Genomic DNA, 72,089 nt, shown 5'->3' with positions numbered 1-72,089 from the left:
GAAAACGCACAGAACCTTGAAATAGAAGGTTTCTCACCAAAAAACACATTGGTGAAAACCCTATTTTAAGGCTCTGAGTGTTTGCAGACATGTACAACAGGCATGTTTAAACTATAACGTTTTTAGTGAAATCATGTTTCTCTCGAGGAGAAAATGCGTTTAAAGCCATAAAAAGGAGTCACTTGTGTTTGGCATTGGACCAAGCTACCAACAACCAAAACAATGATTCGAACTGGAGAAATTACACATTGACATTGGGTGAAATCACGTATCTCTTAAGGACGTGTTGCGGACTTGTTGAATAGATTAATTTTTCTTGTTTTGTTTGTTTTTGATGAACTTGTGCTTTTCTTGTCGAGAAAAGGCGTTTAACGCGATAAAAAGGTTTAGTGCGTTATGAATACGGGCTAGGTTACCAAAAGTCAAAATGTGAACTAAATAAGGCCGGGAGTCGTTTTTATTATTTAAAACACGATTTCTTGACCAGAATATGCTTTTTCAAAAAAGCCATTTTCCCATGGCGAGAGACTCATTTTTCTGTGAGAAAATGCATTAAACGGAGGGATTTCATCAGAAACACTTAAAATACATATTGTACTTTTCTGAAAACGCACAGAACCTTGAAATAGAAGGTTTCTCACCAAAAAACACATTGGTGAAAACCCTATTTTAAGGCTCTGAGTGTTTGCAGACATGTACAACAGGCATGTTTAAACTATAACGTTTTTAGTGAAATCATGTTTCTCTCGAGGAGAAAATGCGTTTAAAGCCATAAAAAGGATTCACTTGTGTTTGGCATTGGACCAAGCTACCAACAACCAAAACAATGATCCGAACTGGAGAAATTACACATTGACATTGGGTGAAATCACGTATCTCTTAAGGACGTGTTGCGGACTTGTTGAGTAGATTAATTTTTCTTGTTTTGTTTGTTTTTGATGAACTTGTGCTTTTCTTGTCGAGAAAAGGCGTTTAACGCGATAAAAAGGTTTAGTGCGTTATGAATACGGGCTAGGTTACCAAAAGTCAAAATGTGAACTAAATAAGGCCGGGAGTCGTTTTTATTGTTTAAAACACGATTTCTTGACCAGAATATGCTTTTTCAAAAAGCCATTTTCCCATGGCGAGAGACTCATTTTCTGTGAGAAAATGCATTAAAAGGAGGGATTTCATCGGAAACACTAAGAATACGTATTGCACTTTTCTGAAAACGCACAGAACCTTGAAATAGAAGGTTTCTCACCAAAAAACACATTGGTGAAAACCCTATTTTAAGGCTCTGAGTGTTTGCAGACATGTACAACAGGCATGTTTAAACTATAACGTTTTTAGTGAAATCATGTTTCTCTCGAGGAGAAAATGCGTCCATAAAAAGGATTCACTTGTGTTTGGCATTGGACCAAGCTACCAACAACCAAAACAATGATCCGTACTGGAGAAATTACACATTGACATTGGGTGAAATCACGTATCTCTTAAGGACGTGTTGCGGACTTGTTGAATAGATTAATTTTTCTTGTTTTGTTTGTTTTTGATGAACTTGTGCTTTTCTTGTCGAGAAAAGGCGTTTAACGCGATAAAAAGGTTTAGTGCGTTATGAATACGGGCTAGGTTACCAAAAGTCAAAATGTGAACTAAATAAGGCCGGGAGTCGTTTTTATTATTTAAAACATGATTTCTTGACCAGAATATGCTTTTTCAAAAAAGCCATTTTCCCATGGCGAGAGACTCATTTTTCTGTGAGAAAATGCATTAAAAGGAGGGATTTCATCAGAAACACTTAAAATACATATTGTACTTTTCTGAAAACGCACAGAACCTTGAAATAGAAGGTTTCTCACCAAAAAACACATTGGTGAAAACCCTATTTTAAGGCTCTGAGTGTTTGCAGACATGTACAACAGGCATGTTTAAACTATAACGTTTTTAGTGAAATCATGTTTCTCTCGAGGAGAAAATGCGTTTAAAGCCATAAAAAGGATTCACTTGTGTTTGGCATTGGACCAAGCTACCAACAATCAAAACAATGATCCGAACTGGAGAAATTACACATTGACATTGGGTGAAATCACGTATCTCTTAAGGACGTGTTGCGGACTTGTTGAATAGATTAATTTTTCTTGTTTTGTTTGTTTTTGATGAACTTGTGCTTTTCTTGTCGAGAAAAGGCGTTTAACGCGATAAAAACGTTTAGTGCGTTATGAATACGGGCTAGGTTACCAAAAGTCAAAATGTGAACTAAACAAGGCCGGGAGTCGTTTTTATTGTTTAAAACACGATTTCTAGACCAGAATATGCTTTTTCAAAAAGTCCATTTTCCCATGGCGAGAGACTCATTTTCTGTGAGAAAATGCATTAAAAGGAGTTATTTTCATCAGAAACACTTAAAATACATATTGTACTTTTCTGAAAACGCACAGAACCATGAAATAGAAGGTTTCTCACCAAAAAACACATTGGTGAAAACCCTATTTTAAGGCTCTGAGTGTTTGCAGACATGTACAACAGGCATGTTTAAACTATAACGTTTTTAGTGAAATCATGTTTCTCTCGAGGAGAAAATGCGTCCATAAAAAGGATTCACTTGTGTTTGGCATTGGACCAAGCTACCAACAATCAAAACAATGATCAGAACTGGAGAAATTACACATTGACATTGGGTGAAATCACGTATCTCTTAAGGACGTGTTGCGGACTTGTTGAATAGATTAATTTTTCTTGTTTTGTTTGTTTTTGATGAACTTGTGCTTTTCTTGTCGAGAAAAGGCGTTTAACGCGATAAAAAGGTTTAGTGCGTTATGAATACGGGCTAGGTTACCAAAAGTCAAAATGTGAACTGAATAAGGCCGGGAGTCGTTTTTATTATTTAAAACACGATTTCTTGACCAGAATATGCTTTTTCAAAAAAGCCATTTTCCCATGGCGAGAGACTCATTTTTCTGTGAGAAAATGCATTAAACGGAGGGATTTCATCAGAAACACTTAAAATACATATTGTACTTTTCTGAAAACGCACAGAACCTTGAAATAGAAGGTTTCTCACCAAAAAACACATTGGTGAAAACCCTATTTTAAGGCTCTGAGTGTTTGCAGACATGTACAACAGGCATGTTTAAACTATAACGTTTTTAGTGAAATCATGTTTCTCTCGAGGAGAAAATGCGTTTAAAGCCATAAAAAGGATTCACTTGTGTTTGGCATTGGACCAAGCTACCAACAACCAAAACAATGATCCGAACTGGAGAAATTACACATTGACATTGGGTGAAATCACGTATCTCTTAAGGACGTGTTGCGGACTTGTTGAGTAGATTAATTTTTCTTGTTTTGTTTGTTTTTGATGAACTTGTGCTTTTCTTGTCGAGAAAAGGCGTTTAACGCGATAAAAAGGTTTAGTGCGTTATGAATACGGGCTAGGTTACCAAAAGTCAAAATGTGAACTAAATAAGGCCGGGAGTCGTTTTTATTGTTTAAAACACGATTTCTTGACCAGAATATGCTTTTTCAAAAAGCCATTTTCCCATGGCGAGAGACTCATTTTCTGTGAGAAAATGCATTAAAAGGAGGGATTTCATCGGAAACACTAAGAATACGTATTGCACTTTTCTGAAAACGCACAGAACCTTGAAATAGAAGGTTTCTCACCAAAAAACACATTGGTGAAAACCCTATTTTAAGGCTCTGAGTGTTTGCAGACATGTACAACAGGCATGTTTAAACTATAACGTTTTTAGTGAAATCATGTTTCTCTCGAGGAGAAAATGCGTCCATAAAAAGGATTCACTTGTGTTTGGCATTGGACCAAGCTACCAACAACCAAAACAATGATCCGTACTGGAGAAATTACACATTGACATTGGGTGAAATCACGTATCTCTTAAGGACGTGTTGCGGACTTGTTGAATAGATTAATTTTTCTTGTTTTGTTTGTTTTTGATGAACTTGTGCTTTTCTTGTCGAGAAAAGGCGTTTAACGCGATAAAAAGGTTTAGTGCGTTATGAATACGGGCTAGGTTACCAAAAGTCAAAATGTGAACTAAATAAGGCCGGGAGTCGTTTTTATTATTTAAAACATGATTTCTTGACCAGAATATGCTTTTTCAAAAAAGCCATTTTCCCATGGCGAGAGACTCATTTTTCTGTGAGAAAATGCATTAAAAGGAGGGATTTCATCAGAAACACTTAAAATACATATTGTACTTTTCTGAAAACGCACAGAACCTTGAAATAGAAGGTTTCTCACCAAAAAACACATTGGTGAAAACCCTATTTTAAGGCTCTGAGTGTTTGCAGACATGTACAACAGGCATGTTTAAACTATAACGTTTTTAGTGAAATCATGTTTCTCTCGAGGAGAAAATGCGTTTAAAGCCATAAAAAGGATTCACTTGTGTTTGGCATTGGACCAAGCTACCAACAATCAAAACAATGATCCGAACTGGAGAAATTACACATTGACATTGGGTGAAATCACGTATCTCTTAAGGACGTGTTGCGGACTTGTTGAATAGATTAATTTTTCTTGTTTTGTTTGTTTTTGATGAACTTGTGCTTTTCTTGTCGAGAAAAGGCGTTTAACGCGATAAAAACGTTTAGTGCGTTATGAATACGGGCTAGGTTACCAAAAGTCAAAATGTGAACTAAACAAGGCCGGGAGTCGTTTTTATTGTTTAAAACACGATTTCTCGACCAGAATATGCTTTTTCAAAAAGTCCATTTTCCCATGGCGAGAGACTCATTTTCTGTGAGAAAATGCATTAAAAGGAGTTATTTTCATCAGAAACACTTAAAATACATATTGTACTTTTCTGAAAACGCACAGAACCATGAAATAGAAGGTTTCTCACCAAAAAACACATTGGTGAAAACCCTATTTTAAGGCTCTGAGTGTTTGCAGACATGTACAACAGGCATGTTTAAACTATAACGTTTTTAGTGAAATCATGTTTCTCTCGAGGAGAAAATGCGTCCATAAAAAGGATTCACTTGTGTTTGGCATTGGACCAAGCTACCAACAATCAAAACAATGATCAGAACTGGAGAAATTACACATTGACATTGGGTGAAATCACGTATCTCTTAAGGACGTGTTGCGGACTTGTTGAATAGATTAATTTTTCTTGTTTTGTTTGTTTTTGATGAACTTGTGCTTTTCTTGTCGAGAAAAGGCGTTTAACGCGATAAAAAGGTTTAGTGCGTTATGAATACGGGCTAGGTTACCAAAAGTCAAAATGTGAACTAAATAAGGCCGGGAGTCGTTTTTATTATTTAAAACACGATTTCTTGACCAGAATATGCTTTTTCAAAAAAGCCATTTTCCCATGGCGAGAGACTCATTTTTCTGTGAGAAAATGCATTAAACGGAGGGATTTCATCAGAAACACTTAAAATACATATTGTACTTTTCTGAAAACGCACAGAACCTTGAAATAGAAGGTTTCTCACCAAAAAACACATTGGTGAAAACCCTATTTTAAGGCTCTGAGTGTTTGCAGACATGTACAACAGGCATGTTTAAACTATAACGTTTTTAGTGAAATCATGTTTCTCTCGAGGAGAAAATGCGTTTAAAGCCATAAAAAGGATTCACTTGTGTTTGGCATTGGACCAAGCTACCAACAACCAAAACAATGATCCGAACTGGAGAAATTACACATTGACATTGGGTGAAATCACGTATCTCTTAAGGACGTGTTGCGGACTTGTTGAGTAGATTAATTTTTCTTGTTTTGTTTGTTTTTGATGAACTTGTGCTTTTCTTGTCGAGAAAAGGCGTTTAACGCGATAAAAAGGTTTAGTGCGTTATGAATACGGGCTAGGTTACCAAAAGTCAAAATGTGAACTAAATAAGGCCGGGAGTCGTTTTTATTGTTTAAAACACGATTTCTTGACCAGAATATGCTTTTTCAAAAAGCCATTTTCCCATGGCGAGAGACTCATTTTCTGTGAGAAAATGCATTAAAAGGAGGGATTTCATCGGAAACACTAAGAATACGTATTGCACTTTTCTGAAAACGCACAGAACCTTGAAATAGAAGGTTTGTCACCAAAAAACACATTGGTGAAAACCCTATTTTAAGGCTCTGAGTGTTTGCAGACATGTACAACAGGCATGTTTAAACTATAACGTTTTTAGTGAAATCATGTTTCTCTCGAGGAGAAAATGCGTCCATAAAAAGGATTCACTTGTGTTTGGCATTGGACCAAGCTACCAACAACCAAAACAATGATCCGTACTGGAGAAATTACACATTGACATTGGGTGAAATCACGTATCTCTTAAGGACGTGTTTCGGACTTGTTGAATAGATTCATTTTTCTTGTTTTGTTTGTTTTTGATGAAATTGTGCTTTTCTTGTCGAGAAAAGGCGTTTAACGCGATAAAAAGGTTTAGTGCGTTATGAATACGGGCTAGGTTACCAAAAGTCAAAATGTGAACTAAATAAGGCCGGGAGTCGTTTTTATTGTTTAAAACACGATTTCTCGACCAGAATATGCTTTTTCAAAAAGCCCCTTTTCCCATGGCGAGAGACTCATTTTCTGTGAGAAAATGCATTAAAAGGAGGGATTTCATCAGAAACACTTAAAATACATATTGTACTTTTCTGAAAACGCACAGAACCTTGAAATAGAAGGTTTCTCACCAAAAAACACATTGGTGAAAACCCTATTTTAAGGCTCTGAGTGTTTGCAGACATGTACAACAGGCATGTTTAAACTATAACGTTTTTAGTGAAATCATGTTTCTCTCGAGGAGAAAATGCGTTTAAAGCCATAAAAAGGAGTCACTTGTGTTTGGCATTGGACCAAGCTACCAACAACCAAAACAATGATTCGAACTGGAGAAATTACACATTGACATTGGGTGAAATCACGTATCTCTTAAGGACGTGTTGCGGACTTGTTGAATAGATTAATTTTTCTTGTTTTGTTTGTTTTTGATGAACTTGTGCTTTTCTTGTCGAGAAAAGGCGTTTAACGCGATAAAAAGGTTTAGTGCGTTATGAATACGGGCTAGGTTACCAAAAGTCAAAATGTGAACTAAATAAGGCCGGGAGTCGTTTTTATTATTTAAAACACGATTTCTTGACCAGAATATGCTTTTTCAAAAAAGCCATTTTCCCATGGCGAGAGACTCATTTTTCTGTGAGAAAATGCATTAAACGGAGGGATTTCATCAGAAACACTTAAAATACATATTGTACTTTTCTGAAAACGCACAGAACCTTGAAATAGAAGGTTTCTCACCAAAAAACACATTGGTGAAAACCCTATTTTAAGGCTCTGAGTGTTTGCAGACATGTACAACAGGCATGTTTAAACTATAACGTTTTTAGTGAAATCATGTTTCTCTCGAGGAGAAAATGCGTTTAAAGCCATAAAAAGGATTCACTTGTGTTTGGCATTGGACCAAGCTACCAACAACCAAAACAATGATCCGAACTGGAGAAATTACACATTGACATTGGGTGAAATCACGTATCTCTTAAGGACGTGTTGCGGACTTGTTGAGTAGATTAATTTTTCTTGTTTTGTTTGTTTTTGATGAACTTGTGCTTTTCTTGTCGAGAAAAGGCGTTTAACGCGATAAAAAGGTTTAGTGCGTTATGAATACGGGCTAGGTTACCAAAAGTCAAAATGTGAACTAAATAAGGCCGGGAGTCGTTTTTATTGTTTAAAACACGATTTCTTGACCAGAATATGCTTTTTCAAAAAGCCATTTTCCCATGGCGAGAGACTCATTTTCTGTGAGAAAATGCATTAAAAGGAGGGATTTCATCGGAAACACTAAGAATACGTATTGCACTTTTCTGAAAACGCACAGAACCTTGAAATAGAAGGTTTCTCACCAAAAAACACATTGGTGAAAACCCTATTTTAAGGCTCTGAGTGTTTGCAGACATGTACAACAGGCATGTTTAAACTATAACGTTTTTAGTGAAATCATGTTTCTCTCGAGGAGAAAATGCGTCCATAAAAAGGATTCACTTGTGTTTGGCATTGGACCAAGCTACCAACAACCAAAACAATGATCCGTACTGGAGAAATTACACATTGACATTGGGTGAAATCACGTATCTCTTAAGGACGTGTTGCGGACTTGTTGAATAGATTCATTTTTCTTGTTTTGTTTGTTTTTGATGAAATTGTGCTTTTCTTGTCGAGAAAAGGCGTTTAACGCGATAAAAAGGTTTAGTGCGTTATGAATACGGGCTAGGTTACCAAAAGTCAAAATGTGAACTAAATAAGGCCGGGAGTCGTTTTTATTGTTTAAAACACGATTTCTTGACCAGAATATGCTTTTTCAAAAAGCCATTTTCCCATGGCGAGAGACTCATTTTCTGTGAGAAAATGCATTAAAAGGAGGGATTTCATCGGAAACACTAAGAATACGTATTGCACTTGTCTGAAAACGCACAGAACCTTGAAAGAGAAGGTTTGTCACCAAAAAACACATTGGTGAAAACCCTATTTTAAGGCTCTGAGTGTTTGCACACATGTACAACAGTCATGTTTAAGCTATAACGTTTTTAGTGAAATCATGTTTCTATCAAGGAGAAAATGCGTTTAAAGCCAAAAAAGGATTCACTTGTGTTTGGCATTGGACCAAGCTACCAACAACCAAAACAATGATCAGAACTGGAGAAATTACACATTGACATTGGGTGAAATCACGTAACTCTTAAGGACGTGTTGCGGACTTGTTGAATAGATTCATTTTTCTTGTTTTGTTTGTTTTTGATGAACTTGTGCTTTTCTTGTCGAGAAAAGGCGTTTAACGCGATAAAAAGGTTTAGTGCGTTATGAATACGGGCTAGGTTACCAAAAGTCAAAATGTGAACTAAATAAGGCCGGGAGTCGTTTTTATTGTTTAAAACACGATTTCTCGACCAGAATATGCGTTTTCAAAAAGTCCATTTTCCCATGGCGAGAGACTCATTTTCTGTGAGAAAATGCATTAAAAGGAGGGATTTCATCAGAAACACTTAAAATACATATTGTACTTTTCTGAAAACGCACAGAACCTTGAAATAGAAGGTTTCTCACCAAAAAACACATTGGGGAAAACCCTATTTTAAGGCTCTGAGTGTTTGCAGACATGTACAACAGGCATGTTTAAACTATAACGTTTTTAGTGAAATCATGTTTCTCTCGAGGAGAAAATGCGTTTAAAGCCATAAAAAGGATTCACTTGTGTTTGGCATTGGACCAAGCTACCAACAACCAAAACAATGATCCGAACTGGAGAAATTACACATTGACATTGGGTGAAATCACGTATCTCTTAAGGACGTGTTGCGGACTTGTTGAGTAGATTAATTTTTCTTGTTTTGTTTGTTTTTGATGAACTTGTGCTTTTCTTGTCGAGAAAAGGCGTTTAACGCGATAAAAAGGTTTAGTGCGTTATGAATACGGGCTAGGTTACCAAAAGTCAAAATGTGAACTAAATAAGGCCGGGAGTCGTTTTTATTGTTTAAAACACGATTTCTTGACCAGAATATGCTTTTTCAAAAAGCCATTTTCCCATGGCGAGAGACTCATTTTCTGTGAGAAAATGCATTAAAAGGAGGGATTTCATCGGAAACACAATGAATACGTATTGCACTTTTCTGAAAACGCACAGAACCTTGAAATAGAAGGTTTGTCACCAAAAAACACATTGGTGAAAACCCTATTTTAAGGCTCTGAGTGTTTGCAGACATGTACAACAGGCATGTTTAAACTATAACGTTTTTAGTGAAATCATGTTTCTCTCGAGGAGAAAATGCGTCCATAAAAAGGATTCACTTGTGTTTGGCATTGGACCAAGCTACCAACAACCAAAACAATGATCCGTACTGGAGAAATTACACATTGACATTGGGTGAAATCACGTATCTCTTAAGGACGTGTTTCGGACTTGTTGAATAGATTCATTTTTCTTGTTTTGTTTGTTTTTGATGAAATTGTGCTTTTCTTGTCGAGAAAAGGCGTTTAACGCGATAAAAAGGTTTAGTGCGTTATGAATACGGGCTAGGTTACCAAAAGTCAAAATGTGAACTAAATAAGGCCGGGAGTCGTTTTTATTGTTTAAAACACGATTTCTCGACCAGAATATGCTTTTTCAAAAAGCCCCTTTTCCCATGGCGAGAGACTCATTTTCTGTGACAAAATGCATTAAAAGCAGGGATTTCATCGGAGACACTAAGAATACGTATTGCACTTGTCTGAAAACGCACAGAACCTTGAAATAGAAGGTTTGTCACCAAAAAACACATTGGTGAAAACCCTATTTTAAGGCTCTGAGTGTTTGCACACATGTACTACAAGGCATGTTTAAGCTATAACGTTTTTAGTGAAATCATGTTTCTCTCGAGGAGAAAATGCGTTTAAAGCCATAAAAAGGATTCACTTGTGTTTGGCATTGGACCAAGCTACCAACAACCAAAACAATGATCCGAACTGGAGAAATTACACATTGACATTGGGTGAAATCACGTATCTCTTAAGGACGTGTTGCGGACTTGTTGAATAGATTAATTTTTCTTGTTTTGTTTGTTTTTGATGAACTTGTGCTTTTCTTGTCGAGAAAAGGCGTTTAACGCGATAAAAAGGTTTAGTGCGTTATGAATACGGGCTAGGTTACCAAAAGTCAAAATGTGAACTAAATAAGGCCGGGAGTCGTTTTTATTGTTTAAAACACGATTTCTTGACCAGAATATGCTTTTTGAAAAAGCCCATTTTCCCATGGCGAGAGACTCATTTTCTGTGAGAAAATGCATTAAAAGGAGGGATTTCATCAGAACCACTTAAAATACATATTGTACTTTTCTGAAAACGCACAGAACCTTGAAATAGAAGGTTTCTCACCAAAAAACACATTGGTGAAAACCCTATTTTAAGGCTCTGAGTGTTTGCAGACATGTACAACAGGCATGTTTACACTATAACGTTTTTAGTGAAATCATGTTTCTCTCGAGGAGAAAATGCGTTTAAAGCCATAAAAAGGATTCACTTGTGTTTGGCATTGGACCAAGCTACCAACAACCAAAACAATGATCCGAACTGGAGAAATTACACATTGACATTGGGTGAAATCACGTATCTCTTAAGGACGTGTTGCGGACTTGTTGAATAGATTAATTTTTCTTGTTTTGTTTGTTTTTGATGAACTTGTGCTTTTCTTGTCGAGAAAAGGCGTTTAACGCGATAAAAAGGTTTAGTGCGTTATGAATACGGGCTAGGTTACCAAAAGTCAAAATGTGAACTAAATAAGGCCGGGAGTCGTTTTTATTGTTTAAAACACGATTTCTTGACCAGAATATGCTTTTTCAAAAAGCCCATTTTCCCATGGCGAGAGACTCATTTTCTGTGAGAAAATGCATTAAAAGGAGGGATTTCATCAGAACCACTTAAAATACATATTGTACTTTTCTGAAAACGCACAGAACCTTGAAATAGAAGGTTTCTCACCAAAAAACACATTGGTGAAAACCCTATTTTAAGGCTCTGAGTGTTTGCACACATGTACTACAGGCATGTTTAAGCTATAACGTTTTTAGTGAAATCATGTTTCTCTCGAGGAGAAAATGCGTCTAAAGCCATAAAAAGGATTCACTTGTGTTTGGCATTGGACCAAGCTACCAACAACCAAAACAATGATCCGAACTGGAGAAATTACACATTGACATTGGGTGAAATCACGTATCTCTTAAGGACGTGTTGCGGACTTGTTGAATAGATAAATTTTTTTGTTTTGTTTGTTTTTGATGAACTTGTGCTTTTCTTGTCGAGAAAAGGCGTTTAACGCGATAAAAAGGTTTAGTGCGTTATGGATACGGGCTAGGTTACCAAAAGTCAAAATGTGAACTAAATAAGGCCGGGAGTCGTTTTTATTGTTTAAAACACGATTTCTTGACCAGAATATGCTTTTTCAAAAAAGCCATTTTCCCATGGCGAGAGACTCATTTTCTGTGAGAAAATGCATTAAAAGGAGGGATTTCATCAGAAACACTTAAAATACATAGTGTACTTTTCTGAAAACGCACAGAACCTTGAAATAGAAGGTTTCTCACCAAAAAACAAATTGGTGAAAACCCTATTTTAAGGCTCTGAGTGTTTGCAGACATGTACAACAGGCATGTTTAAACTATAACGTTTTTAGTGAAATCATGTTTCTCTCGAGGAGAAAATGCGTTTAAAGCCATAAAAAGGATTCACTTGTGTTTGGCATTGGACCAAGCTACCAACAACCAAAACAATGATCCGAACTGGAGAAATTACACATTGACATTGGGTGAAATCACGTATCTCTTAAGGACGTGTTGCGGACTTGTTGAATAGATTAATTTTTCTTGTTTTGTTTGTTTTTGATGAACTTGTGCTTTTCTTGTCGAGAAAAGGCGTTTAACGCGATAAAAAGGTTTAGTGCGTTATGAATACGGGCTAGGTTACCAAAAGTCAAAATGTGAACTAAATAAGGCCGGGAGTCGTTTTTATTGTTTAAAACACGATTTCTTGACCAGAATATGCTTTTTCAAAAAGCCCATTTTCCCATGGCGAGAGACTCATTTTCTGTGAGAAAATGCATTAAAAGGAGGGATTTTATCGGAAACACTAAGAATACGTATGGACTTGTCTGAAAACGCACAGAACCTTGAAATAGAAGGTTTCTCACCAAAAAACACATTGGTGAAAACCCTATTTTAAGGCTCTGAGTGTTTGCACACATGTGCTACAGGCATGTTTAAGCTATAACGTTTTTAGTGAAATCATGTTTCTCTCGAGGAGAAAATGCGTTTAAAGCCATAAAAAGGATTCACTTGTGTTTGGCATTGGACCAAGCTACCAACAACCAAAACAATGATCCGAACTGGAGAAATTACACATTGACATTGGGTGAAATCACGTATCTCTTAAGGACGTGTTGCGGACTTGTTGAATAGATTAATTTTTCTTGTTTTGTTTTTTTTTGATGAACTTGTGCTTTTCTTGTCGAGAAAAGGCGTTTAACGCGATAAAAAGGTTTAGTGCGTTATGAATACGGGCTAGGTTACCAAAAGTCAAAATGTGAACTAAATAAGGCCGGGAGTCGTTTTTATTGTTTAAAACACGATTTCTTGACCAGAATATGCTTTTTCAAAAAGCCCATTTTCCCATGGCGAGAGACTCATTTTCTGTGAGAAAATGCATTAAAAGGAGGGATTTTATCGGAAACACTAAGAATACGTATGGACTTGTCTGAAAACGCACAGAACCTTGAAATAGAAGGTTTCTCACCAAAAAACACATTGGTGAAAACCCTATTTTAAGGCTTTGAGTGTTTGCACACATGTGCTACAGGCATGTTTAAGCTATAACGTTTTTAGTGAAATCATGTTTCTCTCGAGGAGAAAATGCGTTTAAAGCCATAAAAAGGATTCACTTGTGTTTGGCATTGGACCAAGCTACCAACAACCAAAACAATGATCCGAACTGGAGAAATTACACATTGACATTGGGTGAAATCACGTATCTCTTAAGGACGTGTTGCGGACTTGTTGAATAGATTAATTTTTCTTGTTTTGTTTTTTTTTGATGAACTTGTGCTTTTCTTGTCGAGAAAAGGCGTTTAACGCGATAAAAAGGTTTAGTGCGTTATGAATACGGGCTAGGTTACCAAAAGTCAAAATGTGAACTAAATAAGGCCGGGAGTCGTTTTTATTGTTTAAAACACGATTTCTCGACCAGAATATGCTTTTTCAAAAAAGCCCCTTTTCCCATGGCGAGAGACTCATTTTCTGTGAGAAAATGCATTAAAAGGAGGGATTTCATCAGAAACACTTAAAATACATATTGTACTTTTCTGAAAACGCACAGAACCTTGAAATAGAAGGTTTCTCACCAAAAAACACATTGGTGAAAACCCTATTTTAAGGCTTTGAGTGTTTGCACACATGTGCTACAGGCATGTTTAAGCTATAACGTTTTTAGTGAAATCATGTTTCTCTCGAGGAGAAAATGCGTTTAAAGCCATAAAAAGGATTCACTTGTGTTTGGCATTGGACCAAGCTACCAACAACCAAAACAATGATCCGAACTGGAGAAATTACACATTGACATTGGGTGAAATCACGTATCTCTTAAGGACGTGTTGCGGACTTGTTGAATAGATTAATTTTTCTTGTTTTGTTTTTTTTTGATGAACTTGTGCTTTTCTTGTCGAGAAAAGGCGTTTAACGCGATAAAAAGGTTTAGTGCGTTATGAATACGGGCTAGGTTACCAAAAGTCAAAATGTGAACTAAATAAGGCCGGGAGTCGTTTTTATTGTTTAAAACACGATTTCTCGACCAGAATATGCTTTTTCAAAAAGCCCCTTTTCCCATGGCGAGAGACTCATTTTCTGTGAGAAAATGCATTAAAAGGAGGGATTTCATCAGAAACACTTAAAATACATATTGTACTTTTCTGAAAACGCACAGAACCTTGAAATAGAAGGTTTCTCACCAAAAAACACATTGGTGAAAACCCTATTTTAAGGCTCTGAGTGTTTGCAGACATGTACAACAGGCATGTTTAAACTATAACGTTTTTAGTGAAATCATGTTTCTCTCGAGGAGAAAATGCGTTTAAAGCCATAAAAAGGAGTCACTTGTGTTTGGCATTGGACCAAGCTACCAACAACCAAAACAATGATTCGAACTGGAGAAATTACACATTGACATTGGGTGAAATCACGTATCTCTTAAGGACGTGTTGCGGACTTGTTGAATAGATTAATTTTTCTTGTTTTGTTAGTTTTTGATGAACTTGTGCTTTTCTTGTCGAGAAAAGGCGTTTAACGCGATAAAAAGGTTTAGTGCGTTATGAATACGGGCTAGGTTACCAAAAGTCAAAAAGTGAACTAAATAAGGCCGGGAGTCGTTTTTATTGTTTAAAACACGATTTCTTGACCAGAATATGCTTTTTCAAAAAAGCCATTTTCCCATGGCGAGAGACTCATTTTCTGTGAGAAAATGCATTAAAAGGAGGGATTTCATCGGAAACACTAAGAATACGTATTGCACTTGTCTGAAAACGCACAGAACCTTGAAATAGAAGGTTTGTCACCAAAAAACACATTGGTGAAAACCCTATTTTAAGGCTTTGAGTGTTTGCACACATGTGCTACAGGCATGTTTAAGCTATAACGTTTTTAGTGAAATCATGTTTCTCTCGAGGAGAAAATGCGTTTAAAGCCATAAAAAGGATTCACTTGTGTTTGGCATTGGACCAAGCTACCAACAACCAAAACAATGATTCGAACTGGAGAAATTACACATTGACATTGGGTGAAATCACGTATCTCTTAAGGACGTGTTGCGGACTTGTTGAATAGATTAATTTTTCTTGTTTTGTTTGTTTTTGATGAACTTGTGCTTTTCTTGTCGAGAAAAGGCGTTTAACGCGATAAAAAGGTTTAGTGCGTTATGAATACGGGCTAGGTTACCAAAAGTCAAAAAGTGAACTAAATAAGGCCGGGAGTCGTTTTTATTGTTTAAAACACGATTTCTTGACCAGAATATGCTTTTTCAAAAAAGCCATTTTCCCATGGCGACAGACTCATTTTCTGTGAGAAAATGCATTAAAAGGAGGGATTTCATCGGAAACACTAAGAATACGTATTGCACTTGTCTGAAAACGCACAGAACCTTGAAATAGAAGGTTTCTCACCAAAAAACACATTGGTGAAAACCCTATTTTAAGGCTCTGAGTGTTTGCAGACATGTACAACAGGCATGTTTAAACTATAACGTTTTTAGTGAAATCATGTTTCTCTCGAGGAGAAAATGCGTTTAAAGCCATAAAAAGGATTCACTTGTGTTTGGCATTGGACCAAGCTACCAACAACCAAAACAATGATCCGAACTGGAGAAATTACACATTGACATTGGGTGAAATCACGTATCTCTTAAGGACGTGTTGCGGACTTGTTGAATAGATTAATTTTTCTTGATTTGTTTGTTTTTGATGAACTTGTGCTTTTCTTGTCGAGAAAAGGCGTTTAACGCGATAAAAAGGTTTAGTGCGTTATGAATACGGGCTAGGTTACCAAAAGTCAAAATGTGAACTAAATAAGGCCGGGAGTCGTTTTTATTGTTTAAAACACGATTTCTTGACCAGAATATGCTTTTTCAAAAAGCCCATTTTCCCATGGCGAGAGACTCATTTTCTGTGAGAAAATGCATTAAAAGGAGGGATTTTATCGGAAACACTAAGAATACGTATGGACTTGTCTGAAAACGCACAGAACCTTGAAATAGAAGGTTTCTCACCAAAAAACACATTGGTGAAAACCCTATTTTAAGGCTTTGAGTGTTTGCACACATGTGCTACAGGCATGTTTAAGCTATAACGTTTTTAGTGAAATCATGTTTCTCTCGAGGAGAAAATGCGTTTAAAGCCATAAAAAGGATTCACTTGTGTTTGGCATTGGACCAAGCTACCAACAACCAAAACAATGATCCGAACTGGAGAAATTACACATTGACATTGGGTGAAATCACGTATCTCTTAAGGACGTGTTGCGGACTTGTTGAATAGATTAATTTTTCTTGTTTTGTTTTTTTTTGATGAACTTGTGCTTTTCTTGTCGAGAAAAGGCGTTTAACGCGATAAAAAGGTTTAGTGCGTTATGAATACGGGCTAGGTTACCAAAAGTCAAAATGTGAACTAAATAAGGCCGGGAGTCGTTTTTATTGTTTAAAACACGATTTCTCGACCAGAATATGCTTTTTCAAAAAGCCCCTTTTCCCATGGCGAGAGACTCATTTTCTGTGAGAAAATGCATTAAAAGGAGGGATTTCATCAGAAACACTTAAAATACATATTGTACTTTTCTGAAAACGCACAGAACCTTGAAATAGAAGGTTTCTCACCAAAAAACACATTGGTGAAAACCCTATTTTAAGGCTCTGAGTGTTTGCAGACATGTACAACAGGCATGTTTAAACTATAACGTTTTTAGTGAAATCATGTTTCTCTCGAGGAGAAAATGCGTTTAAAGCCATAAAAAGGAGTCACTTGTGTTTGGCATTGGACCAAGCTACCAACAACCAAAACAATGATTCGAACTGGAGAAATTACACATTGACATTGGGTGAAATCACGTATCTCTTAAGGACGTGTTGCGGACTTGTTGAATAGATTAATTTTTCTTGTTTTGTTTGTTTTTGATGAACTTGTGCTTTTCTTGTCGAGAAAAGGCGTTTAACGCGATAAAAAGGTTTAGTGCGTTATGAATACGGGCTAGGTTACCAAAAGTCAAAAAGTGAACTAAATAAGGCCGGGAGTCGTTTTTATTGTTTAAAACACGATTTCTTGACCAGAATATGCTTTTTCAAAAAAGCCATTTTCCCATGGCGAGAGACTCATTTTCTGTGAGAAAATGCATTAAAAGGAGGGATTTCATCGGAAACACTAAGAATACGTATTGCACTTGTCTGAAAACGCACAGAACCTTGAAATAGAAGGTTTCTCACCAAAAAACACATTGGTGAAAACCCTATTTTAAGGCTCTGAGTGTTTGCACACATGTGCTACAGGCATGTTTAAGCTATAACGTTTTTAGTGAAATCATGTTTCTCTCGAGGAGAAAATGCGTTTAAAGCCATAAAAAGGATTCACTTGTGTTTGGCATTGGACCAAGCTACCAACAACCAAAACAATGATCCGAACTGGAGAAATTACACATTGACATTGGGTGAAATCACGTATCTCTTAAGGACGTGTTTCGGACTTGTTGAATAGATTCATTTTTCTTGTTTTGTTTGTTTTTGATGAAATTGTGCTTTTCTTGTCGAGAAAAGGCGTTTAACGCGATAAAAAGGTTTAGTGCGTTATGAATACGGGCTAGGTTACCAAAAGTCAAAATGTGAACTAAATAAGGCCGGGAGTCGTTTTTATTGTTTAAAACACGATTTCTCGACCAGAATATGCTTTTTCAAAAAGCCCCTTTTCCCATGGCGAGAGACTCATTTTCTGTGACAAAATGCATTAAAAGCAGGGATTTCATCGTAGACACTAAGAATACGTATTGCACTTGTCTGAAAACGCACAGAACCTTGAAATAGAAGGTTTCTCACCAAAAAACACATTGGTGAAAACCCTATTTTAAGGCCCTGAGTGTTTGCACACATGTACTACAAGGCATGTTTAAGCTATAACGTTTTTAGTGAAATCATGTTTCTCTCGAGGAGAAAATGCGTCTAAAGCCATAAAAAGGATTCACTTGTGTTTGGCATTGGACCAAGCTACCAACAACCAAAACAATGATCCGAACTGGAGAAATTACACATTGACATTGGGTGAAATCACGTATCTCTTAAGGACGTGTTGCGGACTTGTTGAATAGATAAATTTTTTTGTTTTGTTTGTTTTTGATGAACTTGTGCTTTTCTTGTCGAGAAAAGGCGTTTAACGCGATAAAAAGGTTTAGTGCGTTATGAATACGGGCTAGGTTACCAAAAGTCAAAATGTGAACTAAATAAGGCCGGGAGTCGTTTTTATTGTTTAAAACACGATTTCTTGACCAGAATATGCTTTTTCAAAAAGCCCATTTTCCCATGGCGAGAGACTCATTTTCTGTGAGAAAATGCATTAAAAGGAGGGATTTTATCGGAAACACTAAGAATACGTATGGACTTGTCTGAAAACGCACAGAACCTTGAAATAGAAGGTTTCTCACCAAAAAACACATTGGTGAAAACCCTATTTTAAGGCTCTGAGTGTTTGCACACATGTGCTACAGGCATGTTTAAGCTATAACGTTTTTAGTGAAATCATGTTTCTCTCGAGGAGAAAATGCGTTTAAAGCCATAAAAAGGATTCACTTGTGTTTGGCATTGGACCAAGCTACCAACAACCAAAACAATGATCCGAACTGGAGAAATTACACATTGACATTGGGTGAAATCACGTATCTCTTAAGGACGTGTTGCGGACTTGTTGAATAGATTAATTTTTCTTGTTTTGTTTTTTTTTGATGAACTTGTGCTTTTCTTGTCGAGAAAAGGCGTTTAACGCGATAAAAAGGTTTAGTGCGTTATGAATACGGGCTAGGTTACCAAAAGTCAAAATGTGAACTAAATAAGGCCGGGAGTCGTTTTTATTGTTTAAAACACGATTTCTTGACCAGAATATGCTTTTTCAAAAAGCCCATTTTCCCATGGCGAGAGACTCATTTTCTGTGAGAAAATGCATTAAAAGGAGGGATTTTATCGGAAACACTAAGAATACGTATGGACTTGTCTGAAAACGCACAGAACCTTGAAATAGAAGGTTTCTCACCAAAAAACACATTGGTGAAAACCCTATTTTAAGGCTTTGAGTGTTTGCACACATGTGCTACAGGCATGTTTAAGCTATAACGTTTTTAGTGAAATCATGTTTCTCTCGAGGAGAAAATGCGTTTAAAGCCATAAAAAGGATTCACTTGTGTTTGGCATTGGACCAAGCTACCAACAACCAAAACAATGATCCGAACTGGAGAAATTACACATTGACATTGGGTGAAATCACGTATCTCTTAAGGACGTGTTGCGGACTTGTTGAATAGATTAATTTTTCTTGTTTTGTTTTTTTTTGATGAACTTGTGCTTTTCTTGTCGAGAAAAGGCGTTTAACGCGATAAAAAGGTTTAGTGCGTTATGAATACGGGCTAGGTTACCAAAAGTCAAAATGTGAACTAAATAAGGCCGGGAGTCGTTTTTATTGTTTAAAACACGATTTCTCGACCAGAATATGCTTTTTCAAAAAAGCCCCTTTTCCCATGGCGAGAGACTCATTTTCTGTGAGAAAATGCATTAAAAGGAGGGATTTCATCAGAAACACTTAAAATACATATTGTACTTTTCTGAAAACGCACAGAACCTTGAAATAGAAGGTTTCTCACCAAAAAACACATTGGTGAAAACCCTATTTTAAGGCTTTGAGTGTTTGCACACATGTGCTACAGGCATGTTTAAGCTATAACGTTTTTAGTGAAATCATGTTTCTCTCGAGGAGAAAATGCGTTTAAAGCCATAAAAAGGATTCACTTGTGTTTGGCATTGGACCAAGCTACCAACAACCAAAACAATGATCCGAACTGGAGAAATTACACATTGACATTGGGTGAAATCACGTATCTCTTAAGGACGTGTTGCGGACTTGTTGAATAGATTAATTTTTCTTGTTTTGTTTTTTTTTGATGAACTTGTGCTTTTCTTGTCGAGAAAAGGCGTTTAACGCGATAAAAAGGTTTAGTGCGTTATGAATACGGGCTAGGTTACCAAAAGTCAAAATGTGAACTAAATAAGGCCGGGAGTCGTTTTTATTGTTTAAAACACGATTTCTCGACCAGAATATGCTTTTTCAAAAAAGCCCCTTTTCCCATGGCGAGAGACTCATTTTCTGTGAGAAAATGCATTAAAAGGAGGGATTTCATCAGAAACACTTAAAATACATATTGTACTTTTCTGAAAACGCACAGAACCTTGAAATAGAAGGTTTCTCACCAAAAAACACATTGGTGAAAACCCTATTTTAAGGCTTTGAGTGTTTGCACACATGTGCTACAGGCATGTTTAAGCTATAACGTTTTTAGTGAAATCATGTTTCTCTCGAGGAGAAAATGCGTTTAAAGCCATAAAAAGGATTCACTTGTGTTTGGCATTGGACCAAGCTACCAACAACCAAAACAATGATCCGAACTGGAGAAATTACACATTGACATTGGGTGAAATCACGTATCTCTTAAGGACGTGTTGCGGACTTGTTGAATAGATTAATTTTTCTTGTTTTGTTTTTTTTTGATGAACTTGTGCTTTTCTTGTCGAGAAAAGGCGTTTAACGCGATAAAAAGGTTTAGTGCGTTATGAATACGGGCTAGGTTACCAAAAGTCAAAATGTGAACTAAATAAGGCCGGGAGTCGTTTTTATTGTTTAAAACACGATTTCTCGACCAGAATATGCTTTTTCAAAAAGCCCCTTTTCCCATGGCGAGAGACTCATTTTCTGTGAGAAAATGCATTAAAAGGAGGGATTTCATCAGAAACACTTAAAATACATATTGTACTTTTCTGAAAACGCACAGAACCTTGAAATAGAAGGTTTCTCACCAAAAAACACATTGGTGAAAACCCTATTTTAAGGCTCTGAGTGTTTGCAGACATGTACAACAGGCATGTTTAAACTATAACGTTTTTAGTGAAATCATGTTTCTCTCGAGGAGAAAATGCGTTTAAAGCCATAAAAAGGAGTCACTTGTGTTTGGCATTGGACCAAGCTACCAACAACCAAAACAATGATTCGAACTGGAGAAATTACACATTGACATTGGGTGAAATCACGTATCTCTTAAGGACGTGTTGCGGACTTGTTGAATAGATTAATTTTTCTTGTTTTGTTAGTTTTTGATGAACTTGTGCTTTTCTTGTCGAGAAAAGGCGTTTAACGCGATAAAAAGGTTTAGTGCGTTATGAATACGGGCTAGGTTACCAAAAGTCAAAAAGTGAACTAAATAAGGCCGGGAGTCGTTTTTATTGTTTAAAACACGATTTCTTGACCAGAATATGCTTTTTCAAAAAAGCCATTTTCCCATGGCGAGAGACTCATTTTCTGTGAGAAAATGCATTAAAAGGAGGGATTTCATCGGAAACACTAAGAATACGTATTGCACTTGTCTGAAAACGCACAGAACCTTGAAATAGAAGGTTTGTCACCAAAAAACACATTGGTGAAAACCCTATTTTAAGGCTTTGAGTGTTTGCACACATGTGCTACAGGCATGTTTAAGCTATAACGTTTTTAGTGAAATCATGTTTCTCTCGAGGAGAAAATGCGTTTAAAGCCATAAAAAGGATTCACTTGTGTTTGGCATTGGACCAAGCTACCAACAACCAAAACAATGATTCGAACTGGAGAAATTACACATTGACATTGGGTGAAATCACGTATCTCTTAAGGACGTGTTGCGGACTTGTTGAATAGATTAATTTTTCTTGTTTTGTTTGTTTTTGATGAACTTGTGCTTTTCTTGTCGAGAAAAGGCGTTTAACGCGATAAAAAGGTTTAGTGCGTTATGAATACGGGCTAGGTTACCAAAAGTCAAAAAGTGAACTAAATAAGGCCGGGAGTCGTTTTTATTGTTTAAAACACGATTTCTTGACCAGAATATGCTTTTTCAAAAAAGCCATTTTCCCATGGCGACAGACTCATTTTCTGTGAGAAAATGCATTAAAAGGAGGGATTTCATCGGAAACACTAAGAATACGTATTGCACTTGTCTGAAAACGCACAGAACCTTGAAATAGAAGGTTTCTCACCAAAAAACACATTGGTGAAAACCCTATTTTAAGGCTCTGAGTGTTTGCAGACATGTACAACAGGCATGTTTAAACTATAACGTTTTTAGTGAAATCATGTTTCTCTCGAGGAGAAAATGCGTTTAAAGCCATAAAAAGGATTCACTTGTGTTTGGCATTGGACCAAGCTACCAACAACCAAAACAATGATCCGAACTGGAGAAATTACACATTGACATTGGGTGAAATCACGTATCTCTTAAGGACGTGTTGCGGACTTGTTGAATAGATTAATTTTTCTTGATTTGTTTGTTTTTGATGAACTTGTGCTTTTCTTGTCGAGAAAAGGCGTTTAACGCGATAAAAAGGTTTAGTGCGTTATGAATACGGGCTAGGTTACCAAAAGTCAAAATGTGAACTAAATAAGGCCGGGAGTCGTTTTTATTGTTTAAAACACGATTTCTTGACCAGAATATGCTTTTTCAAAAAGCCCATTTTCCCATGGCGAGAGACTCATTTTCTGTGAGAAAATGCATTAAAAGGAGGGATTTTATCGGAAACACTAAGAATACGTATGGACTTGTCTGAAAACGCACAGAACCTTGAAATAGAAGGTTTCTCACCAAAAAACACATTGGTGAAAACCCTATTTTAAGGCTTTGAGTGTTTGCACACATGTGCTACAGGCATGTTTAAGCTATAACGTTTTTAGTGAAATCATATTTCTCTCGAGGAGAAAATGCGTTTAAAGCCATAAAAAGGATTCACTTGTGTTTGGCATTGGACCAAGCTACCAACAACCAAAACAATGATCCGAACTGGAGAAATTACACATTGACATTGGGTGAAATCACGTATCTCTTAAGGACGTGTTGCGGACTTGTTGAATAGATTAATTTTTCTTGTTTTGTTTTTTTTTGATGAACTTGTGCTTTTCTTGTCGAGAAAAGGCGTTTAACGCGATAAAAAGGTTTAGTGCGTTATGAATACGGGCTAGGTTACCAAAAGTCAAAATGTGAACTAAATAAGGCCGGGAGTCGTTTTTATTGTTTAAAACACGATTTCTCGACCAGAATATGCTTTTTCAAAAAGCCCCTTTTCCCATGGCGAGAGACTCATTTTCTGTGAGAAAATGCATTAAAAGGAGGGATTTCATCAGAAACACTTAAAATACATATTGTACTTTTCTGAAAACGCACAGAACCTTGAAATAGAAGGTTTCTCACCAAAAAACACATTGGTGAAAACCCTATTTTAAGGCTCTGAGTGTTTGCAGACATGTACAACAGGCATGTTTAAACTATAACGTTTTTAGTGAAATCATGTTTCTCTCGAGGAGAAAATGCGTTTAAAGCCATAAAAAGGAGTCACTTGTGTTTGGCATTGGACCAAGCTACCAACAACCAAAACAATGATTCGAACTGGAGAAATTACACATTGACATTGGGTGAAATCACGTATCTCTTAAGGACGTGTTGCGGACTTGTTGAATAGATTAATTTTTCTTGTTTTGTTTGTTTTTGATGAACTTGTGCTTTTCTTGTCGAGAAAAGGCGTTTAACGCGATAAAAAGGTTTAGTGCGTTATGAATACGGGCTAGGTTACCAAAAGTCAAAAAGTGAACTAAATAAGGCCGGGAGTCGTTTTTATTGTTTAAAACACGATTTCTTGACCAGAATATGCTTTTTCAAAAAAGCCATTTTCCCATGGCGAGAGACTCATTTTCTGTGAGAAAATGCATTAAAAGGAGGGATTTCATCGGAAACACTAAGAATACGTATTGCACTTGTCTGAAAACGCACAGAACCTTGAAATAGAAGGTTTCTCACCAAAAAACACATTGGTGAAAACCCTATTTTAAGGCTCTGAGTGTTTGCACACATGTGCTACAGGCATGTTTAAGCTATAACGTTTTTAGTGAAATCATGTTTCTCTCGAGGAGAAAATGCGTTTAAAGCCATAAAAAGGATTCACTTGTGTTTGGCATTGGACCAAGCTACCAACAACCAAAACAATGATCCGAACTGGAGAAATTACACATTGACATTGGGTGAAATCACGTATCTCTTAAAGGACGTGTTTCGGACTTGTTGAATAGATTCATTTTTCTTGTTTTGTTTGTTTTTGATGAAATTGTGCTTTTCTTGTCGAGAAAAGGCGTTTAACGCGATAAAAAGGTTTAGTGCGTTATGAATACGGGCTAGGTTACCAAAAGTCAAAATGTGAACTAAATAAGGCCGGGAGTCGTTTTTATTGTTTAAAACACGATTTCTCGACCAGAATATGCTTTTTCAAAAAGCCCCTTTTCCCATGGCGAGAGACTCATTTTCTGTGACAAAATGCATTAAAAGCAGGGATTTCATCGTAGACACTAAGAATACGTATTGCACTTGTCTGAAAACGCACAGAACCTTGAAATAGAAGGTTTCTCACCAAAAAACACATTGGTGAAAACCCTATTTTAAGGCTCTGAGTGTTTGCAGACATGTACAACAGGCATGTTTACACTATAACGTTTTTAGTGAAATCATGTTTCTCTCGAGGAGAAAATGCGTTTAAAGCCATAAAAAGGATTCACTTGTGTTTGGCATTGGACCAAGCTACCAACAACCAAAACAATGATCCGAACTGGAGAAATTACACATTGACATTGGGTGAAATCACGTATCTCTTAAGGACGTGTTGCGGACTTGTTGAATAGATTAATTTTTCTTGTTTTGTTTGTTTTTGATGAACTTGTGCTTTTCTTGTCGAGAAAAGGCGTTTAACGCGATAAAAAGGTTTAGTGCGTTATGAATACGGGCTAGGTTACCAAAAGTCAAAATGTGAACTAAATAAGGCCGGGAGTCGTTTTTATTGTTTAAAACACGATTTCTTGACCAGAATATGCTTTTTCAAAAAGCCCATTTTCCCATGGCGAGAGACTCATTTTCTGTGAGAAAATGCATTAAAAGGAGGGATTTCATCAGAACCACTTAAAATACATATTGTACTTTTCTGAAAACGCACAGAACCTTGAAATAGAAGGTTTCTCACCAAAAAACACATTGGTGAAAACCCTATTTTAAGGCTCTGAGTGTTTGCACACATGTACTACAGGCATGTTTAAGCTATAACGTTTTTAGTGAAATCATGTTTCTCTCGAGGAGAAAATGCGTCTAAAGCCATAAAAAGGATTCACTTGTGTTTGGCATTGGACCAAGCTACCAACAACCAAAACAATGATCCGAACTGGAGAAATTACACATTGACATTGGGTGAAATCACGTATCTCTTAAGGACGTGTTGCGGACTTGTTGAATAGATACATTTTTTTGTTTTGTTTGTTTTTGATGAACTTGTGCTTTTCTTGTCGAGAAAAGGCGTTTAACGCGATAAAAAGGTTTAGTGCGTTATGGATACGGGCTAGGTTACCAAAAGTCAAAATGTGAACTAAATAAGGCCGGGAGTCGTTTTTATTGTTTAAAACACGATTTCTTGACCAGAATATGCTTTTTCAAAAAAGCCATTTTCCCATGGCGAGAGACTCATTTCCTTGAGAAAATGCATTAAAAGGAGGGATTTCATCAGAAACACTTAAAATACATAGTGTACTTTTCTGAAAACGCACAGAACCTTGAAATAGAAGGTTTCTCACCAAAAAACACATTGGTGAAAACCCTATTTTAAGGCTCTGAGTGTTTGCAGACATGTACAACAGGCATGTTTAAACTATAACGTTTTTAGTGAAATCATGTTTCTCTCGAGGAGAAAATGCGTTTAAAGCCATAAAAAGGATTCACTTGTGTTTGGCATTGGACCAAGCTACCAACAACCAAAACAATGATCCGAACTGGAGAAATTACACATTGACATTGGGTGAAATCACGTATCTCTTAAGGACGTGTTGCGGACTTGTTGAATAGATTAATTTTTCTTGTTTTGTTTGTTTTTGATGAACTTGTGCTTTTCTTGTCGAGAAAAGGCGTTTAACGCGATAAAAAGGTTTAGTGCGTTATGAATACGGGCTAGGTTACCAAAAGTCAAAATGTGAACTAAATAAGGCCGGGAGTCGTTTTTATTGTTTAAAACACGATTTCTTGACCAGAATATGCTTTTTCAAAAAGCCCATTTTCCCATGGCGAGAGACTCATTTTCTGTGAGAAAATGCATTAAAAGGAGGGATTTTATCGGAAACACTAAGAATACGTATGGACTTGTCTGAAAACGCACAGAACCTTGAAATAGAAGGTTTCTCACCAAAAAACACATTGGTGAAAACCCTATTTTAAGGCTTTGAGTGTTTGCACACATGTGCTACAGGCATGTTTAAGCTATAACGTTTTTAGTGAAATCATGTTTCTCTCGAGGAGAAAATGCGTTTAAAGCCATAAAAAGGATTCACTTGTGTTTGGCATTGGACCAAGCTACCAACAACCTAAAAAATGATCAGAACTGGAGAAATTACACATTGACATTGGGTGAAATCACGTATCTCTTAAGGACGTGTTGCGGACTTGTTGAATAGATTAATTTTTCTTGTTTTGTTTTTTTTTGATGAACTTGTGCTTTTCTTGTCGAGAAAAGGCGTTTAACGCGATAAAAAGGTTTAGTGCGTTATGAATACGGGCTAGGTTACCAAAAGTCAAAATGTGAACTAAATAAGGCCGGGAGTCGTTTTTATTGTTTAAAACACGATTTCTCGACCAGAATATGCTTTTTCTAAAAGCCCCTTTTCCCATGGCGAGAGACTCATTTTCTGTGAGAAAATGCATTAAAAGGAGGGATTTCATCAGAAACACTTAAAATACATATTGTCATTTTCTGAAAACGCACAGAACCTTGAAATAGAAGGTTTCTCACCAAAAAACACATTGGTGAAAACCCTATTTTAAGGCTCTGAGTGTTTGCACACATGTACTACAGGCATGTTTAAGCTATAACGTTTTTAGTGAAATCATGTTTCTCTCGAGGAGAAAATGCGTTTAAAGCCATAAAAAGGATTCACTTGTGTTTGGCATTGGACCAAGCTACCAACAACCAAAACAATGATCCGAACTGGAGAAATTACACATTGACATTGGGTGAAATCACGTATCTCTTAAGGACGTGTTTCGGACTTGTTGAATAGATTCATTTTTCTTGTTTTGTTTGTTTTTGATGAAATTGTGCTTTTCTTGTCGAGAAAAGGCGTTTAACGCGATAAAAAGGTTTAGTGCGTTATGAATACGGGCTAGGTTACCAAAAGTCAAAATGTGAACTAAATAAGGCCGGGAGTCGTTTTTATTGTTTAAAACACGATTTCTTGACCAGAATATGCTTTTTCAAAAAAGCCATTTTCCCATGGCGAGAGACTCATTTTCTGTGAGAAAATGCATTAAAAGGAGGGATTTCATCAGAAACACTTAAAATACATATTGTACTTTTCTGAAAACGCACAGAACCTTGAAATAGAAGGTTTCTCACCAAAAAACACATTGGTGAAAACCCTATTTTAAGGCTCTGAGTGTTTGCACACATGTACTACAGGCATGTTTAAGCTATAACGTTTTTAGTGAAATCATGTTTCTCTCGAGGAGAAAATGCGTCTAAAGCCATAAAAAGGATTCACTTGTGTTTGGCATTGGACCAAGCTACCAACAACCAAAACAATGATCCGAACTGGAGAAATTACACATTGACATTGGGTGAAATCACGTATCTCTTAAGGACGTGTTGCGGACTTGTTGAATAGATAAATTTTTTTGTTTTGTTTGTTTTTGATGAACTTGTGCTTTTCTTGTCGAGAAAAGGCGTTTAACGCGATAAAAAGGTTTAGTGCGTTATGGATACGGGCTAGGTTACCAAAAGTCAAAAAGTGAACTAAATAAGGCCGGGAGTCGTTTTTATTGTTTAAAACACGATTTCTTGACCAGAATATGCTTTTTCAAAAAAGCCATTTTCCCATGGCGAGAGACTCATTTTCTGTGAGAAAATGCATTAAAAGGAGGGATTTCATCGGAAACACTAAGAATACGTATTGCACTTGTCTGAAAACGCACAGAACCTTGAAATAGAAGGTTTGTCACCAAAAAACACATTGGTGAAAACCCTATTTTAAGGCTTTGAGTGTTTGCACACATGTGCTACAGGCATGTTTAAGCTATAACGTTTTTAGTGAAATCATGTTTCTCTCGAGGAGAAAATGCGTTTAAAGCCATAAAAAGGATTCACTTGTGTTTGGCATTGGACCAAGCTACCAACAACCAAAACAATGATTCGAACTGGAGAAATTACACATTGACATTGGGTGAAATCACGTATCTCTTAAGGACGTGTTGCGGACTTGTTGAATAGATTAATTTTTCTTGTTTTGTTTGTTTTTGATGAACTTGTGCTTTTCTTGTCGAGAAAAGGCGTTTAACGCGATAAAAAGGTTTAGTGCGTTATGAATACGGGCTAGGTTACCAAAAGTCAAAAAGTGAACTAAATAAGGCCGGGAGTCGTTTTTATTGTTTAAAACACGATTTCTTGACCAGAATATGCTTTTTCAAAAAAGCCATTTTCCCATGGCGAGAGACTCATTTTCTGTGAGAAAATGCATTAAAAGGAGGGATTTCATCGGAAACACTAAGAATACGTATTGCACTTGTCTGAAAACGCACAGAACCTTGAAATAGAAGGTTTCTCACCAAAAAACACATTGGTGAAAACCCTATTTTAAGGCTCTGAGTGTTTGCACACATGTACTACAGGCATGTTTAAGCTATAACGTTTTTAGTGAAATCATGTTTCTCTCGAGGAGAAAATGCGTTTAAAGCCATAAAAAGGATTCACTTGTGTTTGGCATTGGACCAAGCTACCAACAACCAAAACAATGATCCGAACTGGAGAAATTACACATTGACATTGGGTGAAATCACGTATCTCTTAAGGACGTGTTTCGGACTTGTTGAATAGATTCATTTTTCTTGTTTTGTTTGTTTTTGATGAAATTGTGCTTTTCTTGTCGAGAAAAGGCGTTTAACGCGATAAAAAGGTTTAGTGCGTTATGAATACGGGCTAGGTTACCAAAAGTCAAAATGTGAACTAAATAAGGCCGGGAGTCGTTTTTATTGTTTAAAACACGATTTCTCGACCAGAATATGCTTTTTCAAAAAGCCCCTTTTCCCATGGCGAGAGACTCATTTTCTGTGACAAAATGCATTAAAAGCAGGGATTTCATCGTAGACACTAAGAATACGTATTGCACTTGTCTGAAAACGCACAGAACCTTGAAATAGAAGGTTTCTCACCAAAAAACACATTGGTGAAAACCCTATTTTAAGGCTCTGAGTGTTTGCACACATGTACTACAAGGCATGTTTAAGCTATAACGTTTTTAGTGAAATCATGTTTCTCTCGAGGAGAAAATGCGTCTAAAGCCATAAAAAGGATTCACTTGTGTTTGGCATTGGACCAAGCTACCAACAACCAAAACAATGATCCGAACTGGAGAAATTACACATTGACATTGGGTGAAATCACGTATCTCTTAAGGACGTGTTGCGGACTTGTTGAATAGATAAATTTTTTTGTTTTGTTTGTTTTTGATGAACTTGTGCTTTTCTTGTCGAGAAAAGGCGTTTAACGCGATAAAAAGGTTTAGTGCGTTATGGATACGGGCTAGGTTACCAAAAGTCAAAATGTGAACTAAATAAGGCCGGGAGTCGTTTTTATTGTTTAAAACACGATTTCTTGACCAGAATATGCTTTTTCAAAAAAGCCATTTTCCCATGGCGAGAGACTCATTTTCTGTGAGAAAATGCATTAAAAGGAGGGATTTCATCAGAAACACTTAAAATACATATTGTACTTTTCTGAAAACGCACAGAACCTTGAAATAGAAGGTTTCTCACCAAAAAACACATTGGTGAAAACCCTATTTTAAGGCTCTGAGTGTTTGCAGACATGTACAACAGGCATGTTTACACTATAACGTTTTTAGTGAAATCATGTTTCTCTCGAGGAGAAAATGCGTTTAAAGCCATAAAAAGGATTCACTTGTGTTTGGCATTGGACCAAGCTACCAACAACCAAAACAATGATCCGAACTGGAGAAATTACACATTGACATTGGGTGAAATCACGTATCTCTTAAGGACGTGTTGCGGACTTGTTGAATAGATTAATTTTTCTTGTTTTGTTTGTTTTTGATGAACTTGTGCTTTTCTTGTCGAGAAAAGGCGTTTAACGCGATAAAAAGGTTTAGTGCGTTATGAATACGGGCTAGGTTACCAAAAGTCAAAATGTGAACTAAATAAGGCCGGGAGTCGTTTTTATTGTTTAAAACACGATTTCTTGACCAGAATATGCTTTTTCAAAAAGCCCATTTTCCCATGGCGAGAGACTCATTTTCTGTGAGAAAATGCATTAAAAGGAGGGATTTCATCAGAACCACTTAAAATACATATTGTACTTTTCTGAAAACGCACAGAACCTTGAAATAGAAGGTTTCTCACCAAAAAACACATTGGTGAAAACCCTATTTTAAGGCTCTGAGTGTTTGCACACATGTACTACAGGCATGTTTAAGCTATAACGTTTTTAGTGAAATCATGTTTCTCTCGAGGAGAAAATGCGTCTAAAGCCATAAAAAGGATTCACTTGTGTTTGGCATTGGACCAAGCTACCAACAACCAAAACAATGATCCGAACTGGAGAAATTACACATTGACATTGGGTGAAATCACGTATCTCTTAAGGACGTGTTGCGGACTTGTTGAATAGATAAATTTTTTTGTTTTGTTTGTTTTTGATGAACTTGTGCTTTTCTTGTCGAGAAAAGGCGTTTAACGCGATAAAAAGGTTTAGTGCGTTATGGATACGGGCTAGGTTACCAAAAGTCAAAATGTGAACTAAATAAGGCCGGGAGTCGTTTTTATTGTTTAAAACACGATTTCTTGACCAGAATATGCTTTTTCAAAAAGCCCATTTTCCCATGGCGAGAGACTCATTTTCTGTGAGAAAATGCATTAAAAGGAGGGATTTCATCAGAACCACTTAAAATACATATTGTACTTTTCTGAAAACGCACAGAACCTTGAAATAGAAGGTTTCTCACCAAAAAACACATTGGTGAAAACCCTATTTTAAGGCTCTGAGTGTTTGCACACATGTACTACAGGCATGTTTAAGCTATAACGTTTTTAGTGAAATCATGTTTCTCTCGAGGAGAAAATGCGTCTAAAGCCATAAAAAGGATTCACTTGTGTTTGGCATTGGACCAAGCTACCAACAACCAAAACAATGATCCGAACTGGAGAAATTACACATTGACATTGGGTGAAATCACGTATCTCTTAAGGACGTGTTGCGGACTTGTTGAATAGATAAATTTTTTTGTTTTGTTTGTTTTTGATGAACTTGTGCTTTTCTTGTCGAGAAAAGGCGTTTAACGCGATAAAAAGGTTTAGTGCGTTATGGATACGGGCTAGGTTACCAAAAGTCAAAATGTGAACTAAATAAGGCCGGGAGTCGTTTTTATTGTTTAAAACACGATTTCTTGACCAGAATATGCTTTTTCAAAAAAGCCATTTTCCCATGGCGAGAGACTCATTTTCTGTGAGAAAATGCATTAAAAGGAGGGATTTCATCAGAAACACTTAAAATACATAGTGTACTTTTCTGAAAACGCACAGAACCTTGAAATAGAAGGTTTCTCACCAAAAAACACATTGGTGAAAACCCTATTTTAAGGCTCTGAGTGTTTGCAGACATGTACAACAGGCATGTTTAAACTATAACGTTTTTAGTGAAATCATGTTTCTCTCGAGGAGAAAATGCGTTTAAAGCCATAAAAAGGATTCACTTGTGTTTGGCATTGGACCAAGCTACCAACAACCAAAACAATGATCCGAACTGGAGAAATTACACATTGACATTGGGTGAAATCACGTATCTCTTAAGGACGTGTTGCGGACTTGTTGAATAGATTAATTTTTCTTGTTTTGTTTGTTTTTGATGAACTTGTGCTTTTCTTGTCGAGAAAAGGCGTTTAACGCGATAAAAAGGTTTAGTGCGTTATGAATACGGGCTAGGTTACCAAAAGTCAAAATGTGAACTAAATAAGGCCGGGAGTCGTTTTTATTGTTTAAAACACGATTTCTTGACCAGAATATGCTTTTTCAAAAAGCCCATTTTCCCATGGCGAGAGACTCATTTTCTGTGAGAAAATGCATTAAAAGGAGGGATTTTATCGGAAACACTAAGAATACGTATTGCACTTGTCTGAAAACGCACAGAACCTTGAAATAGAAGGTTTCTCACCAAAAAACACATTGGTGAAAACCCTATTTTAAGGCTTTGAGTGTTTGCACACATGTGCTACAGGCATGTTTAAGCTATAACGTTTTTAGTGAAATCATGTTTCTCTCGAGGAGAAAATGCGTTTAAAGCCATAAAAAGGATTCACTTGTGTTTGGCATTGGACCAAGCTACCAACAACCAAAACAATGATCCGAACTGGAGAAATTACACATTGACATTGGGTGAAATCACGTATCTCTTAAGGACGTGTTGCGGACTTGTTGAATAGATTAATTTTTCTTGTTTTGTTTTTTTTTGATGAACTTGTGCTTTTCTTGTCGAGAAAAGGCGTTTAACGCGATAAAAAGGTTTAGTGCGTTATGAATACGGGCTAGGTTACCAAAAGTCAAAATGTGAACTAAATAAGGCCGGGAGTCGTTTTTATTGTTTAAAACACGATTTCTCGACCAGAATATGCTTTTTCAAAAAGCCCCTTTTCCCATGGCGAGAGACTCATTTTCTGTGAGAAAATGCATTAAAAGGAGGGATTTCATCAGAAACACTTAAAATACATATTGTACTTTTCTGAAAACGCACAGAACCTTGAAATAGAAGGTTTCTCACCAAAAAACACATTGGTGAAAACCCTATTTTAAGGCTCTGAGTGTTTGCAGACATGTACAACAGGCATGTTTAAACTATAACGTTTTTAGTGAAATCATGTTTCTCTCGAGGAGAAAATGCGTTTAAAGCCATAAAAAGGAGTCACTTGTGTTTGGCATTGGACCAAGCTACCAACAACCAAAACAATGATTCGAACTGGAGAAATTACACATTGACATTGGGTGAAATCACGTATCTCTTAAGGACGTGTTGCGGACTTGTTGAATAGATTAATTTTTCTTGTTTTGTTTGTTTTTGATGAACTTGTGCTTTTCTTGTCGAGAAAAGGCGTTTAACGCGATAAAAAGGTTTAGTGCGTTATGAATACGGGCTAGGTTACCAAAAGTCAAAAAGTGAACTAAATAAGGCCGGGAGTCGTTTTTATTGTTTAAAACACGATTTCTTGACCAGAATATGCTTTTTCAAAAAAGCCATTTTCCCATGGCGAGAGACTCATTTTCTGTGAGAAAATGCATTAAAAGGAGGGATTTCATCGGAAACACTAAGAATACGTATTGCACTTGTCTGAAAACGCACAGAACCTTGAAATAGAAGGTTTGTCACCAAAAAACACATTGGTGAAAACCCTATTTTAAGGCTCTGAGTGTTTGCAGACATGTACAACAGGCATGTTTACACTATAACGTTTTTAGTGAAATCATGTTTCTCTCGAGGAGAAAATGCGTTTAAAGCCATAAAAAGGATTCACTTGTGTTTGGCATTGGACCAAGCTACCAACAACCAAAACAATGATCCGAACTGGAGAAATTACACATTGACATTGGGTGAAATCACGTATCTCTTAAGGACGTGTTGCGGACTTGTTGAATAGATTAATTTTTCTTGTTTTGTTTGTTTTTGATGAACTTGTGCTTTTCTTGTCGAGAAAAGGCGTTTAACGCGATAAAAAGGTTTAGTGCGTTATGAATACGGGCTAGGTTACCAAAAGTCAAAATGTGAACTAAATAAGGCCGGGAGTCGTTTTTATTGTTTAAAACACGATTTCTTGACCAGAATATGCTTTTTCAAAAAGCCCATTTTCCCATGGCGAGAGACTCATTTTCTGTGAGAAAATGCATTAAAAGGAGGGATTTCATCAGAACCACTTAAAATACATATTGTCATTTTCTGAAAACGCACAGAACCTTGAAATAGAAGGTTTCTCACCAAAAAACACATTGGTGAAAACCCTATTTTAAGGCTCTGAGTGTTTGCAGACATGTACAACAGGCATGTTTAAACTATAACGTTTTTAGTGAAATCATGTTTCTCTCGAGGAGAAAATGCGTTTAAAGCCATAAAAAGGAGTCACTTGTGTTTGGCATTGGACCAAGCTACCAACAACCAAAACAATGATTCGAACTGGAGAAATTACACATTGACATTGGGTGAAATCACGTATCTCTTAAGGACGTGTTGCGGACTTGTTGAATAGATTAATTTTTCTTGTTTTGTTTGTTTTTGATGAACTTGTGCTTTTCTTGTCGAGAAAAGGCGTTTAACGCGATAAAAAGGTTTAGTGCGTTATGAATACGGGCTAGGTTACCAAAAGTCAAAAAGTGAACTAAATAAGGCCGGGAGTCGTTTTTATTGTTTAAAACACGATTTCTTGACCAGAATATGCTTTTTCAAAAAAGCCATTTTCCCATGGCGAGAGACTCATTTTCTGTGAGAAAATGCATTAAAAGGAGGGATTTCATCGGAAACACTAAGAATACGTATTGCACTTGTCTGAAAACGCACAGAACCTTGAAATAGAAGGTTTCTCACCAAAAAACACATTGGTGAAAACCCTATTTTAAGGCTCTGAGTGTTTGCACACATGTACTACAGGCATGTTTAAGCTATAACGTTTTTAGTGAAATCATGTTTCTCTCGAGGAGAAAATGCGTTTAAAGCCATAAAAAGGATTCACTTGTGTTTGGCATTGGACCAAGCTACCAACAACCAAAACAATGATCCGAACTGGAGAAATTACACATTGACATTGGGTGAAATCACGTATCTCTTAAGGACGTGTTTCGGACTTGTTGAATAGATTCATTTTTCTTGTTTTGTTTGTTTTTGATGAAATTGTGCTTTTCTTGTCGAGAAAAGGCGTTTAACGCGATAAAAAGGTTTAGTGCGTTATGAATATGGGCTAGGTTACCAAAAGTCAAAATGTGAACTAAATAAGGCCGGGAGTCGTTTTTATTGTTTAAAACACGATTTCTCGACCAGAATATGCTTTTTCAAAAAGCCCCTTTTCCCATGGCGAGAGACTCATTTTCTGTGACAAAATGCATTAAAAGCAGGGATTTCATCGTAGACACTAAGAATACGTATTGCACTTGTCTGAAAACGCACAGAACCTTGAAATAGAAGGTTTCTCACCAAAAAACACATTGGTGAAAACCCTATTTTAAGGCTCTGAGTGTTTGCACACATGTACTACAAGGCATGTTTAAGCTATAACGTTTTTAGTGAAATCATGTTTCTCTCGAGGAGAAAATGCGTCTAAAGCCATAAAAAGGATTCACTTGTGTTTGGCATTGGACCAAGCTACCAACAACCAAAACAATGATCCGAACTGGAGAAATTACACATTGACATTGGGTGAAATCACGTATCTCTTAAGGACGTGTTGCGGACTTGTTGAATAGATTAATTTTTTTGTTTTGTTTGTTTTTGATGAACTTGTGCTTTTCTTGTCGAGAAAAGGCGTTTAACGCGATAAAAAGGTTTAGTGCGTTATGGATACGGGCTAGGTTACCAAAAGTCAAAATGTGAACTAAATAAGGCCGGGAGTCGTTTTTATTGTTTAAAACACGATTTCTTGACCAGAATATGCTTTTTCAAAAAAGCCATTTTCCCATGGCGAGAGACTCATTTTCTGTGAGAAAATGCATTAAAAGGAGGGATTTCATCAGAAACACTTAAAATACATATTGTACTTTTCTGAAAACGCACAGAACCTTGAAATAGAAGGTTTCTCACCAAAAAACACATTGGTGAAAACCCTATTTTAAGGCTCTGAGTGTTTGCAGACATGTACAACAGGCATGTTTACACTATAACGTTTTTAGTGAAATCATGTTTCTCTCGAGGAGAAAATGCGTTTAAAGCCATAAAAAGGATTCACTTGTGTTTGGCATTGGACCAAGCTACCAACAACCAAAACAATGATCCGAACTGGAGAAATTACACATTGACATTGGGTGAAATCACGTATCTCTTAAGGACGTGTTGCGGACTTGTTGAATAGATTAATTTTTCTTGTTTTGTTTGTTTTTGATGAACTTGTGCTTTTCTTGTCGAGAAAAGGCGTTTAACGCGATAAAAAGGTTTAGTGCGTTATGAATACGGGCTAGGTTACCAAAAGTCAAAATGTGAACTAAATAAGGCCGGGAGTCGTTTTTATTGTTTAAAACACGATTTCTTGACCAGAATATGCTTTTTCAAAAAGCCCATTTTCCCATGGCGAGAGACTCATTTTCTGTGAGAAAATGCATTAAAAGGAGGGATTTCATCAGAACCACTTAAAATACATATTGTACTTTTCTGAAAACGCACAGAACCTTGAAATAGAAGGTTTCTCACCAAAAAACACATTGGTGAAAACCCTATTTTAAGGCTCTGAGTGTTTGCACACATGTACTACAGGCATGTTTAAGCTATAACGTTTTTAGTGAAATCATGTTTCTCTCGAGGAGAAAATGCGTCTAAAGCCATAAAAAGGATTCACTTGTGTTTGGCATTGGACCAAGCTACCAACAACCAAAACAATGATCCGAACTGGAGAAATTACACATTGACATTGGGTGAAATCACGTATCTCTTAAGGACGTGTTGCGGACTTGTTGAATAGATAAATTTTTTTGTTTTGTTTGTTTTTGATGAACTTGTGCTTTTCTTGTCGAGAAAAGGCGTTTAACGCGATAAAAAGGTTTAGTGCGTTATGGATACGGGCTAGGTTACCAAAAGTCAAAATGTGAACTAAATAAGGCCGGGAGTCGTTTTTATTGTTTAAAACACGATTTCTTGACCAGAATATGCTTTTTCAAAAAGCCCATTTTCCCATGGCGAGAGACTCATTTTCTGTGAGAAAATGCATTAAAAGGAGGGATTTCATCAGAACCACTTAAAATACATATTGTACTTTTCTGAAAACGCACAGAACCTTGAAATAGAAGGTTTCTCACCAAAAAACACATTGGTGAAAACCCTATTTTAAGGCTCTGAGTGTTTGCACACATGTACTACAGGCATGTTTAAGCTATAACGTTTTTAGTGAAATCATGTTTCTCTCGAGGAGAAAATGCGTCTAAAGCCATAAAAAGGATTCACTTGTGTTTGGCATTGGACCAAGCTACCAACAACCAAAACAATGATCCGAACTGGAGAAATTACACATTGACATTGGGTGAAATCACGTATCTCTTAAGGACGTGTTGCGGACTTGTTGAATAGATAAATTTTTTTGTTTTGTTTGTTTTTGATGAACTTGTGCTTTTCTTGTCGAGAAAAGGCGTTTAACGCGATAAAAAGGTTTAGTGCGTTATGGATACGGGCTAGGTTACCAAAAGTCAAAATGTGAACTAAATAAGGCCGGGAGTCGTTTTTATTGTTTAAAACACGATTTCTTGACCAGAATATGCTTTTTCAAAAAAGCCATTTTCCCATGGCGAGAGACTCATTTTCTGTGAGAAAATGCATTAAAAGGAGGGATTTCATCAGAAACACTTAAAATACATAGTGTACTTTTCTGAAAACGCACAGAACCTTGAAATAGAAGGTTTCTCACCAAAAAACACATTGGTGAAAACCCTATTTTAAGGCTCTGAGTGTTTGCAGACATGTACAACAGGCATGTTTAAACTATAACGTTTTTAGTGAAATCATGTTTCTCTCGAGGAGAAAATGCGTTTAAAGCCATAAAAAGGATTCACTTGTGTTTGGCATTGGACCAAGCTACCAACAACCAAAACAATGATCCGAACTGGAGAAATTACACATTGACATTGGGTGAAATCACGTATCTCTTAAGGACGTGTTGCGGACTTGTTGAATAGATTAATTTTTCTTGTTTTGTTTGTTTTTGATGAACTTGTGCTTTTCTTGTCGAGAAAAGGCGTTTAACGCGATAAAAAGGTTTAGTGCGTTATGAATACGGGCTAGGTTACCAAAAGTCAAAATGTGAACTAAATAAGGCCGGGAGTCGTTTTTATTGTTTAAAACACGATTTCTTGACCAGAATATGCTTTTTCAAAAAGCCCATTTTCCCATGGCGAGAGACTCATTTTCTGTGAGAAAATGCATTAAAAGGAGGGATTTTATCGGAAACACTAAGAATACGTATTGCACTTGTCTGAAAACGCACAGAACCTTGAAATAGAAGGTTTCTCACCAAAAAACACATTGGTGAAAACCCTATTTTAAGGCTTTGAGTGTTTGCACACATGTGCTACAGGCATGTTTAAGCTATAACGTTTTTAGTGAAATCATGTTTCTCTCGAGGAGAAAATGCGTTTAAAGCCATAAAAAGGATTCACTTGTGTTTGGCATTGGACCAAGCTACCAACAACCAAAACAATGATCCGAACTGGAGAAATTACACATTGACATTGGGTGAAATCACGTATCTCTTAAGGACGTGTTGCGGACTTGTTGAATAGATTAATTTTTCTTGTTTTGTTTTTTTTTGATGAACTTGTGCTTTTCTTGTCGAGAAAAGGCGTTTAACGCGATAAAAAGGTTTAGTGCGTTATGAATACGGGCTAGGTTACCAAAAGTCAAAATGTGAACTAAATAAGGCCGGGAGTCGTTTTTATTGTTTAAAACACGATTTCTCGACCAGAATATGCTTTTTCAAAAAGCCCCTTTTCCCATGGCGAGAGACTCATTTTCTGTGAGAAAATGCATTAAAAGGAGGGATTTCATCAGAAACACTTAAAATACATATTGTACTTTTCTGAAAACGCACAGAACCTTGAAATAGAAGGTTTCTCACCAAAAAACACATTGGTGAAAACCCTATTTTAAGGCTCTGAGTGTTTGCAGACATGTACAACAGGCATGTTTAAACTATAACGTTTTTAGTGAAATCATGTTTCTCTCGAGGAGAAAATGCGTTTAAAGCCATAAAAAGGAGTCACTTGTGTTTGGCATTGGACCAAGCTACCAACAACCAAAACAATGATTCGAACTGGAGAAATTACACATTGACATTGGGTGAAATCACGTATCTCTTAAGGACGTGTTGCGGACTTGTTGAATAGATTAATTTTTCTTGTTTTGTTTGTTTTTGATGAACTTGTGCTTTTCTTGTCGAGAAAAGGCGTTTAACGCGATAAAAAGGTTTAGTGCGTTATGAATACGGGCTAGGTTACCAAAAGTCAAAAAGTGAACTAAATAAGGCCGGGAGTCGTTTTTATTGTTTAAAACACGATTTCTTGACCAGAATATGCTTTTTCAAAAAAGCCATTTTCCCATGGCGAGAGACTCATTTTCTGTGAGAAAATGCATTAAAAGGAGGGATTTCATCGGAAACACTAAGAATACGTATTGCACTTGTCTGAAAACGCACAGAACCTTGAAATAGAAGGTTTGTCACCAAAAAACACATTGGTGAAAACCCTATTTTAAGGCTTTGAGTGTTTGCACACATGTGCTACAGGCATGTTTAAGCTATAACGTTTTTAGTGAAATCATGTTTCTCTCGAGGAGAAAATGCGTTTAAAGCCATAAAAAGGATTCACTTGTGTTTGGCATTGGACCAAGCTACCAACAACCAAAACAATGATTCGAACTGGAGAAATTACACATTGACATTGGGTGAAATCACGTATCTCTTAAGGACGTGTTGCGGACTTGTTGAATAGATTAATTTTTCTTGTTTTGTTTGTTTTTGATGAACTTGTGCTTTTCTTGTCGAGAAAAGGCGTTTAACGCGATAAAAAGGTTTAGTGCGTTATGAATACGGGCTAGGTTACCAAAAGTCAAAAAGTGAACTAAATAAGGCCGGGAGTCGTTTTTATTGTTTAAAACACGATTTCTTGACCAGAATATGCTTTTTCAAAAAAGCCATTTTCCCATGGCGACAGACTCATTTTCTGTGAGAAAATGCATTAAAAGGAGGGATTTCATCGGAAACACTAAGAATACGTATTGCACTTGTCTGAAAACGCACAGAACCTTGAAATAGAAGGTTTCTCACCAAAAAACACATTGGTGAAAACCCTATTTTAAGGCTCTGAGTGTTTGCAGACATGTACAACAGGCATGTTTAAACTATAACGTTTTTAGTGAAATCATGTTTCTCTCGAGGAGAAAATGCGTTTAAAGCCATAAAAAGGATTCACTTGTGTTTGGCATTGGACCAAGCTACCAACAACCAAAACAATGATCCGAACTGGAGAAATTACACATTGACATTGGGTGAAATCACGTATCTCTTAAGGACGTGTTGCGGACTTGTTGAATAGATTAATTTTTCTTGTTTTGTTTGTTTTTGATGAACTTGTGCTTTTCTTGTCGAGAAAAGGCGTTTAACGCGATAAAAAGGTTTAGTGCGTTATGAATACGGGCTAGGTTACCAAAAGTCAAAATGTGAACTAAATAAGGCCGGGAGTCGTTTTTATTGTTTAAAACACGATTTCTTGACCAGAATATGCTTTTTCAAAAAGCCCATTTTCCCATGGCGAGAGACTCATTTTCTGTGAGAAAATGCATTAAAAGGAGGGATTTTATCGGAAACACTAAGAATACGTATTGCACTTGTCTGAAAACGCACAGAACCTTGAAATAGAAGGTTTCTCACCAAAAAACACATTGGTGAAAACCCTATTTTAAGGCTTTGAGTGTTTGCACACATGTGCTACAGGCATGTTTAAGCTATAACGTTTTTAGTGAAATCATGTTTCTCTCGAGGAGAAAATGCGTTTAAAGCCATAAAAAGGATTCACTTGTGTTTGGCATTGGACCAAGCTACCAACAACCAAAACAATGATCCGAACTGGAGAAATTACACATTGACATTGGGTGAAATCACGTATCTCTTAAGGACGTGTTGCGGACTTGTTGAATAGATTAATTTTTCTTGTTTTGTTTTTTTTTTGATGAACTTGTGCTTTTCTTGTCGAGAAAAGGCGTTTAACGCGATAAAAAGGTTTAGTGCGTTATGAATACGGGCTAGGTTACCAAAAGTCAAAATGTGAACTAAATAAGGCCGGGAGTCGTTTTTATTGTTTAAAACACGATTTCTCGACCAGAATATGCTTTTTCAAAAAGCCCCTTTTCCCATGGCGAGAGACTCATTTTCTGTGAGAAAATGCATTAAAAGGAGGGATTTCATCAGAAACACTTAAAATACATATTGTACTTTTCTGAAAACGCACAGAACCTTGAAATAGAAGGTTTCTCACCAAAAAACACATTGGTGAAAACCCTATTTTAAGGCTCTGAGTGTTTGCAGACATGTACAACAGGCATGTTTAAACTATAACGTTTTTAGTGAAATCATGTTTCTCTCGAGGAGAAAATGCGTTTAAAGCCATAAAAAGGAGTCACTTGTGTTTGGCATTGGACCAAGCTACCAACAACCAAAACAATGATTCGAACTGGAGAAATTACACATTGACATTGGGTGAAATCACGTATCTCTTAAGGACGTGTTGCGGACTTGTTGAATAGATTAATTTTTCTTGTTTTGTTTGTTTTTGATGAACTTGTGCTTTTCTTGTCGAGAAAAGGCGTTTAACGCGATAAAAAGGTTTAGTGCGTTATGAATACGGGCTAGGTTACCAAAAGTCAAAAAGTGAACTAAATAAGGCCGGGAGTCGTTTTTATTGTTTAAAACACGATTTCTTGACCAGAATATGCTTTTTCAAAAAAGCCATTTTCCCATGGCGAGAGACTCATTTTCTGTGAGAAAATGCATTAAAAGGAGGGATTTCATCGGAAACACTAAGAATACGTATTGCACTTGTCTGAAAACGCACAGAACCTTGAAATAGAAGGTTTGTCACCAAAAAACACATTGGTGAAAACCCTATTTTAAGGCTTTGAGTGTTTGCACACATGTGCTACAGGCATGTTTAAGCTATAACGTTTTTAGTGAAATCATGTTTCTCTCGAGGAGAAAATGCGTTTAAAGCCATAAAAAGGATTCACTTGTGTTTGGCATTGGACCAAGCTACCAACAACCAAAACAATGATTCGAACTGGAGAAATTACACATTGACATTGGGTGAAATCACGTATCTCTTAAGGACGTGTTGCGGACTTGTTGAATAGATTAATTTTTCTTGTTTTGTTTGTTTTTGATGAACTTGTGCTTTTCTTGTCGAGAAAAGGCGTTTAACGCGATAAAAAGGTTTAGTGCGTTATGAATACGGGCTAGGTTACCAAAAGTCAAAAAGTGAACTAAATAAGGCCGGGAGTCGTTTTTATTGTTTAAAACACGATTTCTTGACCAGAATATGCTTTTTCAAAAAAGCCATTTTCCCATGGCGAGAGACTCATTTTCTGTGAGAAAATGCATTAAAAGGAGGGATTTCATCGGAAACACTAAGAATACGTATTGCACTTGTCTGAAAACGCACAGAACCTTGAAATAGAAGGTTTCTCACCAAAAAACACATTGGTGAAAACCCTATTTTAAGGCTCTGAGTGTTTGCACACATGTGCTACAGGCATGTTTAAGCTATAACGTTTTTAGTGAAATCATGTTTCTCTCGAGGAGAAAATGCGTTTAAAGCCATAAAAAGGATTCACTTGTGTTTGGCATTGGACCAAGCTACCAACAACCAAAACAATGATCCGAACTGGAGAAATTACACATTGACATTGGGTGAAATCACGTATCTCTTAAGGACGTGTTTCGGACTTGTTGAATAGATTCATTTTTCTTGTTTTGTTTGTTTTTGATGAAATTGTGCTTTTCTTGTCGAGAAAAGGCGTTTAACGCGATAAAAAGGTTTAGTGCGTTATGAATACGGGCTAGGTTACCAAAAGTCAAAATGTGAACTAAATAAGGCCGGGAGTCGTTTTTATTGTTTAAAACACGATTTCTCGACCAGAATATGCTTTTTCAAAAAGCCCCTTTTCCCATGGCGAGAGACTCATTTTCAGTGACAAAATACATTAAAAGCAGGGATTTCATCGTAGACACTAAGAATACGTATTGCACTTGTCTGAAAACGCACAGAACCTTGAAATAGAAGGTTTCTCACCAAAAAACACATTGGTGAAAACCCTATTTTAAGGCTCTGAGTGTTTGCACACATGTACTACAAGGCATGTTTAAGCTATAACGTTTTTAGTGAAATCCTGTTTCTCTCGAGGAGAAAATGCGTTTAAAGCCATAAAAAGGATTCACTTGTGTTTGGCATTGGACCAAGCTACCAACAACCAAAACAATGATCCGAACTGGAGAAATTACACATTGACATATGGTGAAATCACGTAACTCTTAAGGACGTGTTTCGGACTTGTTGAATAGATTCATTTTTCTTGTTTTGTTTGTTTTTGATGAACTTGTGCTTTTCTTGTCGAGAAAAGGCGTTTAACGCGATAAAAAGGTTTAGTGCGTTATGAATACGGGCTAGGTTACCAAAAGTCAAAATGTGAACTAAATAAGGCCGGGAGTCGTTTTTATTGTTTAAAACACGATTTCTCGACCAGAATATGCTTTTTCAAAAAGCCCCTTTTCCCATGGCGAGAGACTCATTTTCTGTGAGAAAATGCATTAAAAGGAGGGATTTCATCAGAAACACTTAAAATACATATTGTACTTTTCTGAAAACGCACAGAACCTTGAAATAGAAGGTTTCTCACCAAAAAACACATTGGTGAAAACCCTATTTTAAGGCTCTGAGTGTTTGCAGACATGTACAACAGGCATGTTTAAACTATAACGTTTTTAGTGAAATCATGTTTCTCTCGAGGAGAAAATGCGTTTAAAGCCATAAAAAGGAGTCACTTGTGTTTGGCATTGGACCAAGCTACCAACAACCAAAACAATGATTCGAACTGGAGAAATTACACATTGACATTGGGTGAAATCACGTATCTCTTAAGGACGTGTTGCGGACTTGTTGAATAGATTAATTTTTCTTGTTTTGTTTGTTTTTGATGAACTTGTGCTTTTCTTGTCGAGAAAAGGCGTTTAACGCGATAAAAAGGTTTAGTGCGTTATGAATACGGGCTAGGTTACCAAAAGTCAAAAAGTGAACTAAATAAGGCCGGGAGTCGTTTTTATTGTTTAAAACACGATTTCTTGACCAGAATATGCTTTTTCAAAAAAGCCATTTTCCCATGGCGAGAGACTCATTTTCTGTGAGAAAATGCATTAAAAGGAGGGATTTCATCGGAAACACTAAGAATACGTATTGCACTTGTCTGAAAACGCACAGAACCTTGAAATAGAAGGTTTGTCACCAAAAAACACATTGGTGAAAACCCTATTTTAAGGCTTTGAGTGTTTGCACACATGTGCTACAGGCATGTTTAAGCTATAACGTTTTTAGTGAAATCATGTTTCTCTCGAGGAGAAAATGCGTTTAAAGCCATAAAAAGGATTCACTTGTGTTTGGCATTGGACCAAGCTACCAACAACCAAAACAATGATTCGAACTGGAGAAATTACACATTGACATTGGGTGAAATCACGTATCTCTTAAGGACGTGTTGCGGACTTGTTGAATAGATTAATTTTTCTTGTTTTGTTTGTTTTTGATGAACTTGTGCTTTTCTTGTCGAGAAAAGGCGTTTAACGCGATAAAAAGGTTTAGTGCGTTATGAATACGGGCTAGGTTACCAAAAGTCAAAAAGTGAACTAAATAAGGCCGGGAGTCGTTTTTATTGTTTAAAACACGATTTCTTGACCAGAATATGCTTTTTCAAAAAAGCCATTTTCCCATGGCGACAGACTCATTTTCTGTGAGAAAATGCATTAAAAGGAGGGATTTCATCGGAAACACTAAGAATACGTATTGCACTTGTCTGAAAACGCACAGAACCTTGAAATAGAAGGTTTCTCACCAAAAAACACATTGGTGAAAACCCTATTTTAAGGCTCTGAGTGTTTGCACACATGTACTACAGGCATGTTTAAGCTATAACGTTTTTAGTGAAATCATGTTTCTCTCGAGGAGAAAATGCGTTTAAAGCCATAAAAAGGATTCACTTGTGTTTGGCATTGGACCAAGCTACCAACAACCAAAACAATGATCCGAACTGGAGAAATTACACATTGACATTGGGTGAAATCACGTATCTCTTAAGGACGTGTTGCGGACTTGTTGAATAGATTCATTTTTCTTGTTTTGTTTGTTTTTGATGAAATTGTGCTTTTCTTGTCGAGAAAAGGCGTTTAACGCGATAAAAAGGTTTAGTGCGTTATGAATACGGGCTAGGTTACCAAAAGTCAAAATGTGAACTAAATAAGGCCGGGAGTCGTTTTTATTGTTTAAAACACGATTTCTCGACCAGAATATGCTTTTTCAAAAAGCCTCTTTTCCCATGGCGAGAGACTCATTTTCTGTGACAAAATGCATTAAAAGCAGGGATTTCATCGTAGACAGTAAGAATACGTATTGCACTTGTCTGAAAACGCACAGAACCTTGAAATAGAAGGTTTCTCACCAAAAAACACATTGGTGAAAACCCTATTTTAAGGCTCTGAGTGTTTGCACACATGTACTACAAGGCATGTTTAAGCTATAACGTTTTTAGTGAAATCCTGTTTCTCTCGAGGAGAAAATGCGTTTAAAGCCATAAAAAGGATTCACTTGTGTTTGGCATTGGACCAAGCTACCAACAACCAAAACAATGATCCGAACTGGAGAAATTACACATTGACATTGGGTGAAATCACGTAACTCTTAAGGACGTGTTTCGGACTTGTTGAATAGATTCATTTTTCTTGTTTTGTTTGTTTTTGATGAAATTGTGCTTTTCTTGTCGAGAAAAGGCGTTTAACGCGATAAAAAGGTTTAGTGCGTTATGAATACGGGCTAGGTTACCAAAAGTCAAAATGTGAACTAAATAAGGCCGGGAGTCGTTTTTATTGTTTAAAACACGATTTCTCGACCAGAATATGCTTTTTCAAAAAGCCCCTTTTCCCATGGCGAGAGACTCATTTTCTGTGACAAAATGCATTAAAAGCAGGGATTTCATCGTAGACACTAAGAATACGTATTGCACTTGTCTGAAAACGCACAGAACCTTGAAATAGAAGGTTTCTCACCAAAAAACACATTGGTGAAAACCCTATTTTAAGGCTCTGAGTGTTTGCACACATGTACTACAAGGCATGTTTAAGCTATAACGTTTTTAGTGAAATCCTGTTTCTCTCGAGGAGAAAATGCGTTTAAAGCCATAAAAAGGATTCACTTGTGTTTGGCATTGGACCAAGCTACCAACAACCAAAACAATGATCCGAACTGGAGAAATTACACATTGACATTGGGTGAAATCACGTAACTCTTAAGGACGTGTTTCGGACTTGTTGAATAGATTCATTTTTCTTGTTTTGTTTGTTTTTGATGAACTTGTGCTTTTCTTGTCGAGAAAAGGCGTTTAACGCGATAAAAAGGTTTAGTGCGTTATGAATACGGGCTAGGTTACCAAAAGTCAAAATGTGAACTAAATAAGGCCGGGAGTCGTTTTTATTGTTTAAAACACGATTTCTCGACCAGAATATGCTTTTTCAAAAATGCCCTTTTCCCATGGCGAGAGACTCATTTTCTGTGAGAAAATGCATTAAAAGGAGGGATTTCATCAGAAACACTTAAAATACATATTGTACTTTTCTGAAAACGCACAGAACCTTGAAATAGAAGGTTTCTCACCAAAAAACACATTGGTGAAAACCCTATTTTAAGGCTCTGAGTGTTTGCAGACATGTACAACAGGCATGTTTAAACTATAACGTTTTTAGTGAAATCATGTTTCTCTCGAGGAGAAAATGCGTTTAAAGCCATAAAAAGGATTCACTTGTGTTTGGCATTGGACCAAGCTACCAACAACCAAAACAATGATTCGAACTGGAGAAATTACACATTGACATTGGGTGAAATCACGTATCTCTTAAGGACGTGTTGCGGACTTGTTGAATAGATTAATTTTTCTTGTTTTGTTTGTTTTTGATGAACTTGTGCTTTTCTTGTCGAGAAAAGGCGTTTAACGCGATAAAAAGGTTTAGTGCGTTATGAATACGGGCTAGGTTACCAAAAGTCAAAAAGTGAACTAAATAAGGCCGGGAGTCGTTTTTATTGTTTAAAACACGATTTCTTGACCAGAATATGCTTTTTCAAAAAAGCCATTTTCCCATGGCGAGAGACTCATTTTCTGTGAGAAAATGCATTAAAAGGAGGGATTTCATCGGAAACACTAAGAATACGTATTGCACTTGTCTGAAAACGCACAGAACCTTGAAATAGAAGGTTTGTCACCAAAAAACACATTGGTGAAAACCCTATTTTAAGGCTTTGAGTGTTTGCACACATGTGCTACAGGCATGTTTAAGCTATAACGTTTTTAGTGAAATCATGTTTCTCTCGAGGAGAAAATGCGTTTAAAGCCATAAAAAGGATTCACTTGTGTTTGGCATTGGACCAAGCTACCAACAACCAAAACAATGATTCGAACTGGAGAAATTACACATTGACATTGGGTGAAATCACGTATCTCTTAAGGACGTGTTGCGGACTTGTTGAATAGATTAATTTTTCTTGTTTTGTTTGTTTTTGATGAACTTGTGCTTTTCTTGTCGAGAAAAGGCGTTTAACGCGATAAAAAGGTTTAGTGCGTTATGAATACGGGCTAGGTTACCAAAAGTCAAAAAGTGAACTAAATAAGGCCGGGAGTCGTTTTTATTGTTTAAAACACGATTTCTTGACCAGAATATGCTTTTTCAAAAAAGCCATTTTCCCATGGCGACAGACTCATTTTCTGTGAGAAAATGCATTAAAAGGAGGGATTTCATCGGAAACACTAAGAATACGTATTGCACTTGTCTGAAAACGCACAGAACCTTGAAATAGAAGGTTTCTCACCAAAAAACACATTGGTGAAAACCCTATTTTAAGGCTCTGAGTGTTTGCACACATGTACTACAGGCATGTTTAAGCTATAACGTTTTTAGTGAAATCATGTTTCTCTCGAGGAGAAAATGCGTTTAAAGCCATAAAAAGGATTCACTTGTGTTTGGCATTGGACCAAGCTACCAACAACCAAAACAATGATCCGAACTGGAGAAATTACACATTGACATTGGGTGAAATCACGTATCTCTTAAGGACGTGTTGCGGACTTGTTGAATAGATTCATTTTTCTTGTTTTGTTTGTTTTTGATGAAATTGTGCTTTTCTTGTCGAGAAAAGGCGTTTAACGCGATAAAAAGGTTTAGTGCGTTATGAATACGGGCTAGGTTACCAAAAGTCAAAATGTGAACTAAATAAGGCCGGGAGTCGTTTTTATTGTTTAAAACACGATTTCTCGACCAGAATATGCTTTTTCAAAAAGCCTCTTTTCCCATGGCGAGAGACTCATTTTCTGTGACAAAATGCATTAAAAGCAGGGATTTCATCGTAGACAGTAAGAATACGTATTGCACTTGTCTGAAAACGCACAGAACCTTGAAATAGAAGGTTTCTCACCAAAAAACACATTGGTGAAAACCCTATTTTAAGGCTCTGAGTGTTTGCACACATGTACTACAAGGCATGTTTAAGCTATAACGTTTTTAGTGAAATCCTGTTTCTCTCGAGGAGAAAATGCGTTTAAAGCCATAAAAAGGATTCACTTGTGTTTGGCATTGGACCAAGCTACCAACAACCAAAACAATGATCCGAACTGGAGAAATTACACATTGACATTGGGTGAAATCACGTAACTCTTAAGGACGTGTTTCGGACTTGTTGAATAGATTCATTTTTCTTGTTTTGTTTGTTTTTGATGAAATTGTGCTTTTCTTGTCGAGAAAAGGCGTTTAACGCGATAAAAAGGTTTAGTGCGTTATGAATACGGGCTAGGTTACCAAAAGTCAAAATGTGAACTAAATAAGGCCGGGAGTCGTTTTTATTGTTTAAAACACGATTTCTCGACCAGAATATGCTTTTTCAAAAAGCCCCTTTTCCCATGGCGAGAGACTCATTTTCTGTGACAAAATGCATTAAAAGCAGGGATTTCATCGTAGACACTAAGAATACGTATTGCACTTGTCTGAAAACGCACAGAACCTTGAAATAGAAGGTTTCTCACCAAAAAACACATTGGTGAAAACCCTATTTTAAGGCTCTGAGTGTTTGCACACATGTACTACAAGGCATGTTTAAGCTATAACGTTTTTAGTGAAATCCTGTTTCTCTCGAGGAGAAAATGCGTTTAAAGCCATAAAAAGGATTCACTTGTGTTTGGCATTGGACCAAGCTACCAACAACCAAAACAATGATCCGAACTGGAGAAATTACACATTGACATTGGGTGAAATCACGTAACTCTTAAGGACGTGTTTCGGACTTGTTGAATAGATTCATTTTTCTTGTTTTGTTTGTTTTTGATGAACTTGTGCTTTTCTTGTCGAGAAAAGGCGTTTAACGCGATAAAAAGGTTTAGTGCGTTATGAATACGGGCTAGGTTACCAAAAGTCAAAATGTGAACTAAATAAGGCCGGGAGTCGTTTTTATTGTTTAAAACACGATTTCTCGACCAGAATATGCTTTTTCAAAAATGCCCTTTTCCCATGGCGAGAGACTCATTTTCTGTGAGAAAATGCATTAAAAGGAGGGATTTCATCAGAAACACTTAAAATACATATTGTACTTTTCTGAAAACGCACAGAACCTTGAAATAGAAGGTTTCTCACCAAAAAACACATTGGTGAAAACCCTATTTTAAGGCTCTGAGTGTTTGCAGACATGTACAACAGGCATGTTTAAACTATAACGTTTTTAGTGAAATCATGTTTCTCTCGAGGAGAAAATGCGTTTAAAGCCATAAAAAGGATTCACTTGTGTTTGGCATTGGACCAAGCTACCAACAACCAAAACAATGATTCGAACTGGAGAAATTACACATTGACATTGGGTGAAATCACGTATCTCTTAAGGACGTGTTGCGGACTTGTTGAATAGATTAATTTTTCTTGTTTTGTTTGTTTTTGATGAACTTGTGCTTTTCTTGTCGAGAAAAGGCGTTTAACGCGATAAAAAGGTTTAGTGCGTTATGAATACGGGCTAGGTTACCAAAAGTCAAAAAGTGAACTAAATAAGGCCGGGAGTCGTTTTTATTGTTTAAAACACGATTTCTTGACCAGAATATGCTTTTTCAAAAAAGCCATTTTCCCATGGCGACAGACTCATTTTCTGTGAGAAAATGCATTAAAAGGAGGGATTTCATCGGAAACACTAAGAATACGTATTGCACTTGTCTGAAAACGCACAGAACCTTGAAATAGAAGGTTTGTCACCAAAAAACACATTGGTGAAAACCCTATTTTAAGGCTTTGAGTGTTTGCACACATGTGCTACAGGCATGTTTAAGCTATAACGTTTTTAGTGAAATCATGTTTCTCTCGAGGAGAAAATGCGTTTAAAGCCATAAAAAGGATTCACTTGTGTTTGGCATTGGACCAAGCTACCAACAACCAAAACAATGATCCGAACTGGAGAAATTACACATTGACATTGGGTGAAATCACGTATCTCTTAAGGACGTGTTGCGGACTTGTTGAATAGATTAATTTTTCTTGTTTTGTTTGTTTTTGATGAACTTGTGCTTTTCTTGTCGAGAAAAGGCGTTTAACGCGATAAAAAGGTTTAGTGCGTTATGAATACGGGCTAGCTTACCAAAAGTCAAAATGTGAACTAAATAAGGCCGGGAGTCGTTTTTATTGTTTAAAACACGATTTCTTGACCAGAATATGCTTTTTCAAAAAGCCCATTTTCCCATGGCGAGAGACTCATTTTCTGTGAGAAAATGCATTAAAAGGAGGGATTTCATCAGAAACACTTAAAATACATATTGTACTTTTCTGAAAACGCACAGAACCTTGAAATAGAAGGTTTCTCACCAAAAAACACATTGGTGAAAACCCTATTTTAAGGCTCTGAGTGTTTGCAGACATGTACAACAGGCATGTTTAAACTATAACGTTTTTAGTGAAATCATGTTTCTCTCGAGGAGAAAATGCGTTTAAAGCCATAAAAAGGATTCACTTGTGTTTGGCATTGGACCAAGCTACCAACAACCAAAACAATGATCCGAACTGGAGAAATTACACATTGACATTGGGTGAAATCACGTATCTCTTAAGGACGTGCTGCGGACTTGTTGAATAGATTAATTTTTCTTGTTTTGTTTGTTTTTGATGAACATGTGCTTTTCTTGTCGAGAAAAGGCGTTTAACGCGATAAAAAGGTTTAGTGCGTTATGAATACGGGCTAGGTTACCAAAAGTCAAAATGTGAACTAAATAAGGCCGGGAGTCGTTTTTATTGTTTAAAACACGATTTCTTGACCAGAATATGCTTTTTCAAAAAGCCCATTTTCCCATGGCGAGAGACTCATTTTCTGTGAGAAAATGCATTAAAAGGAGGGATTTCATCAGAACCACTTAAAATACATATTGTACTTTTCTGAAAACGCACAGAACCTTGAAATAGAAGGTTTCTCACCAAAAAACACATTGGTGAAAACCCTATTTTAAGGCTCTGAGTGTTTGCACACATGTACTACAGGCATGTTTAAGCTATAACGTTTTTAGTGAAATCATGTTTCTCTCGAGGAGAAAATGCGTCTAAAGCCAACAAAAGGATTCACTTGTGTTTGGCATTGGACCAAGCTACCAACAACCAAAACAATGATCCGAACTGGAGAAATTACACATTGACATTGGGTGAAATCACGTATCTCTTAAGGACGTGTTGCGGACTTGTTGAATAGATAAATTTTTTTGTTTTGTTTGTTTTTGATGAACTTGTGCTTTTCTTGTCGAGAAAAGGCGTTTAACGCGATAAAAAGGTTTAGTGCGTTATGGATACGGGCTAGGTTACCAAAAGTCAAAATGTGAACTAAATAAGGCCGGGAGTCGTTTTTATTGTTTAAAACACGATTTCTTGACCAGAATATGCTTTTTCAAAAAAGCCATTTTCCCATGGCGAGAGACTCATTTTCTGTGAGAAAATGCATTAAAAGGAGGGATTTCATCAGAAACACTTAAAATACATATTGTACTTTTCTGAAAACGCACAGAACCTTGAAATAGAAGGTTTCTCACCAAAAAACACATTGGTGAAAACCCTATTTTAAGGCTCTGAGTGTTTGCAGACATGTACAACAGGCATGTTTAAACTATAACGTTTTTAGTGAAATCATGTTTCTCTCGAGGAGAAAATGCGTTTAAAGCCATAAAAAGGATTCACTTGTGTTTGGCATTGGACCAAGCTACCAACAACCAAAACAATGATCCGAACTGGAGAAATTACACATTGACATTGGGTGAAATCACGTATCTCTTAAGGACGTGTTGCGGACTTGTTGAATAGATTCATTTTTCTTGTTTTGTTTGTTTTTGATGAACTTGTGCTTTTCTTGTCGAGAAAAGGCGTTTAACGCGATAAAAAGGTTTAGTGCGTTATGAATACGGGCTAGGTTACCAAAAGTCAAAAAGTGAACTAAATAAGGCCGGGAGTCGTTTTTATTGTTTAAAACACGATTTCTTGACCAGAATATGCTTTTTCAAAAAAGCCATTTTCCCATGGCGACAGACTCATTTTCTGTGAGAAAATGCATTAAAAGGAGGGATTTCATCGGAAACACTAAGAATACGTATTGCACTTGTCTGAAAACGCACAGAACCTTGAAATACAAGGTTTGTCACCAAAAAACACATTGGTGAAAACCCTATTTTAAGGCTTTGAGTGTTTGCACACATGTGCTACAGGCATGTTTAAGCTATAACGTTTTTAGTGAAATCATGTTTCTCTCGAGGAGAAAATGCGTTTAAAGCCATAAAAAGGATTCACTTGTGTTTGGCATTGGACCAAGCTACCAACAACCAAAACAATGATCCGAACTGGAGAAATTACACATTGACATTGGGTGAAATCACGTATCTCTTAAGGACGTGTTGCGGACTTGTTGAATAGATTAATTTTTCTTGTTTTGTTTGTTTTTGATGAACTTGTGCTTTTCTTGTCGAGAAAAGGCGTTTAACGCGATAAAAAGGTTTAGTGCGTTATGAATACGGGCTAGCTTACCAAAAGTCAAAATGTGAACTAAATAAGGCCGGGAGTCGTTTTTATTGTTTAAAACACGATTTCTTGACCAGAATATGCTTTTTCAAAAAAGCCATTTTCCCATGGCGAGAGACTCATTTTCTGTGAGAAAATGCATTAAAAGGAGGGATTTCATCAGAAACACTTAAAATACATATTGTACTTTTCTGAAAACGCACAGAACCTTGAAATAGAAGGTTTCTCACCAAAAAACACATTGGTGAAAACCCTATTTTAAGGCTCTGAGTGTTTGCAGACATGTACAACAGGCATGTTTAAACTATAACGTTTTTAGTGAAATCATGTTTCTCTCGAGGAGAAAATGCGTTTAAAGCCATAAAAAGGATTCACTTGTGTTTGGCATTGGACCAAGCTACCAACAACCAAAACAATGATCCGAACTGGAGAAATTACACATTGACATTGGGTGAAATCACGTATCTCTTAAGGACGTGTTGCGGACTTGTTGAATAGATTAATTTTTCTTGTTTTGTTTGTTTTTGATGAACTTGTGCTTTTCTTGTCGAGAAAAGGCGTTTAACGCGATAAAAAGGTTTAGTGCGTTATGAATACGGGCTAGGTTACCAAAAGTCAAAATGTGAACTAAATAAGGCCGGGAGTCGTTTTTATTGTTTAAAACACGATTTCTTGACCAGAATATGCTTTTTCAAAAAGCCCATTTTCCCATGGCGAGAGACTCATTTTCTGTGAGAAAATGCATTAAAAGGAGGGATTTCATCAGAACCACTTAAAATACATATTGTACTTTTCTGAAAACGCACAGAACCTTGAAATAGAAGGTTTCTCACCAAAAAACACATTGGTGAAAACCCTATTTTAAGGCTCTGAGTGTTTGCACACATGTACTACAGGCATGTTTAAGCTATAACGTTTTTAGTGAAATCATGTTTCTCTCGAGGAGAAAATGCGTTTAAAGCCATAAAAAGGATTCACTTGTGTTTGGCATTGGACCAAGCTACCAACAACCAAAACAATGATCCGAACTGGAGAAATTACACATTGACATTGGGTGAAATCACGTATCTCTTAAGGACGTGTTGCGGACTTGTTGAATAGATTAATTTTTCTTGTTTTTTTTTTTTTTTGATGAACTTGTGCTTTTCTTGTCGAGAAAAGGCGTTTAACGCGATAAAAAGGTTTAGTGCGTTATGAATACGGGCTAGGTTACCAAAAGTCAAAATGTGAACTAAATAAGGCCGGGAGTCGTTTTTTTTGTTTAAAACACGATTTCTTGACCAGAATATGCTTTTTGAAAAAGCCCATTTTCCCATGGCGAGAGACTCATTTTCTGTGAGAAAATGCATTAAAAGGAGGGATTTCATCAGAACCACTTAAAATACATATTGTACTTTTCTGAAAACGCACAGAACCTTGAAATAGAAGGTTTCTCACCAAAAAACACATTGGTGAAAACCCTATTTTAAGGCTCTGAGTGTTTGCACACATGTACTACAGGCATGTTTAAGCTATAACGTTTTTAGTGAAATCATGTTTCTCTCGAGGAGAAAATGCGTTTAAAGCCATAAAAAGGATTCACTTGTGTTTGGCATTGGACCAAGCTACCAACAACCAAAACAATGATCCGAACTGGAGAAATTACACATTGACATTGGGTGAAATCACGTATCTCTTAAGGACGTGTTGCGGACTTGTTGAATAGATTAATTTTTCTTGTTTTGTTTGTTTTTGATGAACTTGTGCTTTTCTTGTCGAGAAAAGGCGTTTAACGCGATAAAAAGGTTTAGTGCGTTATGGATACGGGCTAGGTTACCAAAAGTCAAAATGTGAACTAAATAAGGCCGGGAGTCGTTTTTATTGTTTAAAACACGATTTCTTGACCAGAATATGCTTTTTCAAAAAAGCCATTTTCCCATGGCGAGAGACTCATTTTCTGTGAGAAAATGCATTAAAAGGAGGGATTTCATCAGAACCACTTAAAATACATATTGTACTTTTCTGAAAACGCACAGAACCTTGAAATAGAAGGTTTCTCACCAAAAAACACATTGGTGAAAACCCTATTTTAAGGCTCTGAGTGTTTGCACACATGTACTACAGGCATGTTTAAGCTATAACGTTTTTAGTGAAATCATGTTTCTCTCGAGGAGAAAATGCGTTTAAAGCCATAAAAAGGATTCACTTGTGTTTGGCATTGGACCAAGCTACCAACAACCAAAACAATGATCCGAACTGGAGAAATTACACATTGACATTGGGTGAAATCACGTATCTCTTAAGGACGTGTTGCGGACTTGTTGAATAGATAAATTTTTTTGTTTTGTTTGTTTTTGATGAACTTGTGCTTTTCTTGTCGAGAAAAGGCGTTTAACGCGATAAAAAGGTTTAGTGCGTTATGGATACGGGCTAGGTTACCAAAAGTCAAAATGTGAACTAAATAAGGCCGGGAGTCGTTTTTATTGTTTAAAACACGATTTCTTGACCAGAATATGCTTTTTCAAAAAAGCCATTTTCCCATGGCGAGAGACTCATTTTCTGTGAGAAAATGCATTAAAAGGAGGGATTTCATCAGAAACACTTAAAATACATATTGTACTTTTCTGAAAACGCACAGAACCTTGAAATAGAAGGTTTCTCACCAAAAAACACATTGGTGAAAACCCTATTTTAAGGCTCTGAGTGTTTGCAGACATGTACAACAGGCATGTTTAAACTATAACGTTTTTAGTGAAATCATGTTTCTCTCGAGGAGAAAATGCGTTTAAAGCCATAAAAAGGATTCACTTGTGTTTGGCATTGGACCAAGCTACCAACAACCAAAACAATGATCCGAACTGGAGAAATTACACATTGACATTGGGTGAAATCACGTATCTCTTAAGGACGTGTTGCGGACTTGTTGAATAGATTAATTTTTCTTGTTTTGTTTGTTTTTGATGAACTTGTGCTTTTCTTGTCGAGAAAAGGCGTTTAACGCGATAAAAAGGTTTAGTGCGTTATGAATACGGGCTAGGTTACCAAAAGTCAAAATGTGAACTAAATAAGGCCGGGAGTCGTTTTTATTGTTTAAAACACGATTTCTTGACCAGAATATGCTTTTTCAAAAAGCCCATTTTCCCATGGCGAGAGACTCATTTTCTGTGAGAAAATGCATTAAAAGGAGGGATTTCATCAGAACCACTTAAAATACATATTGTACTTTTCTGAAAACGCACAGAACCTTGAAATAGAAGGTTTGTCACCAAAAAACACATTGGTGAAAACCCTATTTTAAGGCTCTGAGTGTTTGCACACATGTACTACAGGCATGTTTAAGCTATAACGTTTTTAGTGAAATCATGTTTCTCTCGAGGAGAAAATGCGTTTAAAGCCATAAAAAGGATTCACTTGTGTTTGGCATTGGACCAAGCTACCAACAACCAAAACAATGATCCGAACTGGAGAAATTACACATTGACATTGGGTGAAATCACGTATCTCTTAAGGACGTGTTGCGGACTTGTTGAATAGATTAATTTTTCTTGTTTTGTTTGTTTTTGATGAACTTGTGCTTTTCTTGTCGAGAAAAGGCGTTTAACGCGAAAAAAAGGTTTAGTGCGTTATGAATACGGGCTAGGTTACCAAAAGTCAAAATGTGAACTAAATAAGGCCGGGAGTCGTTTTTATTGTTTAAAACACGATTTCTTGACCAGAATATGCTTTTTCAAAAAAGCCATTTTCCCATGGCGAGAGACTCATTTTCTGTGAGAAAATGCATTAAAAGGAGGGATTTCATCAGAAACACTTAAAATACATATTTTACTTTTCTGAAAACGCACAGAACCTTGAAATAGAAGGTTTCTCACCAAAAAACACATTGGTGAAAACCCTATTTTAAGGCTCTGAGTGTTTGCAGACATGTACAACAGGCATGTTTAAACTATAACGTTTTTAGTGAAATCATGTTTCTCTCGAGGAGAAAATGCGTTTAAAGCCATAAAAAGGATTCACTTGTGTTTGGCATTGGACCAAGCTACCAACAACCAAAACAATGATCCGAACTGGAGAAATTACACATTGACATTGGGTGAAATCACGTATCTCTTAAGGACGTGTTGCGGACTTGTTGAATAGATTAATTTTTCTTGTTTTGTTTGTTTTTGATGAACTTGTGCTTTTCTTGTCGAGAAAAGGCGTTTAACGCGATAAAAAGGTTTAGTGCGTTATGAATACGGGCTAGGTTACCAAAAGTCAAAATGTGAACTAAATAAGGCCGGGAGTCGTTTTTATTGTTTAAAACACGATTTCTTGACCAGAATATGCTTTTTGAAAAAGCCCATTTTCCCATGGCGAGAGACTCATTTTCTGTGAGAAAATGCATTAAAAGGAGGGATTTCATCAGAACCACTTAAAATACATATTGTACTTTTCTGAAAACGCACAGAACCTTGAAATAGAAGGTTTCTCACCAAAAAACACATTGGTGAAAACCCTATTTTAAGGCTCTGAGTGTTTGCACACATGTACTACAGGCATGTTTAAGCTATAACGTTTTTAGTGAAATCATGTTTCTCTCGAGGAGAAAATGCGTTTAAAGCCATAAAAAGGATTCACTTGTGTTTGGCATTGGACCAAGCTACCAACAACCAAAACAATGATCCGAACTGGAGAAATTACACATTGACATTGGGTGAAATCACGTATCTCTTAAGGACGTGTTGCGGACTTGTTGAATAGATTAATTTTTCTTGTTTTTTTTTTTTTTTGATGAACTTGTGCTTTTCTTGTCGAGAAAAGGCGTTTAACGCGATAAAAAGGTTTAGTGCGTTATGAATACGGGCTAGGTTACCAAAAGTCAAAATGTGAACTAAATAAGGCCGGGAGTCGTTTTTTTTGTTTAAAACACGATTTCTTGACCAGAATATGCTTTTTCAAAAAGCCCATTTTCCGATGGCGAGAGACTCATTTTCTGTGAGAAAATGCATTAAAAGGAGGGATTTCATCAGAACCACTTAAAATACATATTGTACTTTTCTGAAAACGCACAGAACCTTGAAATAGAAGGTTTCTCACCAAAAAACACATTGGTGAAAACCCTATTTTAAGGCTCTGAGTGTTTGCACACATGTACTACAGGCATGTTTAAGCTATAACGTTTTTAGTGAAATCATGTTTCTCTCGAGGAGAAAATGCGTTTAAAGCCATAAAAAGGATTCACTTGTGTTTGGCATTGGACCAAGCTACCAACAACCAAAACAATGATCCGAACTGGAGAAATTACACATTGACATTGGGTGAAATCACGTATCTCTTAAGGACGTGTTGCGGACTTGTTGAATAGATTAATTTTTCTTGTTTTGTTTGTTTTTGATGAACTTGTGCTTTTCTTGTCGAGAAAAGGCGTTTAACGCGATAAAAAGGTTTAGTGCGTTATGGATACGGGCTAGGTTACCAAAAGTCAAAATGTGAACTAAATAAGGCCGGGAGTCGTTTTTATTGTTTAAAACACGATTTCTTGACCAGAATATGCTTTTTCAAAAAAGCCATTTTCCCATGGCGAGAGACTCATTTTCTGTGAGAAAATGCATTAAAAGGAGGGATTTCATCAGAACCACTTAAAATACATATTGTACTTTTCTGAAAACGCACAGAACCTTGAAATAGAAGGTTTCTCACCAAAAAACACATTGGTGAAAACCCTATTTTAAGGCTCTGAGTGTTTGCACACATGTACTACAGGCATGTTTAAGCTATAACGTTTTTAGTGAAATCATGTTTCTCTCGAGGAGAAAATGCGTTTAAAGCCATAAAAAGGATTCACTTGTGTTTGGCATTGGACCAAGCTACCAACAACCAAAACAATGATCCGAACTGGAGAAATTACACATTGACATTGGGTGAAATCACGTATCTCTTAAGGACGTGTTGCGGACTTGTTGAATAGATTAATTTTTCTTGTTTTGTTTGTTTTTGATGAACTTGTGCTTTTCTTGTCGAGAAAAGGCGTTTAACGCGATAAAAAGGTTTAGTGCGTTATGGATACGGGCTAGGTTACCAAAAGTCAAAATGTGAACTAAATAAGGCCGGGAGTCGTTTTTATTGTTTAAAACACGATTTCTTGACCAGAATATGCTTTTTCAAAAAAGCCATTTTCCCATGGCGAGAGACTCATTTTCTGTGAGAAAATGCATTAAAAGGAGGGATTTCATCAGAACCACTTAAAATACATATTGTACTTTTCTGAAAACGCACAGAACCTTGAAATAGAAGGTTTCTCACCAAAAAACACATTGGTGAAAACCCTATTTTAAGGCTCTGAGTGTTTGCACACATGTACTACAGGCATGTTTAAGCTATAACGTTTTTAGTGAAATCATGTTTCTCTCGAGGAGAAAATGCGTTTAAAGCCATAAAAAGGATTCACTTGTGTTTGGCATTGGACCAAGCTACCAACAACCAAAACAATGATCCGAACTGGAGAAATTACACATTGACATTGGGTGAAATCACGTATCTCTTAAGGACGTGTTGCGGACTTGTTGAATAGATTAATTTTTCTTGTTTTTTTTTTTTTGATGAACTTGTGCTTTTCTTGTCGAGAAAAGGCGTTTAACGCGATAAAAAGGTTTAGTGCGTTATGAATACGGGCTAGGTTACCAAAAGTCAAAATGTGAACTAAATAAGGCCGGGAGTCGTTTTTATTGTTTAAAACACGATTTCTTGACCAGAATATGCTTTTTGAAAAAGCCCATTTTCCCATGGCGAGAGACTCATTTTCTGTGAGAAAATGCATTAAAAGGAGGGATTTCATCAGAACCACTTAAAATACATATTGTACTTTTCTGAAAACGCACAGAACCTTGAAATAGAAGGTTTCTCACCAAAAAACACATTGGTGAAAACCCTATTTTAAGGCTCTGAGTGTTTGCACACATGTACTACAGGCATGTTTAAGCTATAACGTTTTTAGTGAAATCATGTTTCTCTCGAGGAGAAAATGCGTCTAAAGCCATAAAAAGGATTCACTTGTGTTTGGCATTGGACCAAGCTACCAACAACCAAAACAATGATCCGAACTGGAGAAATTACACATTGACATTGGGTGAAATCACGTATCTCTTAAGGACGTGTTGCGGACTTGTTGAATAGATTAATTTTTCTTGTTTTGTTTGTTTTTGATGAACTTGTGCTTTTCTTGTCGAGAAAAGGCGTTTAACGCGATAAAAAGGTTTAGTGCGTTATGGATACGGGCTAGGTTACCAAAAGTCAAAATGTGAACTAAATAAGGCCGGGAGTCGTTTTTATTGTTTAAAACACGATTTCTTGACCAGAATATGCTTTTTCAAAAAAGCCATTTTCCCATGGCGAGAGACTCATTTTCTGTGAGAAAATGCATTAAAAGGAGGGATTTCATCAGAAACACTTAAAATACATATTGTACTTTTCTGAAAACGCACAGAACCTTGAAATAGAAGGTTTCTCACCAAAAAACACATTGGTGAAAACCCTATTTTAAGGCTCTGAGTGTTTGCAGACATGTACAACAGGCATGTTTAAACTATAACGTTTTTAGTGAAATCATGTTTCTCTCGAGGAGAAAATGCGTTTAAAGCCATAAAAAGGATTCACTTGTGTTTGGCATTGGACCAAGCTACCAACAACCAAAACAATGATCCGAACTGGAGAAATTACACATTGACATTGGGTGAAATCACGTATCTCTTAAGGACGTGTTGCGGACTTGTTGAATAGATTAATTTTTCTTGTTTTGTTTGTTTTTGATGAACTTGTGCTTTTCTTGTCGAGAAAAGGCGTTTAACGCGATAAAAAGGTTTAGTGCGTTATGAATACGGGCTAGGTTACCAAAAGTCAAAATGTGAACTAAATAAGGCCGGGAGTCGTTTTTATTGTTTAAAACACGATTTCTTGACCAGAATATGCTTTTTCAAAAAAGCCATTTTCCCATGGCGAGAGACTCATTTTCTGTGAGAAAATGCATTAAAAGGAGGGATTTCATCAGAAACACTTAAAATACATATTGTACTTTTCTGAAAACGCACAGAACCTTGAAATAGAAGGTTTCTCACCAAAAAACACATTGGTGAAAACCCTATTTTAAGGCTCTGAGTGTTTGCAGACATGTACAACAGGCATGTTTAAACTATAACGTTTTTAGTGAAATCATGTTTCTCTCGAGGAGAAAATGCGTTTAAAGCCATAAAAAGGATTCACTTGTGTTTGGCATTGGACCAAGCTACCAACAACCAAAACAATGATCCGAACTGGAGAAATTACACATTGACATTGGGTGAAATCACGTATCTCTTAAGGACGTGTTGCGGACTTGTTGAATAGATTAATTTTTCTTGTTTTGTTTGTTTTTGATGAACTTGTGCTTTTCTTGTCGAGAAAAGGCGTTTAACGCGATAAAAAGGTTTAGTGCGTTATGAATACGGGCTAGGTTACCAAAAGTCAAAATGTGAACTAAATAAGGCCGGGAGTCGTTTTTATTGTTTAAAACACGATTTCTCGACCAGAATATGCTTTTTCAAAAAGCCCATTTTCCGATGGCGAGAGACTCATTTTCTGTGAGAAAATGCATTAAAAGGAGGGATTTCATCAGAACCACTTAAAATACATATTGTACTTTTCTGAAAACGCACAGAACCTTGAAATAGAAGGTTTCTCACCAAAAAACACATTGGTGAAAACCCTATTTTAAGGCTCTGAGTGTTTGCAGACATGTACAACAGGCATGTTTAAACTATAACGTTTTTAGTGAAATCATGTTTCTCTCGAGGAGAAAATGCGTTTAAAGCCATAAAAAGGATTCACTTGTGTTTGGCATTGGACCAAGCTACCAACAACCAAAACAATGATCCGAACTGGAGAAATTACACATTGACATTGGGTGAAATCACGTATCTCTTAAGGACGTGTTGCGGACTTGTTGAATAGATTAATTTTTCTTGTTTTGTTTGTTTTTGATGAACTTGTGCTTTTCTTGTCGAGAAAAGGCGTTTAACGCGATAAAAAGGTTTAGTGCGTTATGGATACGGGCTAGGTTACCAAAAGTCAAAATGTGAACTAAATAAGGCCGGGAGTCGTTTTTATTGTTTAAAACACGATTTCTTGACCAGAATATGCTTTTTCAAAAAAGCCATTTTCCCATGGCGAGAGACTCATTTTCTGTGAGAAAATGCATTAAAAGGAGGGATTTCATCAGAAACACTTAAAATACATATTGTACTTTTCTGAAAACGCACAGAACCTTGAAATAGAAGGTTTCTCACCAAAAAACACATTGGTGAAAACCCTATTTTAAGGCTCTGAGTGTTTGCAGACATGTACAACAGGCATGTTTAAACTATAACGTTTTTAGTGAAATCATGTTTCTCTCGAGGAGAAAATGCGTTTAAAGCCATAAAAAGGATTCACTTGTGTTTGGCATTGGACCAAGCTACCAACAACCAAAACAATGATCCGAACTGGAGAAATTACACATTGACATTGGGTGAAATCACGTATCTCTTAAGGACGTGTTGCGGACTTGTTGAATAGATTAATTTTTCTTGTTTTGTTTGTTTTTGATGAACTTGTGCTTTTCTTGTCGAGAAAAGGCGTTTAACGCGATAAAAAGGTTTAGTGCGTTATGAATACGGGCTAGGTTACCAAAAGTCAAAATGTGAACTAAATAAGGCCGGGAGTCGTTTTTATTGTTTAAAACACGATTTCTTGACCAGAATATGCTTTTTCAAAAAGCCCATTTTCCCATGGCGAGAGACTCATTTTCTGTGAGAAAATGCATTAAAAGGAGGGATTTCATCAGAACCACTTAAAATACATATTGTACTTTTCTGAAAACGCACAGAACCTTGAAATAGAAGGTTTCTCACCAAAAAACACATTGGTGAAAACCCTATTTTAAGGCTCTGAGTGTTTGCACACATGTACTACAGGCATGTTTAAGCTATAACGTTTTTAGTGAAATCATGTTTCTCTCGAGGAGAAAATGCGTCTAAAGCCATAAAAAGGATTCACTTGTGTTTGGCATTGGACCAAGCTACCAACAACCAAAACAATGATCCGAACTGGAGAAATTACACATTGACATTGGGTGAAATCACGTATCTCTTAAGGACGTGTTGCGGACTTGTTGAATAGATAATTTTTTTTGTTTTGTTTGTTTTTGATGAACTTGTGCTTTTCTTGTCGAGAAAAGGCGTTTAACGCGATAAAAAGGTTTAGTGCGTTATGGATACGGGCTAGGTTACCAAAAGTCAAAATGTGAACTAAATAAGGCCGGGAGTCGTTTTTATTGTTTAAAACACGATTTCTTGACCAGAATATGCTTTTTCAAAAAAGCCATTTTCCCATGGCGAGAGACTCATTTTCTGTGAGAAAATGCATTAAAAGGAGGGATTTCATCGGAAACACTAAGAATACGTATTGCACTTGTCTGAAAACGCACAGAACCTTGAAATAGAAGGTTTGTCACCAAAAAACACATTGGTGAAAACCCTATTTTAAGGCTTTGAGTGTTTGCACACATGTGCTACAGGCATGTTTAAGCTATAACGTTTTTAGTGAAATCATGTTTCTCTCGAGGAGAAAATGCGTTTAAAGCCATAAAAAGGATTCACTTGTGTTTGGCATTGGACCAAGCTACCAACAACCAAAACAATGATCCGAACTGGAGAAATTACACATTGACATTGGGTGAAATCACGTATCTCTTAAGGACGTGTTGCGGACTTGTTGAATAGATTAATTTTTCTTGTTTTGTTTGTTTTTGATGAACTTGTGCTTTTCTTGTCGAGAAAAGGCGTTTAACGCGATAAAAAGGTTTAGTGCGTTATGAATACGGGCTAGCTTGCCAAAAGTCAAAATGTGAACTAAATAAGGCCGGGAGTCGTTTTTATTGTTTAAAACACGATTTCTTGACCAGAATATGCTTTTTCAAAAAGCCCATTTTCCCATGGCGAGAGACTCATTTTCTGTGAGAAAATGCATTAAAAGGAGGGATTTCATCAGAACCACTTAAAATACATATTGTACTTTTCTGAAAACGCACAGAACCTTGAAATAGAAGGTTTCTCACCAAAAAACACATTGGTGAAAACCCTATTTTAAGGCTCTGAGTGTTTGCACACATGTACTACAGGCATGTTTAAGCTATAACGTTTTTAGTGAAATCATGTTTCTCTCGAGGAGAAAATGCGTCTAAAGCCATAAAAAGGATTCACTTGTGTTTGGCATTGGACCAAGCTACCAACAACCAAAACAATGATCCGAACTGGAGAAATTACACATTGACATTGGGTGAAATCACGTATCTCTTAAGGACGTGTTGCGGACTTGTTGAATAGATTAATTTTTCTTGTTTTGTTTGTTTTTGATGAACTTGTGCTTTTCTTGTCGAGAAAAGGCGTTTAACGCGATAAAAAGGTTTAGTGCGTTATGGATACGGGCTAGGTTACCAAAAGTCAAAATGTGAACTAAATAAGGCCGGGAGTCGTTTTTATTGTTTAAAACACGATTTCTTGACCAGAATATGCTTTTTCAAAAAAGCCATTTTCCCATGGCGAGAGACTCATTTTCTGTGAGAAAATGCATTAAAAGGAGGGATTTCATCAGAAACACTTAAAATACATATTGTACTTTTCTGAAAACGCACAGAACCTTGAAATAGAAGGTTTCTCACCAAAAAACACATTGGTGAAAACCCTATTTTAAGGCTCTGAGTGTTTGCAGACATGTACAACAGGCATGTTTAAACTATAACGTTTTTAGTGAAATCATGTTTCTCTCGAGGAGAAAATGCGTTTAAAGCCATAAAAAGGATTCACTTGTGTTTGGCATTGGACCAAGCTACCAACAACCAAAACAATGATCCGAACTGGAGAAATTACACATTGACATTGGGTGAAATCACGTATCTCTTAAGGACGTGTTGCGGACTTGTTGAATAGATTAATTTTTCTTGTTTTGTTTGTTTTTGATGAACTTGTGCTTTTCTTGTCGAGAAAAGGCGTTTAACGCGATAAAAAGGTTTAGTGCGTTATGAATACGGGCTAGGTTACCAAAAGTCAAAATGTGAACTAAATAAGGCCGGGAGTCGTTTTTATTGTTTAAAACACGATTTCTTGACCAGAATATGCTTTTTCAAAAAAGCCATTTTCCCATGGCGAGAGACTCATTTTCTGTGAGAAAATGCATTAAAAGGAGGGATTTCATCAGAAACACTTAAAATACATATTGTACTTTTCTGAAAACGCACAGAACCTTGAAATAGAAGGTTTCTCACCAAAAAACACATTGGTGAAAACCCTATTTTAAGGCTCTGAGTGTTTGCAGACATGTACAACAGGCATGTTTAAACTATAACGTTTTTAGTGAAATCATGTTTCTCTCGAGGAGAAAATGCGTTTAAAGCCATAAAAAGGATTCACTTGTGTTTGGCATTGGACCAAGCTACCAACAACCAAAACAATGATCCGAACTGGAGAAATTACACATTGACATTGGGTGAAATCACGTATCTCTTAAGGACGTGTTGCGGACTTGTTGAATAGATTAATTTTTCTTGTTTTGTTTGTTTTTGATGAACTTGTGCTTTTCTTGTCGAGAAAAGGCGTTTAACGCGATAAAAAGGTTTAGTGCGTTATGAATACGGGCTAGGTTACCAAAAGTCAAAATGTGAACTAAATAAGGCCGGGAGTCGTTTTTATTGTTTAAAACACGATTTCTCGACCAGAATATGCTTTTTCAAAAAGCCCATTTTCCGATGGCGAGAGACTCATTTTCTGTGAGAAAATGCATTAAAAGGAGGGATTTCATCAGAACCACTTAAAATACATATTGTACTTTTCTGAAAACGCACAGAACCTTTAAATAGAAGGTTTCTCACCAAAAAACACATTGGTGAAAACCCTATTTTAAGGCTCTGAGTGTTTGCAGACATGTACAACAGGCATGTTTAAACTATAACGTTTTTAGTGAAATCATGTTTCTCTCGAGGAGAAAATGCGTTTAAAGCCATAAAAAGGATTCACTTGTGTTTGGCATTGGACCAAGCTACCAACAACCAAAACAATGATCCGAACTGGAGAAATTACACATTGACATTGGGTGAAATCACGTATCTCTTAAGGACGTGTTGCGGACTTGTTGAATAGATTAATTTTTCTTGTTTTGTTTGTTTTTGATGAACTTGTGCTTTTCTTGTCGAGAAAAGGCGTTTAACGCGATAAAAAGGTTTAGTGCGTTATGGATACGGGCTAGGTTACCAAAAGTCAAAATGTGAACTAAATAAGGCCGGGAGTCGTTTTTATTGTTTAAAACACGATTTCTTGACCAGAATATGCTTTTTCAAAAAAGCCATTTTCCCATGGCGAGAGACTCATTTTCTGTGAGAAAATGCATTAAAAGGAGGGATTTCATCAGAAACACTTAAAATACATATTGTACTTTTCTGAAAACGCACAGAACCTTGAAATAGAAGGTTTCTCACCAAAAAACACATTGGTGAAAACCCTATTTTAAGGCTCTGAGTGTTTGCAGACATGTACAACAGGCATGTTTAAACTATAACGTTTTTAGTGAAATCATGTTTCTCTCGAGGAGAAAATGCGTTTAAAGCCATAAAAAGGATTCACTTGTGTTTGGCATTGGACCAAGCTACCAACAACCAAAACAATGATCCGAACTGGAGAAATTACACATTGACATTGGGTGAAATCACGTATCTCTTAAGGACGTGTTGCGGACTTGTTGAATAGATTAATTTTTCTTGTTTTGTTTGTTTTTGATGAACTTGTGCTTTTCTTGTCGAGAAAAGGCGTTTAACGCGATAAAAAGGTTTAGTGCGTTATGAATACGGGCTAGGTTACCAAAAGTCAAAATGTGAACTAAATAAGGCCGGGAGTCGTTTTTATTGTTTAAAACACGATTTCTTGACCAGAATATGCTTTTTCAAAAAGCCCATTTTCCCATGGCGAGAGACTCATTTTCTGTGAGAAAATGCATTAAAAGGAGGGATTTCATCAGAAACACTTAAAATACATATTGTACTTTTCTGAAAACGCACAGAACCTTGAAATAGAAGGTTTCTCACCAAAAAACACATTGGTGAAAACCCTATTTTAAGGCTCTGAGTGTTTGCAGACATGTACAACAGGCATGTTTAAACTATAACGTTTTTAGTGAAATCATGTTTCTCTCGAGGAGAAAATGCGTTTAAAGCCATAAAAAGGAGTCACTTGTGTTTGGCATTGGACCAAGCTACCAACAACCAAAACAATGATTCGAACTGGAGAAATTACACATTGACATTGGGTGAAATCACGTATCTCTTAAGGACGTGTTGCGGACTTGTTGAATAGATTAATTTTTCTTGTTTTGTTTGTTTTTGATGAACTTGTGCTTTTCTTGTCGAGAAAAGGCGTTTAACGCGATAAAAAGGTTTAGTGCGTTATGAATACGGGCTAGGTTACCAAAAGTCAAAAAGTGAACTAAATAAGGCCGGGAGTCGTTTTTATTGTTTAAAACACGATTTCTTGACCAGAATATGCTTTTTCAAAAAAGCCATTTTCCCATGGCGAGAGACTCATTTTCTGTGAGAAAATGCATTAAAAGGAGGGATTTCATCGGAAACACTAAGAATACGTATTGCACTTGTCTGAAAACGCACAGAACCTTGAAATAGAAGGTTTGTCACCAAAAAACACATTGGTGAAAACCCTATTTTAAGGCTTTGAGTGTTTGCACACATGTGCTACAGGCATGTTTAAGCTATAACGTTTTTAGTGAAATCATGTTTCTCTCGAGGAGAAAATGCGTTTAAAGCCATAAAAAGGATTCACTTGTGTTTGGCATTGGACCAAGCTACCAACAACCAAAACAATGATTCGAACTGGAGAAATTACACATTGACATTGGGTGAAATCACGTATCTCTTAAGGACGTGTTGCGGACTTGTTGAATAGATTAATTTTTCTTGTTTTGTTTGTTTTTGATGAACTTGTGCTTTTCTTGTCGAGAAAAGGCGTTTAACGCGATAAAAAGGTTTAGTGCGTTATGAATACGGGCTAGGTTACCAAAAGTCAAAAAGTGAACTAAATAAGGCCGGGAGTCGTTTTTATTGTTTAAAACACGATTTCTTGACCAGAATATGCTTTTTCAAAAAAGCCATTTTCCCATGGCGACAGACTCATTTTCTGTGAGAAAATGCATTAAAAGGAGGGATTTCATCGGAAACACTAAGAATACGTATTGCACTTGTCTGAAAACGCACAGAACCTTGAAATAGAAGGTTTCTCACCAAAAAACACATTGGTGAAAACCCTATTTTAAGGCTCTGAGTGTTTGCACACATGTACTACAGGCATGTTTAAGCTATAACGTTTTTAGTGAAATCATGTTTCTCTCGAGGAGAAAATGCGTTTAAAGCCATAAAAAGGATTCACTTGTGTTTGGCATTGGACCAAGCTACCAACAACCAAAACAATGATCCGAACTGGAGAAATTACACATTGACATTGGGTGAAATCACGTATCTCTTAAGGACGTGTTGCGGACTTGTTGAATAGATTCATTTTTCTTGTTTTGTTTGTTTTTGATGAAATTGTGCTTTTCTTGTCGAGAAAAGGCGTTTAACGCGATAAAAAGGTTTAGTGCGTTATGAATACGGGCTAGGTTACCAAAAGTCAAAATGTGAACTAAATAAGGCCGGGAGTCGTTTTTATTGTTTAAAACACGATTTCTCGACCAGAATATGCTTTTTCAAAAAGCCCCTTTTCCCATGGCGAGAGACTCATTTTCTGTGACAAAATGCATTAAAAGCAGGGATTTCATCGTAGACACTAAGAATACGTATTGCACTTGTCTGAAAACGCACAGAACCTTGAAATAGAAGGTTTCTCACCAAAAAACACATTGGTGAAAACCCTATTTTAAGGCTCTGAGTGTTTGCACACATGTACTACAAGGCATGTTTAAGCTATAACGTTTTTAGTGAAATCCTGTTTCTCTCGAGGAGAAAATGCGTTTAAAGCCATAAAAAGGATTCACTTGTGTTTGGCATTGGACCAAGCTACCAACAACCAAAACAATGATCCGAACTGGAGAAATTACACATTGACATTGGGTGAAATCACGTAACTCTTAAGGACGTGTTTCGGACTTGTTGAATAGATTCATTTTTCTTGTTTTGTTTGTTTTTGATGAAATTGTGCTTTTCTTGTCGAGAAAAGGCGTTTAACGCGATAAAAAGGTTTAGTGCGTTATGAATACGGGCTAGGTTACCAAAAGTCAAAATGTGAACTAAATAAGGCCGGGAGTCGTTTTTATTGTTTAAAACACGATTTCTCGACCAGAATATGCTTTTTCAAAAAGCCCCTTTTCCCATGGCGAGAGACTCATTTTCTGTGACAAAATGCATTAAAAGCAGGGATTTCATCGTAGACACTAAGAATACGTATTGCACTTGTCTGAAAACGCACAGAACCTTGAAATAGAAGGTTTCTCACCAAAAAACACATTGGTGAAAACCCTATTTTAAGGCTCTGAGTGTTTGCACACATGTACTACAAGGCATGTTTAAGCTATAACGTTTTTAGTGAAATCCTGTTTCTCTCGAGGAGAAAATGCGTTTAAAGCCATAAAAAGGATTCACTTGTGTTTGGCATTGGACCAAGCTACCAACAACCAAAACAATGATCCGAACTGGAGAAATTACACATTGACATTGGGTGAAATCACGTAACTCTTAAGGACGTGTTTCGGACTTGTTGAATAGATTCATTTTTCTTGTTTTGTTTGTTTTTGATGAACTTGTGCTTTTCTTGTCGAGAAAAGGCGTTTAACGCGATAAAAAGGTTTAGTGCGTTATGAATACGGGCTAGGTTACCAAAAGTCAAAATGTGAACTAAATAAGGCCGGGAGTCGTTTTTATTGTTTAAAACACGATTTCTCGACCAGAATATGCTTTTTCAAAAATGCCCTTTTCCCATGGCGAGAGACTCATTTTCTGTGAGAAAATGCATTAAAAGGAGGGATTTCATCAGAAACACTTAAAATACATATTGTACTTTTCTGAAAACGCACAGAACCTTGAAATAGAAGGTTTCTCACCAAAAAACACATTGGTGAAAACCCTATTTTAAGGCTCTGAGTGTTTGCAGACATGTACAACAGGCATGTTTAAACTATAACGTTTTTAGTGAAATCATGTTTCTCTCGAGGAGAAAATGCGTTTAAAGCCATAAAAAGGATTCACTTGTGTTTGGCATTGGACCAAGCTACCAACAACCAAAACAATGATTCGAACTGGAGAAATTACACATTGACATTGGGTGAAATCACGTATCTCTTAAGGACGTGTTGCGGACTTGTTGAATAGATTAATTTTTCTTGTTTTGTTTGTTTTTGATGAACTTGTGCTTTTCTTGTCGAGAAAAGGCGTTTAACGCGATAAAAAGGTTTAGTGCGTTATGAATACGGGCTAGGTTACCAAAAGTCAAAAAGTGAACTAAATAAGGCCGGGAGTCGTTTTTATTGTTTAAAACACGATTTCTTGACCAGAATATGCTTTTTCAAAAAAGCCATTTTCCCATGGCGACAGACTCATTTTCTGTGAGAAAATGCATTAAAAGGAGGGATTTCATCGGAAACACTAAGAATACGTATTGCACTTGTCTGAAAACGCACAGAACCTTGAAATAGAAGGTTTCTCACCAAAAAACACATTGGTGAAAACCCTATTTTAAGGCTCTGAGTGTTTGCACACATGTACTACAAGGCATGTTTAAGCTATAACGTTTTTAGTGAAATCCTGTTTCTCTCGAGGAGAAAATGCGTTTAAAGCCATAAAAAGGATTCACTTGTGTTTGGCATTGGACCAAGCTACCAACAACCAAAACAATGATCCGAACTGGAGAAATTACACATTGACATTGGGTGAAATCACGTAACTCTTAAGGACGTGTTTCGGACTTGTTGAATAGATTCATTTTTCTTGTTTTGTTTGTTTTTGATGAAATTGTGCTTTTCTTGTCGAGAAAAGGCGTTTAACGCGATAAAAAGGTTTAGTGCGTTATGAATACGGGCTAGGTTACCAAAAGTCAAAATGTGAACTAAATAAGGCCGGGAGTCGTTTTTATTGTTTAAAACACGATTTCTCGACCAGAATATGCTTTTTCAAAAAGCCCCTTTTCCCATGGCGAGAGACTCATTTTCTGTGAGAAAATGCATTAAAAGGAGGGATTTCATCAGAAACACTTAAAATACATATTGTACTTTTCTGAAAACGCACAGAACCTTGAAATAGAAGGTTTCTCACCAAAAAACACATTGGTGAAAACCCTATTTTAAGGCTCTGAGTGTTTGCAGACATGTACAACAGGCATGTTTAAACTATAACGTTTTTAGTGAAATCATGTTTCTCTCGAGGAGAAAATGCGTTTAAAGCCATAAAAAGGATTCACTTGTGTTTGGCATTGGACCAAGCTACCAACAACCAAAACAATGATTCGAACTGGAGAAATTACACATTGACATTGGGTGAAATCACGTATCTCTTAAGGACGTGTTGCGGACTTGTTGAATAGATTAATTTTTCTTGTTTTGTTTGTTTTTGATGAACTTGTGCTTTTCTTGTCGAGAAAAGGCGTTTAACGCG

Source organism: Lampris incognitus, chromosome 11 (assembly GCF_029633865.1).
Source record: "Lampris incognitus isolate fLamInc1 chromosome 11, fLamInc1.hap2, whole genome shotgun sequence".
NCBI lineage: Eukaryota > Metazoa > Chordata > Actinopteri > Lampriformes > Lampridae > Lampris > Lampris incognitus.
This window is presented reverse-complemented; position numbering follows the sequence as displayed.